Below are 70652 nucleotides of genomic sequence, written 5' to 3' on the forward strand. Positions count from 1 at the left end.
AACTATGACTTCATATAGATATATAGATATATAGATAAGCTAGCTAGATAGACTTTATATAGGTTTTCTGTCTATTTATATATGTGTGCTGAGGGCATGAGCCCCTGCTCTTCTTGCCCAGCTTTAGTCTCCTGCCCTCCCATGTCCCATTCCCCAGATGTCCCACTTGCCCGAAGCCTCCCTCTCACGACTATTGCATCTGATCCTTGTGCCCATCCCCCCCAACATAAGTTCCCCTCTCACCTTAAAATAGAACAAATTATATATATTTATATAATTTTATATGCAATCTCCATAAAAAATACACTAAACATGGTACATCACTAATTTCACCCTCTTACTAAAACAGAAGTTGCCTGGCAAAGAAAGAGTCAACCAAAAAGAGGGTCTCCTAGGCCCGATACTACTGGGGCAAATTAGTGTGTCCCTACCAATCTCATACACACACACACACACACACACACACACACACATACACTACCACAAACATGCCAGACACAAACACCCACACACCACACACAAACACATACATACCACACCACACCATAAACACATACACACATGCACCACTCACAAACTCACATACATATACTCTTACTTCCTGAGCCCAGGAAAGGAACACAGAATAGACAGCTGGCTGGGTGTTAGAGACCAGGGAGATAAGCTGGTAGCTGCAGGTGGACAGGTGAGACAATCCCATTTCTCTGACCCAGCCAGGACACTGTCTACTCAGGACAGCCCTCTCATTGTTCACAGTAGGCAATATAAATATTTGTTGATAGAGTGATTGACAATGTCCCTTCAAGGATTACAAGATGACCATGAGGAAGCCTTTTCTCCTCCACCAAAAATAAGGTCTCATAGATTCCCTAAGCCAAAAGGAAGCACAAAGCCCCTTAAGCCCTCATCACCAATAGGAGAGTTGGCATTTGCCCCTTCCATCTACTTATGTGAAGGCCCCACACAATGCCCAAAAGCATGCTCACAGTATTTCTAAGGCTGAAAATGCAAGTCCCCCCACCCCAGCCCAACCCTTCTCCCCTCCCAGATCCCCTTACCCACCCAACCACCTCCCCATCATAAACCATGCACAAGTTCAAGATCCCTGGAGCCATAAAGAATTGGGGAAGGAAGGAAAGGGAACCCAACTCGTGTGTATATGGGGTGGAGTGGGAGAGCTTGCCCTAGTTCCTAAAATAAATCTAGGAAATCCAGTGCCAGGGGGAGGTGGGATTGGTGGAGCACATTTCAAGACCCAAAAGAACAATAGGCCCAGACAGCCATTCATGTCACCATCTAGTGGGATGGGAAAGGCAGATAGCCAAGGGATCAGGGACAGGAGCTGCGAATTCATACCACTCTAACTCCCCAATCTAGCTCTCCCAGCCAGTGGTCCAAAGCTGACAACTATTTCATCAGCCCTCTTCATAAACCCTAACTACTACTACAGACCCACCACAGAAGAGAATATCCAAGTGATTTCAATTACTGGTTGCTGTTATACCAAAGTATTTAGCAATCAAGATACTCTGACTCTTCCGTCTATAATGTACGGCCAGCCACTAATGATATTTGCCCTAACGCTTAATTTTTATTTACCCTACACAGAAACCCTTAGGGTAAGGGGATGTCTTTGGATCAGACTCAATCTATTGAGAATTATTCTATCAGCTTAAAATGAGGTCATGAAAACACTCTACCCTCCCCACAACCCAACACACAAAATATCTGGTGGGGATATTATCTTTGCTCATGAGACTTATTTGTAAGTATAGAGGGGGGTCCCAGAAATAAAGCATTAAACCAGTGTGGATTCACTCTCAGTCAGAAGAGGTGGGTAGTATGAATACCCCTAACCAAATATCAAGTTGCTAAGGGTGCTGAAGTCCAATCTGGGCTTTGATCCTTGGTTTATTGACTTCTTCTGAAGAAGAGATTTAATTCTGCCCCTTGATCTGAAAGGAGGGAGAATTGGAGACATCAAAGAGGATAGAGGAATGGTTGGTCTGATTTCAGGGTGAAATTCTTTCACCCTCCTGGGTCAACAAGACTAGAGGCCCTAACTTGTCAAAGGAAGAGAAAGTAAGGACAAAACCTCTAGGTATAAAGCCAAGCGTAGCTTCATGGTCTGAAAGCGGTCTCTATAACTCAAGAACGAAGGGTGAGAAATGCAAAAGCCAAGCCCTAGTCTCTCCTCTCCATCACCAGCAACAATGTCTTATGAACAGTTTGAGATCATGGAAGAGGAGGAAAAGGCCACCTGCCATTTCCACTTATGAGAAAAAATGCACGAAGCTCATGAGAATGATTCTTCCTTCTCCACTGACACGGAGCTAGTGATAGGAAGGGAATCTCAAGACAAGTCTCCTAGCTTTGGGCCTGAGGAGCCCCCAAAATCAAGTAGATAAAGTTGAAAGACATCCAAAAAATATGTCCATGTTTGGTTTGGGCTCTTAGTGTTATAGGTTAATTCTAGAAGAAGCAAGGAAGGCTAGCTAAGGACCAAGACCTCTTCCAAGATCCTATCTGGGCCTATTTTCCAAGACTCCAGCCCACAGTATTTTCTCAATGACTCTATTACTCTTCCACACCTGCCCCCCAAAATAACCTTCATTGCCACCACTCCCCGGCCTGCCCCCACCCTAGGGCAATCACTCCTCTTCATTTTCTTGGGACAGTCCCCCACTTGTACACCGCACCCTTAGGGGTAACTAAGTTATCACGTGCCCCAAAGAGAAAGAGAAGGCTTGATGTCCCCTAGCTTTGGTCTTACTGTCATCTCCCAGGATCCCCACCTTCTACTCCCCCCAGCTACTACCTAGCTCTCTATTCCCCTTCCAGCCTTACAGACACCTGGCAAAGAATGTGACCTCCTCTCTATGCTCTGGCTCTCTGACTCTCCTTCCTGAAACACCCACCCCATCAGTTACCTTAGCCAGCCTAGATCTGGACATTAACACAACTCCTGGGCCCTCTCCCCAGAGCAACAAGCGCAGCCCCTTGTGGCTCTGAGCCTCCAGCCTGCCGGAGCCACCTCCCTCTATTTTGGAGAAGGCAAAAATGCACAGCTGGGTGGAGAAGCCCTGGTGAGAATGTGCACGCTTCCCAGAGGGAGCAGTGGGGGTGTACTCAGGGGACCCCCCCCACACTCCCACCCATCTCTACTCTGACTCCTTCCTACTGCTCCCCAGCAATCCCTGTGATACCCCCCAAAGCTCTTTTACATGCAAGCAAAGCAAGCCCAAGATTAACCATTAGCTTTTCTTATATTTCTTTACATAGTAATAAAATGTACTTTATGTACAATTCTTTCCCCCAGCCCACCCCAACCCCCGAAAAGGCTTTTTCTAACAAAATTGGAAGAAACAGCTCCAGTCACGCACACCTCAGCCTGGATTATTCTAATCCTGGGGAGTGGCAAAGTCGCCCTGATGCTCTGTGAAGTCTGTTTCCCCCAAAGCCTCTGTTTTGTCAACCTTGTCAAAAAAAAAAAAGTCAAGAAATTCCACATCTGAACCCTAGTCAGTTTCCTATGCATGAAAGGGCATTGGAAAATAACTGGAATCAGTTCAACCACAAATATTTTAGATCTCAAATCAAAAATAAAGACAGAGAGCACTGAAAAATATTACTAATTACTCACCCCAATCCACCCCTGCTTGAGACTCTCCCAAGAGCACAGTCATGGGACTCAGGTCGCTCAGAGGGGGCACAGAGCCTGCCCACCCTGGGGATGAAGCCTCCTGTCTGTTGAGAAAGCAGAATCTCAGAAGACCTCTCAAACCCCCATCTCTTGAGGAAAGGTGCTAGGGAGCTAGGCTGAGAGACGTGGTGGCCGAGGTCACCAGCATATGCTCAGCCGGGGCCACAAACGACATCCACGCACATGACCCCACTCAAGCCAGGAAACCCACTCAGTGTGGTCAGCCAGCAATCAAGAAACAGGATTCGCCTTCTCCTTATTTCTCCTTATTGCTCATGTTTTCCCCCAAATAATTGCAGTCTCAGATCCCCCTAAGTGCTTTCAGCCTCAAGCCCCTTCTAGAATCCTTTTACCCTTTTTCTGGTCTGCAAATCACCTAACCCTGAAACAGCTGTGGTTTCCAGCCAAGATGCAGAATGAAGGTCAGACAAAAGTCTGAGACACAGGAATAGGTTTTTATCTGAGTTACTTCTCCTGCAAAGCTACCAGACCATAAAAGGGGAAGTTTGGAAGACATCTGATCTCCCACAGAGTGGAGTGTGAAAGTCCTAGGAAGCTTAAGAGTGCTCATTGCAATTGTTCAGGGGCAGAGCACAAAGGACATTTGGTCCCTAGAAAGGGCTACATCCCACCATGCACACATTCACAATCACACCCGCACACACGTGCACACACTCAGCACTTAAGCGTGTACCTATGACATCTTTACCCTTCATCACATGGACCAAGGGGACTGTATTCTGCCAATTTCCATCACAGTCCTTAAAGGAAGGATGAAATAGCTCCCAGGGTGCTGGAAGTCTGCTGGCCTCTAATGATACAGTCACAAGAAGGAAGCCCTCTTGGGAGGAGAAACGAGTCTGAGGTTGTCAGGAGACAGGTTGGCCTTGTGTCCTTTCTCTAGCCTTGGGGACATCCTGACACAGCTGCCACCCAGTGGCCAGCAAAAAGCACTGCTCCAGTCATTGGGCCTGATGAGCTGAGGGAAGGGCACTGCCAGAGGAAGAAGAGAAGAAAGAAGCCAGCACCCGTGTCAGCCGTGAAAACAGCTCACGGTGGCTCCCGGGGAAAACAGCCATGGTCTGAGGCACCTCAGCTTAGAGTTTGGCTCTCAGCCTTGTATGACATCCCAAAGAAGCAACGCTTTCTGCTTCATCTTCTCCTCTTCTTCTGTAACCTCAGGGCCTAGAATTCCCAGCACGGGGCTCAGAAAGGTTGGCCTAATTCATCCTGCCACCCCAGCCTCACATTCCAGCCAGGATCCACAATGGTTGAGAAACAACACTCCATGAGAGTACAGACAAAGCCTACAAAGTGACCCGGTAGGAGCCCCACATGCACCCTCACATGCCCCCGGAGAGGTACTCGTGAATCACTTATTGGGGCGTGGTGGCAGAGGTAGTGCTGCCTCAGAAAAGAAGACAGAGTCACCCGATTTCTGCTCTCCCATTTCGCTGGAGCTGCTGCCCAGTAGTCAAGTGGATTTGGATGCTCAGAGAAGTGCATTAGCCAGAAAGTCCAGGTTCCACCCTAGCCCCAGAACAATGAGGCAGTCAACAAGACAAGGGCCAGAAACTCTGCCCCCTTCCACTTCTTTTGCCACAATCCGTCACATTCAGAAATGAACTGTGGTTGTGTGACTTGTGTGGCAGAATCCCAAGGGTGGAGTTGGTCCCCATTCGCTAGGCGAGAGAAAGGAAGCACCGGGGTCTGTGCAGCAAAGAAGAACTCATCCCCTAAGATGGAAGCTCCCAGAAAGGAGCAGGTTCCCGGCTCTCAGAGGCCCCACCTTGCCTAGGTCATTGGGCTGAGCCACTGGCAACTGCAATGAACTCGCAGAAGCACCTAGTGCTTTGACTTGGGCAATGTCCAAGAGGGTAACTGGGGAGAGGTAGATGTCCCCAAACCTACCAAGACAGCAGCACCAAGAAGGAAATACTTCAAGGAACCTGATAGCCACCTTTATTCTCAGGCAGCTGGAAGGGTAGGCTCCTGCACAGCAAGAGGGGACAAGAGAGACCAGATGCACCCCCAACCACCCTCAGGGCCGTCTGCCTTGTCTTGGGCAGCACCATTATCTTATTGGAAGAGAGAGATACATCTTTAGTCCCTCACAGAAGATGACCTCACAGAAGCTTCTGGGTGCTAACAGTTTGAAATAGGATAAGATTTTGGCAGAGAAAGGATCAGAGCCCAGGCCCCTACCTACCCCCCCTTTCACCTTCATTCCCATGCCTCAGCCAGTTCCACATTAACAGAACTGGGGGAAGAGAAGGAGGGTGCAGAGTGCCCCTAGAACCCAGGAATCTGAAGCTGCCTAGCTTCATCTGATCCCATCCCATTGGTACCCAGGTCCACAGGATGGAGGAGGGCGCCTGGGCAAAGAAGAGTCAGCAGGCAGTACGTGGAGAGTGAGCAAGGGAGCCGCAGGCGGGCTCCCCACAAGTGGCAATTAATCAATCTGGGGAATTAGCTCCCACAAAAGGAAAGGAGGAATCCAATCAGCAGCTTTGGAACCGCACTCCAGAGGGTGCTGAGCCACAGAAGGATATAAATAGAGCCGCGGCAGCTTGGTGCTCAGCACAGATGGCTCCCGAATGGGAGGCCCTTTGGCCACAGGGCTCCTCGCCCTGGCTGGACCAGAAGGGACTGACGGATGAGCTCTAATTTGTGCATCGGGGCCTGCTCAGCCCCGCTGCTAAGCAGCTTCTACTTCTGTAGCATGAGCCAAACTGCAGAAGAAAGATGCCAGTCTGGCCCTTTGCCACCTTTTCTTCACCCAGGAACAAAGAAATAAAGGCTCGTGTTTAGTTCTGTGGTAACTCCTTGCTGAACCCCTAAAGCAGGCAGCTGGCAATCATGGCAAGCCTCTCTTTCTGCTCCGGATGGGAGAAGGTAGAGAGACAAATGGTGAATTCAGCTGAGAAGGCATGAATCCCGTTTCAGGAGGAAGAATGCCCAAAACAGACACCAGGGCACCCAGCCAGCTCCCTGCCAGTGCTGCTCACAAACCCGATGTCTGCTGCCCTCTTCCTCCTTCTTTCACTGACCCTGGAAATAAACAGCACTTTGCTCCAATGTACATATACATACACATAGAGAAACCCACAAACTACATACATTTGCATTTGTATCTATATCTATATATATGTAGAGTTTGGAAGATGGGATGGAAGCCCAGCCCTCTTCCAGGAGTTGAAAAACTGAAACAGAAGCAGAGAGCAGTAAAAGCCATTGCTTTCCTCTTCTTCACTTCCAGCGATATTTGAAGAGGTAAGAAAAATCAATCTAGTGAAGAGGGAAGAGGTGGGGAGGAGGAAGAACTCCCCCTGCCCCTGTTCACTTCCCGATCCCTACCCTGGCGAAAGGTCTGCCCCCAGCCCTCTGTCCCAAAGAGAGGCCAGCAGGCCAGGAGCTGGAGGAGACTCCTGCTCTGGCCGGAGAGAGAACATGCAAAGGTCTGAGCAGCCCTCAAAACTAACCCTCAGCCGACAGAGGCAGACGAGGCTCGCACACCCTTTGCCACACATCCCTCCCCCACCCTCAGCCCAGCCTTCTCGCTCTGGGAACACTTAGACTTGGGTTGCGTCACAGCAGAGTGGCATGGCCGGGGTCATCGTGGTCCACGCTGTTGAGAATCGCCGTCTGGTCCTCCGGCAGCTGGCGGTGGCACAGGTCTGACAGGCGGGCAAAGGGGTCAGGCCGAGAATGTCTCTTCTTCTTCCGGAGGCAGACAGCTTCGTCAGGCCACAGAACCTGAGAGTCTGGAAGCTGCTGGGAGGCAGAATCGTCTAGGGAGAAGGGAAGAGGTGCACAAAACAGTGAAGAGAAAACGGAGTGGAAAGGACGGACACAGCCTCACACTCTCCTTTCTCATCTGCCAGGGCATATATTCCAGGTGTCTAGGGTTAAGAGAAAGGAGTCACGCAAGTTGATGGGAGACTGAAGCAGAGAAACCATCTCCTTTGCCACGAAGGCAGCAGCTCCCCAAGTCTGCTCCCTCAGTCCTAATGGGGCAAGGAGGCTGGACTCATGGGACTGTGCTTTCTGTAGGCATACATCTAGTCAATCAGCATTTCTATTTTATCTTTCATTAATATTGAATATATTCACTTAATATCTCTTATCTAATGTTTCTCTTTTTTTTATTAAAGAAATATCAATATTCCATTTTCAGTGCCTCCTGGATACCAGGCTTCATCCTAGGCACTGGGGATCAAGGCTTCTAAGAACAGGTTGGGACTGGATACATTTTTTCGACCCCCATCCCTCACTCCCCCACAAGCAACGACAGACCTGACACCAGACTTTAATCACGGGGCCTGCCCCGCGCTTAGCGGTTAAGTGCGCGCACTCCGCTACTGGCGGCCCAGGTTCGGATCCCCAGTGCGCACTGATGCACTGCTTCTCCAGCCATGCTGAGGCCACGTCCCACATACAGCAACTAGAAGGATGTGCAACTGTGACATACAACTATCTACTGGGGCTTTGAGGAGAAAAAGGGGAAAAAAAGGAGGAGGATTGGCAATAGATTTTAGCTCAGGGCCAGTCTTCCTCAGCAAAAAAAGATGAGGACTGGCATGCATGTTAGCTCAGGGCTGATCTTCCTCACAAAAAAATTTAAAAAAAAAAAAGTGGTTTTAAAGACTTTAATTATATGCAACAGTCAGGCCTGGCCTGTCCTGGACCCTCAAGGCCGCTCCTTAGCCCCACAGCCCTTCTGGGCATACAGCAGTAAAGCCCTTGCTTTCTAGAAGATTATACTTTTGTGTAGGGGTGGGGAGACTAAAAAAATTCAGAAATTAAATTTTCAGATACTAAAGATTTACAAAGAAAGATTAAACAGGTGATGTGATAGCAACTGAGTGAAGCACTGAAGGAGCAACACTTGAGTTGAGTCTTGAATTATGAGCCCTCCAAAGATCTAAGGGAAAAGCGTTCCCAGCAGAAGGAATGGCAAATGTGAAAGCCCTGAGTTAAGAGCAGAAGTGACACATTCTGGAGACAGGAGGAAGGAGGACGAAGGAAGGAGGACAGAGGAAGGAAGAAGAAGGAAGGCCATTGTGGCCGAAGCAGAATGAGCAGAGGACAGTGAGGCAGGAAAGACAGACAAGGTATCATAAGGAGTTTGAAATTTGTTCTGGTTGCAGTGGGAAGCTTCTGGAAGGTTTTAATCAGAAGTGTGTTTGTATGTGTGCATGCATGCGTGCATGTGTGCACACACGGCCATAACTAAAAGAGGATGTGACTACACTTTCTGAAGATCACTCTGGTTGCTGCGTATAGAATATACTGCAGAAGGAGCAAGAAGGGAGGCAGGAGAACCAGCTAGAAGGCTATCGCAATAGTCAAGGTGAGAGATATGAGTGACTCAGAATTTACTTTTAGCAGTTGAGACAGAAAAGAGTGGTCAGATTCAGGACATGTTTTAAAAGTTGAGGCAACAGACCTTACCAAATACATTGGATGTAAGACCTAAGAGCAAGAGACGAACCACAGTTGAAGCAGTCTGAGCAACTGGGTAGGTAGCAGTGCTATTTATGACACTGGGGAAGAAGTGAGGAGGAGCAAATTTGGAGAAGATAATCAATAACTCTATTCTAGACATTTTAACGGCTCACAAAACACCCAAGTGCATGTTCAGCAGGCAAGTGGACATATGAGACTTGAACTCATGGAAGAGATCTGGGCTAAAGATAGACATCTGAGAGTCGTTAACATATTACAGGGAACCAGACCACTAGAAACAGAACAAGAAAGAAGAGCTGATGTGACTTTTTTTACAAAAAAAAAAAAAAAAATAGATAGGCAGGTGGCAGGTACATAAATGGGTCTTAAGCTGAAATGGGCTTAAATGGGTTGAAAATTCAGCTTTGGGCTCCAATTTCTCACCCAAGCCCTAAAAAATTCATTTCCTTTTTCTCTGTCTAAGTGGTCCCCTCTATAAACTAATAGGACAACAGCACCACCCAAAGGCTAAGTGAGAAATAAGTGTTCACTGTCTCCTAGAGCTTCAAGGGGCCCCTGTATCACACTTTTCCATAACTCTGCCTCTAAAGAAAGTCACTCCATGGTAGTCATTAAAGATCTGCAAGGAAACTGTTCAGCAGTCTTCTCTGATAGCCTGTCACAACATTTCTAAAGCTATTGGTAAAAAAGAGGGTACATGATAAACGTTAAGGAATTTTCTAAGTCTAAAAAAGGGCTGCATTATTTTTGCACCATCTTAGAAGTTACCTATCACTGCCAGATGAACATCAGACATATGTCAACAGAGGTGTCCTTTCTACGAGATAAGATGTCACTCCATCTCATTGAGACAAGTCTGCTCAACCTGCAGAGGCTAGGTCCATGCCACGATGTCATCTAAGCAGTGAGTAGGACCCCATAATTCCCACATCCAAATAGAAGGCATGAAATGATAGAGAAGAAATATATAAGGAGACATATTGCAGAATGGAAAAAAAATAAGATACTATTTATGTTGTTAAAAAATACATTGAAACAAAACAATATATTTTCTAAAAGTGTATACACAGAAAGGGTCTAAGCACAGACATACCCCTGAGAGGTTCCTAGGTGGGAAGAAACAAAATTGGGAGGGCAATCAGAGATTTTAACCTTATCTTTCTCATTTTCTACATAAAAATTATATTCATGTATTGTTTGAAAATTAATGTTAAAGAGAAACAAATGAAAAGATAAGCTGGTGAGCTGAATTCTAGAGAAAATCCAAGGTTGGGATCCTGAGCAAACAATCCCATGATAACGGCTAGACAAGGTGGAAAGAGAAGAGCAGGGGCTCTCCGCCATTTACCGGATCGTTTCTTTGACTTCAAAGAGCCCTTGGACGCCTTTTTGGGCTTCTTTATCCGTTGGTATTTCAGAGCCTCCAGCCTCTCAGGTGCAGCAGTACTCCCAGGTGCAGGTAGATGTGTTCTGGAAGGGACAATCAGAGAGGCACAGGTCAGCTCCCAGAAGAGGGAGCTTTTGGAGAGGGACTGGAAGAAAGCCAAACAGCTGACCCAGAGGAGAAGAGAAGAGAGTTCTGCAGAGTCCAGGTGTCCACAATGGTTCTTGACACCTGCCTTTCTATTGCTCCTGGAAGGGAGAAAACCCAGTAGAAAGCTCCAGCAGCGGCAGGCCTACCTCAGACGGAAACCAATCTTAGAGCAATCAGAAGACCTAGGAAAGGGAGAGAGAGACTTTAATAGTAGGCTCATCATACATAACTCAAGCTGAGAGGAGTAAGGTCAGAGGAGGAAGCAGCCTCAACATCTGAAGTTCTTAGAAACCATCAAAATCAAGACCTTTAAATGAAAAGTAAAAGGGCAGATTAAAGCAGGAAGCAAGCAACCTCAATCCCAATTACCTGTCCTCCTCCAGAAAAGAGGACAGGGCCAAACGAGAAACCCAGTGCCCAGTGAGATGGAGGGTATATAAAACCCAGCTTCACTGGGCTTCTTCTTTCCATCTACAAGATTCAGGCCAAACCCCAGCAACCAACAGCAACAAATACTTATCATCTACCAACATTCCAGCAGGGTGTCTCCCTGACCCTCTGCAGACTGGGCTCACATTTCACCAGTTATGTAAGAGAACAGAAAGAGTTGAAGTAGATTACGATGGTTAGAGTGCCCAAGTCTAGCAGCCTTGCAAAACCCTTGCCATCTATAGCAAGTATCCAGTGAATATCTATATTTTAAGATGTAACCGAGAAACCGAGGTCACTGGGAGAGAAGACCATGTACATAGGTCACTCTTTCTCCTCCAATTGCAGAGTCGATGTTGCCATTTGCCTGATGGATCAACTGCATGGTTAGAACAAAGTCAGCAATTTGACTGGAGCCTATGCAGCCCAGATGACAAAGGGGACTAAAGAGAGCTGAGAGCTGAGACTGTCTGTGACAATCTGTACATACTAAAGAGAACTTTTCAGGAGTCATAAAAGAAAATCTAGAAGATATGTTATCAATACCATTTCTTCTCAAGGTAAGCCAAACTTGGAGCCTGAGGAATAAAGGGAGAGAGACAGGTCACTTTTTCTTTCCCAGCAGTGCTGGCATTAGCACAAAATCAGGGGAAGAGGTGCATTCCAGGGCCATGTGGACGGAGGTCCATCACACTCTTCCTCAATCCCCACATCGCCCTCTTCCATCTCCATCGCAAATAATTTTGGGTAAATCTGATGAAAAGGAGTAGGACAGCCAACCGTGTGATGGGAAAAGACATCCCAGTGGTGAGCAAGCCCCAAGTCTGAAGTAAAAAAAAAGATAGAGGGATAGGAAGACGGCAGCCACATCTCCCCAACACTGGGTATCTCTGAAGGGATGAGGGAAGGAAAAACTTCCAGACTAATTATAGATAAGCCTCTGGTCTCTGGGGTTTCCTGCATTAATTGGCAATGAAGCAACCTCCATCTTCTTTGACGGATGTCATCATTCCATAGCCCTTTAGTAAATAAAGTATCAAGGAGCTGCTCCAAAGTTCAGGTCAGAGACAACTTCTTGATTTTCTGCAGCCCGCTGATAGCACAGAGCTAAGAAGCCCCACCTACATGCGCACATGCAGTCTCATGGTGAAGAAGTCGACTCACCATTAGAAGTCAGGTTTTCTACCCCCAGAGACCCAATCTGCCAACTCCCCACTCCTTCCTCTTTCACAAACTCCATAGTCTACCCACAGAGACCCCATACAGCAGCAGCAGCAGCAGCAGCTGGGAGGGAATGTAGAAGGCAGACAAAGGATGGAGATGGCTAGGGCACGAGGGAGCATGACTCCAATGCCAGTGCAATGTCCTCACCCCCTTCTCATCCTTGACTAAGGCTTCTTCCTGCTGCCTAAAAGGAAAATCAAAGATATGAATCCACTGCTCAGTTCAGCTGTCTCCTGGTCCTGCCAGCCTCTTCAGAAAGACCATACAAGGTGAGATATGTACAGTCTGAGGAAGTATATGACAAGCACGCGCACCCAGGGAACAGTGCCTAAACAACACAAAACACGAGAGCATGAGAGAAACTGGGACAGGGCGCCCCTGAAAATTCCTAGGGATTCTTGAAGCCAGGTGAAACGTCCCAGCATGATATTATTACTATTATTACAACCAACATATTATAACTACTATCATTATTCTCATATAGCATTTATTTACCACTTTACCACTTACCATGCCAGGCACCGTTCTATGTTCTCTACAGTAATTTTCTTTAATCCTTACAACAACCCTAAGAGGTAAATACCACATTGACCTCATTTTTCAGATGGAGAACTGAAGTTAGAGAGGTTATGTAGCTTGTCCAATAATCCATTTATTACGTGATGGAAGCAAGACTGTCAACATTAGGTTAAACTGCTCTTCCAACTTCCTCTCAGTGGAAACGGCTATAGAAGCTACACAGAACAAAACACGCTTCCACACTTCCCCCCAGAGATCAACCTGCCCTGGAAGGCACTAACCGCCACAGTCACTGACATTCTCTGCTTCAGCGGCACAGCCAGGTAAGGCCGACCAGGGAGGGGAAAAGCTGGCTGAAGTTATGTCTTCAGGCAAAAATCCCCCAACAGCACCGAGGCACTGAGGAGGATAAGCCACCTCTCCCTGGTGAAACAGCCAAGCTCCAGCCCTTCCAGGATACTGGCTGTCCACCTGTTTTCACTTCTGGCTCAGTGCTCAAACACAGAAAACTGACAGAAGAAGGCTCCTGGAGACACCAGGACACTCTCCCAATGCAGGAGAAAAAAATAAAAGCAAGTGTCTGGAAGGACAAGAAGGAGGGGGACGCAAAATAGGTCTTTATTTTTAGCAGATTATACAGACAAGACATGAAATGTGGTCCAACAGTCTTGACCTGCAGCATGTACAGCCTTTGGACACAAATTGCCTCCCTTTCCTAGGAAAGGTGGCCGTGTCCCCGCCAATGTCCAGCCCACCAGGTGACTTCCGGTAATGAAGCTTTTGGGGCTAGTGTCTCCAGAGAGTAGGAAGCTTGTTCCGTCCTTTCCCTGGAATGCAGGTGACCAGCAGGTCCCCCCAGTAGAACAGAACCCAACTCTGGGCTCCCCAGGAAGTGACATCACAGTGCTCTTTCCAACCGGCCGCAATTCTTCTAAAACATACAGGAATCCAGCAAACTCTGGGGTTCTCCTTCTCCCGGGAAGTAGGAATATTACTGAAAGCTGAAGGCCTCAAAGCCTACAGGTTTTTCTGGATCTTCCATATCATGTTACTCATAAACCCCAGTTCTCTGTGTTTCTCTGCACCCCTGTGATGTTTCTCTGAAGTTCTGAACTACCAAAAATTGCCTGCAATTTACTTTAACACTCTCTCTCTCTCTTCATAAATTCCATACAAAGCCCGAATCACAACCATTTAGCTCAAGAGGCCTGAGCTGCTTAGCTCTCTGCTTTCCCAGAGCAGTGGAGGAAAGACACAGGCTGGTGCAAAAGTAGGCAAAGTACAGGGCAGGAAAGTCAGACTCCACTGGATAATTCCTGCCCTTACTGCCCTAAGAGCCGACCACGACGACAGTCTGCAGGCAGCCCCGTCAACTGGCAGAAGCAGTGCAGTAAAGAGCATTTTCCTCCTCTTGTCAATTGCCCAAGAACAGACGCTGCTTGTCTGACTGAGGATGGGAGGCCAATGAAATCCACCCATGGACAAGGTGCGGCCAGAAAAAAGGTAAATCCACTGTCCATGTACAAAACAGAAAGCCAGGAGTCCGGAGCTCAGCTCCTTCTCGGCTCTGCCCGCAGATGGCGCCCTCCTAGTGGGGTTGGGTACAGAACTCAGGAGAGGCTTGTTTCCAAATGGGAGCTCCTCCCCAGGGTTCACCTAGTAAAAGGGGGCCCCGTCCATGCTCCCCAAACCACCTACACCATCGAGACCAAAGCTGGTATTAAGGGGAGAGGGGATTCGAGGGAGAGGTGACAACAGGCCTGCTCCTGCTATCAGAAAGGAAGCTGAGGAAACCACATGGTCTCCCAGCCACCCCCCCAATAGGGACAGGCCTCCGCAGTACAACTCCCCGTTTGAGATGGGAGTTAGCAAGAGGAGACAGAGGGGAGAGAGAAAGGAGGTGGAGGCGGGACACAATTGCAGGTGTGGGGACAGAGGACAGGAGAGAACTGAAGGAAATAGGACAGAGCGAGAACAGACGGAGACAAGACGTGTCACATCTTCTCCAAGCAAGACCGAGCGGAGACACATGCAAAGGCGCAGCATGAAGACAGCGTCTGAAGAGGAGCCTGATGCTCCCAATGGCCCAGCAGCTACGCCCACCCGGGAGGCTCCCAGCAAGCGGAGAGCACGTGGTGGCTCCTGCTGCCCAGCACCGCCCAGTCTAACTTCAAGGCTCTGGGGAGGGTTTTAATCTCCTAGGCTGGGGATGCCGCCAGGCTGGAGGAGACAATGCTCCCTCGTCGCTACCCCTGGTTTCTGGGTTTGCCACAGTGGGAAGAGGATGACAGCTCAGCTCTCTCAGAACTGGCACAGCGGGGACTCCAGGGGTGAGGGGGTCAACGGTCGAGGGAAGGGAGTGACAGGAACAAATGAGATGGGGTCCAGGCACTTCTCGAGAGTGGAGTGAGAGCTGGTCCTGGAGCTATCACACCTCAGGGGGTGACACGGGTCACAACCAGGGGACAGGGAAGGAGAGCAGGGAAGGTGGAGGACGGTCCATTACTGCCACTCCGGAGCGTCCACTCAGCAAGTTGCAGGAGGCCCCCAGCACAGGTGAGCTCATCACTACATCCTGACATCCTCCGTGCTCTCTTGTGCTAAGGCCACATGTGGCATCGGCCGGCCTCACACACAATCGCAGGACCTCTGGGCTGCTAACACTTTTATAGCTGCAGATTGTAAAGAAATGACAAAGCAGTCCTCTTTCTGGAAGGCCATTCTTAAGACTGAAGGACATTTCTAGGCCTGAGTCAGGATCATCAGCCCCCTTGACATCTCTAGGTGGGGAAGGGATGCAGATGCTTCTCACCTAGGGAAGCCAGGAGCACCCAGAAGGAGGCCCTCTGGCTCCCTCCAGTGCCCTGTGCCTGCACTTGCTTGTTCCCGGAAGCATGGGCAATGGCATCCGTGGCAAAAAGAAGCATCTTCTTACTCACTATGAGAGACAGTGAGTCTCAGGTGACCCTAAGCCTCTTTAAGCGACTTGACACCCCTCTAAAATACCCAATTTCTTGAGACCTTCATCCAGAAGAATGCTGGAAGAGGAGTCAACCGCAGCGGAGAGCAGAGGAAGGAATCAGTACTTCACCACCGGGCGTCTCTCTTCTTGCCAACTTGACTTCCTTCTGCCAGGGGGAAGCCCATTCTCTCCCCCTGGGCAGCTCCTCCCAAGACCCTTTCCCTAGAGCTGTGACCCAAGGAGGCTGGGGTGGCTACTACAGGACCTTTAAAGCAACTGGAACCTGAGGGCAAGGTCCACATCTCAGTCCTGGAACCACCAAGAACGGCTGCAGAATGCAGGGAGCCTGGGAAGTGGTGACATGTCCCTGACCTCACCCTGACAGGACTATAGGTGACCTGGTCCTGAGGAAGACCCAGCTGTTGGGGAAGGAGCTGGGCCACCCCAACCCTGTGCTCCTTGAGAGGACCAAACATTAGTAAGATCCCAAGAAGATGGTGAGGGACCAGCAACACCAGGGGAAGATCTGAGTCTTTGGAGGGGTTAGGGAGGAAGGTGGGGACACTGTGCCTGAGGCTGCTGGGAAAACAGGGCAGAAATGGGGCATGGGGCGGTTCCTGGACACCAGTGTGGCCCCAGACAGGTTTCCAAGGGTGCAGAGATGCAAAGCAGACCTCAGGCATTCGAGGTCCCTTAGGGTGCATGCACTGTCCCAAGGGGCTTCTGTGGGAAGCTCTAGGTGTGTTGGCAGCAGCATGGCGAGGTGTCTGAGTGAGCAAAACGGCAGGAGGCTCCAGGAGAGGGCTTGACACGTGAGGTGGGGCTCAGAAGCTGCAGCTAGGAGGGGCGGAGCATGGCCTGGTGGGGCCATCGGAGCAGCATGATGTGGGGAACCCAGAAGCCGTGGGGAATCGAAGAGCGGAGGCTGCCGGCCCCACAGAGGGGTGAGGGCATATGGTTTGGATCCCTCTGTCAAGGAAGCGATGGCCCTGCGGAAGCCCCGTCCGCCTGTCCGCCCCCCCCCGCCCTGCCCCGCCCGGCCGCGGAGCTCCCTTACCTATTGAGCTGAGGAGAGGCTTGTCTCGACAACACTGCCCAGATAGCTGAGATCAATCAGAAACAAAGCGTTATCAACACGGGCGCCGGGACCACCCACGCACACCCGGGGGAGGCACAGGGACCAGAGAACCACACGCGAGGCCAGAAAATGGGTGGAGGGGAGGAGAGGAGAGAGACAGAGACCAGACGCAGGCACAATGGGACGAAGCAGATGAGGGCGCGGCACAAAGCACAGACGACAGGGCTCGGCGCACAGCATCTCCTGCACAGACAGAGGCCCGGTCTCCACGGCGCCTGTCCGGCGGCCTCGCCAGAGCGCTCCTCCACCTCCCCGGGCCCACAGGAGCAGGGCGGCAGTGGGAGGTGTGGCTTGCACTTCCAGGTACCAGAGAAGGTGGGAGTGAATGGGACAGGGGAAGGACGCTGGGCTCCTCCTCCTCAGACGTCTCCCACCCCGCCCACCACCAGGCCAGCCTCCTCTGCTCAGGTCCCCTGCACAGATGGCCACATCAAGAAGAGAGACCAAAGGACGGAACCAGAGAGAAGGAGAGAGAGGGAGGGAGGGCAGGAGGGACTGGGGGCACTACAGAGACGTTGCAGACTCTTCTGAGCAAGTGGGGCCAACCCAAAGATGGAGAAGGAAGGCAGACAGAGAAAGACAGACTTGAGGAGGAAGGAAGGGGAGGAGGAGGAGCTGGGAGGAGGAGGAGGAGAGAGGAGGAGGGCAGGGGAAGAAAGCCAAGAGAAAAACAGGCACAGACAGGCGTCCAGGCCGACTCTGGTACCTGGAATACCAGCTGCTACAGTTTAGAGTGTGCTCTCTCAGGCAGGCTGACCACAGGAGCTTGTCTGTTTGTCTGTCTGTCTGCAGCTTCCTGCGAGGCACACAGGTTGGGGTGGGGTATGTGGCTCCAGACCTGAGACTGTGCTCCCAGCCTCCAGGACTCGCCCCCTGGAGAGGCCGTGGGAGGGGCTTGGCACTCACTAGGCTGCTAAGGGCAGGAGATTGGGAACAGGACCCCCCCCCCCCCGGCCTGGTGATCCAGGGAAGCCAGGCTTCAGGGTCCTGCTTAGCAAGGAGGAGGGGCCGGGGAAGAAAAGGAGGCAGGATACGAGGTCTCTGGGCAAACCCTGGAACCGCCCCCCCACAGCCAGGATCACAGAGACGTGGAGGGCTCTCCACTCCAAGAGGAACCAGGGTGACCAGTCACTCGGACACCACGCCCTCATCCCTGCCCGTGTGTGCCCCTTCCCCATCACCCTGGGGGCCTCCTGAGAACTCTGAGCTGGGTGGAGAAGACCCCTCATGCTCCTCACGGGGAACCTGGGCAGGTAAGCCTTACCCCTACCCCAGTGACCACACCCTGCGGATGCCAAGCCCAGAACTCCTCTCCCGAAGGGATGCTGCAGCATGTCCAGACAAGCCCTGTCATTCAGGGGAATGGAAAGGGTGGAGGGTGGGGGAAGGAAGGGGGAGGAAGATGACCAGGTGTAGGTGGGCAGGAGAAACCAGCTCACACTCACCCTGAAGTAGGTAAGGGTGGTGGGGGGGGCTCTGGTCTGAGCAGCTCCTCCCCCATCCTTCGAGGGGAAGACGTCTGTCCAAACACATCCAAGTTGTCCCCAGGCCCGGCAGGGCCTGGCGGGGGGGAGGGGTAGCCTGTGGCCAGAGTGGTGAAGCCCACGGTAGGCCTGTAGCTGGGGCTCCCGCTGCGGCTGCTCTGGGAAGGGGAACCCGTGGATGGCGTGGACTTGCGAGAGAAGCTGACGGCGGCTGGCGGCTGAAGGGTGATCTCAGACATCTCCGCCTGCTGCAGGAGGCCCGGGCGAGGCCGGGCCCGGGCGGCAAGCTCAGGGGAGCCAGTGCGGGAGCTGAGGGGGCTTTGGGTCAGAGGCGAGAGCCGGGAGGGCTGTAGCACCACTTGATGTAAACTGGGCTCGGCGGCACGCCTGGCCTGCCGGGGGCTGGGCCGGGGCCGGGGCTGGGGCTCATACCACCGGGTGTCCAGGCCAAATGTGCTGGGGCCACCGTGCCCCCCCGGCTCGGCCGGCTCGGGGTAAGGCAACACAGGTATGCCCATACCTTGGCTGGTATGTCTTAGCTGCCCTTGGCTCACCAGAGGTTGCATAGGTCTGTCCTGCCACTTGGTGGCGGCGGGCACTGGGACAGGGCCTCTGCCTGGCGACTTGCCTGCCCAACCCTTTGGCGCCTCCAGAGACAGGATGCCCGGGTAGGCCGCGGGCACCTGGAGGGAGGTGGGGGGCAGTTCTCGGGGGAGGCAGGCCTTGGGCTGCAGGCTCTCGGCTACATCACAGGGGTGCAGCTGTGGGGGGAACATCATGGCCGGGGTTTCCAGGCCCCCAAAAGGGAATTCTGGCCGGCCCCAGGGCTCAGGGGAGCGCCCTCCTGTGGGCGTCTGAGTCAAGGGCAGTGTGCTGTTGGAAGCGTTCTCTCCATTTTCCTCAGGGATGGTGGGGTGGCCAAAAGGCCCCTCGGTTTGCAGGGGTGGGGAAGACATCACGGAGCTCAAGGGGCTGCCCACTTCTGGCATGTAGAAAGGTGGCGGCTCCACCTCCCCAGGGCTGCTGCTGCTGAGGTACCCATAATACTGGCCGTGGTGGAAGGGCCGGGGGGCAGGGGGCCTGGCTTGGCCTGTGGCCTGGAGCCGACCTTCCAGGCCGCCGGGGCCCTCCAGCCCGCGGGGCTGGAACCGAGGGCTGTATGCTGGTGGTGGCAGGTAGGACTCCTGGCTGGATGACAGAGGGGTCAGTTGGGACTTCAGGGCAGCCACAGACGTGGGCACGAGTGGGTCCTCGTTCTCCTCGTCCGACTGGCGAAACTCAGGGTACATGTCCGTCTCCTCCGCAAAGGGAAAGCCCTCGATGCGCCTACTCTTCATCGAGGGCTCCATCTCGGAGGGATCCATCACAAAGCGGCCGTCGGGACCTCTGCTGATAAGCTCGATGGGCGTTGTGGCCTCGGCCTCAGCCTCGGCCTTGGCCACACTGTACTTCTTGCTGCTGATGGCCCTCTTGGTCTTCTTGTACAAGGACAGCTCCTTCTCCCGGGTGGGACTCAGCATCCTTTTGGCTGCTGGCTGGCCTTGGTCATCGGAGGACTCTGATGGGGCCCGGAGCGTCCGGATGCTCTCGGGGCTCACCTTGCCAGAGGACAAGCTGTGGGGGTGAGTGAGAGCGGGACGGATGAGGGGGGGACACCTGTCCATCACTTCTTTTTGTTCTCATGACAAACAACAAGCACAGACACCTAGGAAGGTGACATTAAGGAAAAGGAGCGCAGACGGGCTGTGTACTTCAGCGTGAGATACTCTGGCCAGCTCTCCACTGTCTCGGTGCGTGCTGTCCGTCTTCCGAATGCACACCCACACTTCTCCCTTCATTCTGCCCCATCCCTGTTGTTTGCCACACTCTGTCTAGTCACACCTCCAACTCCATTCCCAGGGTGCTCAAGAAACGCAAGCTCATTTTAACATTAACTTAAGCAAAACATATTAAGAAGGCAAATCTGTTATGATGAAAAAAAATCACAGACATACATTCCAAAGCTAGAGAAACAGATTATCTGCTAATTTGCATTGTCTACACTACTGCTGCCTCTGTTAGTGTAAACAACTTAAAATCACCATGCAGATCAATTAATAGTGAACAGCTTAGAAGCACTGTCCTGGGGCTGAGCGAGGCAAACTGTCTACTGTCTCCTCTCCACCTTCCACCCACACACCACAAACAGCCACTGCACTGTCCTCCCAGGGCCAGGGACACTTACGGAGACTCTAGGCTCTTCCTGCAGTGCGTGATGGACAGTGGAGGATCTGCAAGGAAAAAGAAGTGGAGAGAGAGTCTACTAAGGCCCGAGACAACAAAACTCCCCCGGGCGTCAGCAGGGCCGGAAGCAGAGCCACAGAGGGACGTAGCTCCTTCCAGTGTCTGGCGTCTTTTGTCCAGTTCAGAGGCCTATGCCTTCACCCTAGCTCTGGTGCCATCACTCTCTCCACCATCCCTGCCTCCTTATTCCCTCTTTCAAGTCAAGTCCCACTGGCAGTTCTATCCACCAGATCCCCCTTTCCCTGTTGTCAAGGGGGATGTGCTAAAATGGGCCTTCTCTGCTGAAGGGGAGCATGGGTACTGGGCTCACAGAGCCAGGCGGGGGGCAGACACCCACCTTTTTTGCGCTTGAGCTTACGCTTGCGCTGCTTGTTGACAAAGCAGGCGGCCAGGGTGCTGAACAGGATGGCAGCTGCCAAGAAGCAGATGGTAGCTACGATTCCAGCCAACACAGGCCGAGCTAGCCCGTCGTCGGTCAGGTCCGGCTGCGGGAAGATGTCTGCGGGGAGGGGCAGGGAACACGCCTGAGTCCCTGCCCGGCCCAGGCCCGCCTACTCTACCCAGCCCCCCGGTGTTTCCCCACCTCTGGAGAACAGACGGTATCAAAGCTCAGGCTCCACGCTCAAGTCTAACATCGCAGCAGTTTGTGTGATGGGAAGAGGGGCAGTGGACAGAAGTCAAGCAATTGCCACACAGCTTGTCAAGAAGAAATGGCATCTCTCTCTTACCCCACAGGGATAATAATTTCAATAATAATCTATACTTGTCTGGTACTTTTTGCAAAGTGCTTTCATGCATATTATCAGATATTCTGACATTAAGCACATGAGGTAGACAGAGCACATGTTACTGTTCTCATTCTCTAAATGAAAAATCTGTGACTGGCTGAGTTTGAGTGGCTTGCTTACATGGACACTGCATATCAGTGCCGAAACTACAGCACAGTTATGCTGACTTCCAGTTGATATTCTCTGCTTTCTGCCGTGCCATCTCTACAAAATGAGAGCCTAGATGTGGAGGCACCTTGAGGGTAAGACACTACGTGAGGAGAGGGGGTTGTTACTACAGAACTCAGATCTGTCCGTCTCTAACACGCTACAGTACAGGTGAGCCACTTCTACAGGGAAGCTCAGCGTGTCCCCGTCGTCTCAGTACAGCATGCTGGAGCTGGCAGCGACAGTAAACACGGGTCCAATTTCTCCATTGTACAAGTAAAGAACTGACCTCACTTTGTGCCCAGATTCACAATGCCCATTGGTGACAGACCAGGACTAGACCAGGCTGCTATATCATACTTCATAGGACAGCTATATTAGTGGATACCACTCTAGGTTCACTAAAGGGGAAAGCTATATATTCTGATATATTTGGCCAGAATCCATTGCTATGTTGATAATAACAAAGGATAAAAATAATCCAAATTATGCTGATTGGTTGAGTGGAAAAATGAACGCTACAGCCTTTGGAAATGGGGGCTTAAATACGGGGAACGCTGAGGTTGCAGCGGCATCATTCATCCATGAGGAATCTTCCAACTATGTATGTTTCCTTTCGGGAGCCAGACATAAGCCACAGACTACAGAAAAGTTCACCAAGACGAGCCCGCCGAACCCTCAAGTCTTCTATTCTGGCCTCGGCTACAAACTATATTCCCTGTTCCTCCGTCTCTCTGAGTCTCTTCCTTGGAGGGAAGCCAAGACAGAAGTACGCTGATTCTGCTGCCTATAGGAGCAGCTTTGTGCAAAAAAAAAGAGCTCCGTGGTGCCTAACAGCCTAATATACAGGACAGAAGCCACACGCCACTTCAGTCCTCCCCCAGATCTGCCACCCTAGGGCTTCTGTAACTCTATGCTGCATGAGCTTCTTGGCCAAGCTCCTTGCCAACAGGTCCTAGGGGTCTTTGTGCGAGCAGTGATCAAGGAAATGTTGCCACTGTTGATCACTAAGAAAGAGCGCCTTCCCCTACCAAGGGAACTACTTCACTGGGGGAGGGAGGGACCCTGCTCTGTTTCAGGAGAAAGATATGAGGAAATGGGACCAGGGCCAAGAGAAAGAAAGATAAATGGAGAAAATGCTAGGGAGTTTGCTTTATTTAGCCTGAAAAAATCTAGGGAGAGGAAGGAGTGAAGGGAAACAACACCAAACAGCAATTTTCCAAATAAAACCACCATAATTATAAAGCAGTCTTATAATAGGCATTCAATAAATCCTTGTTGACCTGTTGTCTCTTTGCTCCAATTCACCGCCCCACCCCATCACAGAGGATAGCGCTGGAGGAAACAGAAAATTTATAGCAAAAGAACTTAAATCAACCCCCTTTTGACGACTATAATGAGAAGATTAGCTGAATTTCTCTCTGTGCCTGTCTTACAGAAACTCTCATGAACACAGCCCTTTAGTTGGAGAAATCTTACCCGTCATGGAAGCAGAAGTATGGCTCTCAGGGGCTTAAGAAATGGTGCAACTCACGCAGAGTCGACCAGAGCCCTCCGTGGACTCCAATTCAGCCTCTCTGCCCACAGCAGCTGCTTCACAAAGGGCCTCCCCCGTGGCTCTAGGGCTTCCGTCCCTACAGTTGTAAGAGAACACCCACCCCCAAAGTACCTGTGCTGGAGACGCCGGCGATGTTGCTGGGCTCGCTGATCAGATCCTGCATGACAGCCAGAACTCGGAACTCATACCAGGTGTCCTACAGCCCCAGGGACAACACCTGTCAGCCGAGGGCCCGGGAGAGCCCTGACCCCACCCCTGACCCCACCATCCCCGACCCTGCGATGATCTCTCACGCAACAGGCACCTGAAGCAGTGGTGCACTGGAAGTGTTTACCACCTGGCTTTCTGGGGTTAAAAAAAGTCCTGATTTATAGCATTTGAAAATTGCCACGGTGCACCTACTCCCACCATGGCTGATTTCAAGCTGCACACATGAGGTCTCTGAAAGCAGAGATGGAAAGAGATGCATACATGGGCTCTCAGGAGCCCCCACGAGCCAATTCCAGCACTAAACTAGTATCCAGGAAGGAAGCAGAAAGATAGATGAGACTGTCTGTATCCATGAAATAAGCTGCTCCCTCTCTCCGCTAAAGAGACATCAAAGGGGGTCAGGTAGAAAAAAAATAATGTATTCTTCTCCAGGGGCTCTAATTGCTAAAGGGCAAAGCTAGAGGACAATCCTGCTGTGAAATCCTTTGCCCATCCCAGGTTAGACTCCTAGCAAGGAGCTGAGCTCAGTGTCTGGTTACACGTGCTGGGCCCCTAACCTGCCCTGCCCTGCCCTAGCTTGTGTCAGTGCTTGGAAAATCTCCTCAAGGCAATACAAGTCCCCACCGCCACAGAGCTGAGAGAATACAGGACCAGGGGCGAGGGACAGTACATGGCTGCACCTCATACACCTGAGTAGGTTCACTCACTAAAGCTTCCAGAGACTCTAGAAAGAGACCTGTTACTTCCAGAATTTTGGAAGGAGAGTCAGGGCAAAGCTAGACCCTCACCTGTGACAGATCCTTGGCAAAGAACTCTCCATCTGTGCCTGGGATGGCATCATCCAACGTCTCCCAGCGCTCTCCGACACGGAACTCCATGATGTAGCGGTCAATGGGAAAGCTATGATTGGCAGGTGGGAGCCAAGACAGGAGCACACCCTGCTGGGTCCGATTGGCTGTGAGGCACCGTGGTGGGGTAACCAGCACCAGGGGTTCTGGAGTTGTGACAGGGAATGCTGCAGCGGGGGAGGAGAGCGAACAACAGAGAGTGCTGAGGCCCTGCATCCTCACCACCCTCGTGCTCCCTCCTGGCTCTGCGTATGTCCCTGAGGGCGCCACGACCCACGGCAATGGTCACACTCCCATGCTGCGCATGCACCATTTCAGGGACAAGAGTGTCACATAAAAGAGCCCTCCTGACCCAAGAAAGGGGCAGGGCAACTGACTCCAGACCTCCATGATTCCATTTTCAGAGTACTTCTGAAAAACATGTACAAGGGAATCCAGTATTTCAAAAGGGGAAAAAAAAACTGGGAACTACAGGGAAGAAAAAAATTAAATGTAATTATATTTTTAATAAGATAATATCTTTAAAAAGATACTACAAAACATGTCTTTGGTTCTTTTCCAAGGCAGTAGAAAGATCTCCCCACAGCACCTGTGCACTCTTGGGCCCAGGTGGAGAAACAAGGCCCAGCCAGGGGAGCCCCGGAGCCGGCTGAGCACTCTGTCTCTGCTGCCCCCTGCTGGCTGGGGTGGTGCCACACGTTCACAGCTGCCCTCTCTGGCCACAGAGAGGAGAGCAAACACAACTGCAGCCACGCAGGACCCCGTCAACGAAAGAAGAGCCGGCCTGGCTAGAAGATTCAACAGGGAGAACCGACCATACGCCTGCCACCAAATGAGGCCGGGGGCCCGAGGAAAGAACCAGTGGGAGCACAGAAGGAGGAAGAAGGATTTCCAGTCTCCCCTGTGAAGCCACAGGGAAATGCAAACATGTCACCTAACAAGGAAAGATAAAATTTGAAGCCTCTTCCTTCTATCTAAGGATGCAACAGGAATCCGGTCAAAAGTGCTCCAGTATGGGAGGAGGCACTCTGGTCCAGACAAACCCCACAGGATGGTATGGCTATTCCTTATTGGGAGATCAGATGACACGACTGTATAAAGTGCTTAGCAAGGTGCCTGGCACATAGTAAGCAACACATATGAGCAGCTAGGACCATCACTCCCATCACTGTCTCCATCTAGGAAACATCCTCCAGAAACCCCGGCCCAGGCCCTCACCTAAAGTGTTCACAGTGACCACCTCACTGAAGGCGCTCGTTCCCAGCTTGTTCTGGGCCAGGACGCTGAACTGGTATGCTGTCTCAGGCTCCAGGGCGTCCACTAGCAACCAGCTGGGTCCCAGTGGCACTGGCAGAGACAGCCAGTCATGGGGCCCGAACTGTGCCCGCTTCATCCTGGCCAAAAGAAAGAGAGAGAATGGGGACAAGGGGGTGGGGTGGGTTACACTGGAGACACGAGTTTCTCAAGGGGGTGGCAGGGGGCAGACCTGGCCTTTCCAGGTTCATGGACAGGAAGAGGTAGGACGGCCTGCCCAGTTTGGGCTGTGTGGATCCTCAGGATGCCAGGCCACCAGCCACTGCCGGTGCCTCCTCAACTAAAAAGGACCCTTAAGTATAAGTGATGCTCAAGACACTGGTCAAATTACCAACTGCCTTTGGGAGAATCTCACCCTGGTCACAACCATAAGAATGGCTCTGCCTCGGGAGAGTGAGGACCCTGGGAACATGAGGAGAAGCAACTTAGCAACAGCTGGACAAGGGAAGGACCCAGGTGAGCTCAGCCACCACCCTCCAGGGACGCCAAAAGTGGCTAGAGTGACCCAGAGGGCTCCCTCAGTCCACCCAGGTTTGGTTATCGAGAAGGCCCAGGGTATAGGCAAAAATGACCAGGGGTTTCTCCACAGTGGGGATCAGGATCCCTGGGGCCCTAAGGGTTAGGAATCACAACCAAGGGGAAGGTCATACTATGCGTGGAGGATACTGGAACAAGGGGTGAGGGTCATCCCTTGCTCTACTCAGCCCACCTAACTCTCCATGGGCAGTGAAGCCAGCATCTGCCAGTGCAGTGTCCTGGCACCACCACAGGGGGAGACACCGTCCTGTGGGACTCAGAGGCGGGGCAGCTCACTTCCCGCAGCCCAGAGCTACAAGGTGGATGCCCACTAGGCGCCCCTCTCACTTCAAGGCTCACTACTATGTATGCCCAGGAGCTGGAGCTGAGGCAGCAGGAAGCACAGCAAAAAGAAGCCAGCGCCAAACGTCTGAGTCAGTACATGAAGAGTGAGAGCCAGTTGGAAAAAAAGGAAGGAAGGAGACCTCCCCAACCTTCGCAACCACCCTTCCCCACCGCAGGCACCAAAGCCAGTGAGCAAAGTGTGATAAAGCAATGTAGATGAGCAGCAGCGTGGAGCAGAGCCACAGGCAGCGAGGGAGACCCCAATCTATGCCCCGACCTTCCTCTCGGGCATCCCCAAAGACGGCTCGGCCATGCCAAAAGCACTTCCCTGGCCACGCAGCCGCTGGGCAGCCGCTGGGCAGCCGCTGGGCAGCACCATGATCTTGCAGCAGTCACCCAGCTGGGTTGTTAGGAGGCCCCTCCCCCCACCCTGCCTGAGAAGGAACAGAGATAAGGGAAGGGAGGACGTTCTGGTTGCACCAAGAGAGTTCCCCAAGCTCAGCATCGAGGCCCAGTTTGCATATCCAGAACTCAGAACTCTAGGATAATCAGAGTCTGGGAAATAGCCACCAAACCACCATGGCAGGAAACAGGGCAGGTTCCCCTCAGCTCCCCTTGCTGTTGAGAAGCCTATCAAGGACTCTCCTGAATCTCCAGGAGCTGCCCCTAGAGTGTGATGCTTCCTCCTCCCCAGGCCCTGCTTGAGCCTGGCTGGGAATACACTCCAAGAGGAGGAAGGTCCAGAGAGGAGGAAGGGAGAGGGCTCATCCTCCCCGCTCAAGGATGTCACCCATGATGCAGGTGGCTGGGTCCTGGCTCGGGATAGGAATGGGGGAGAGGGAAATCCTAAGGTGATGGCAAGGAGTTCAGCTGTGGCTTCTCTTTCCACCATATCTGTACCTCCTGTCCTCAGCCTGCTTCATGCATTGCTGAGATCTCTATCTACCCAAGGTTTGGGCAAAGATCACAAATCACTGCATCTGGCTAAATTAATAATAGAGATTAAAAAAAAAAATAGAGAGACACACGGTCCTAGAGAGAAAATGCAGATGCTGAAGACAAGGCCAGGAAGGTGAGCGCCACGTCACACTGGTTTCTGGAACCACTGGGGAAGGGACAGAATAAAAATTAGATTCTACACTTCCGGCTGGGCTGTTTCACAATGCCCTTGAGGATTAGGAGTCTCTTCCAGACTCCAGAGGACATAGGAACCTAGAAGAAGAAGGAACCAAGGACACAAAAAGGGGCAGAGAGATAAGCTGGGAGAGAGCAGTAGAGGGTGATGGACGATTCAGGCAACAGCCCAAATCAGCATCCCAAACCTTCCAGGCTGGGACTACAGGATAGCCCAGAGTCTCTCACAGACACACCCATCCCCCACAAGAACCTAGTCACTGTGTCAACACACCTCACCGTCTGGAGGTCTGGCAGGCGAAGCACCATATCCTTCTCATGACCTCCACCCACCCAGGGGCTGAGTGAAGTCAGGGGGTGGGGAGGGAGAAGCAGAGAGCAAAGCATGCGGGGGTAACTCACAGAAGTCCGTACCAAACTGAGAATGTCTGCTCGAATCCTCCATCATAGCCTGGTTCCCAAGACACGTTGGCAGTTGTCATGGAGACCTGGACCCGGACACTGCCTGGGGCATGGGGGCTGGTGCCTGGAGACCAAGTGGAGACCTCTCAGACTGAAAAGAACTGAGTCCATTGAGCTGGGCTCCCATAATCTTGTTGCACAGTCGCCCAAGTATCCCAAGTGGAGTGATTAGGGATGAGGGCTGCTCTGAGGAGCACGCGCCCTGGCCCTACTGGGTAGTAGGGTTGAAGAAGGAAACCTGTCCCACCGTGCAGTCTGGTCCATGCAGCAGGAGATCACATGAGCATAAAGAACATGGGCCAAAGGGAACCAAAACCCTCGTCAGCCCAGGCCAAAGTCCTGTGCTCATCTGGTGAGCAGAGAAACACTCTCTCTTAGGGTCACAAGGCAAAGCCAAAAAGCCCCTCTCCTGTCAAGTTCTCCGGCCTCACGAGACAGCCACATTCCATGCAAACACTGATATGAAAGAGCACCACACAGCAGCTAACAACTTCAGCTGGGCTCTGAGTCCTGGCCCACCACTTATCAGTGATGCGACACTGGGCAACGTGTTCGATCCACGCCAGCCTCGGATTCAATGAATGTACACCAGCTCCCACCTCGTCAGTTGTAAATGACGAGGCATCCCTTGGTACAGAGCCTAAAACTGGTGGTAAATGTGCTGGTTGTTGTTACAACTGTAGCTGTCAGTCCCCAGAGGGGCAGGTAAAATGGTACAGGCTGAGGTCCTGGGGACACAGACCTCAGACAGAGGAAAAGGGGACATAATACCCAGCACCCCAGGTAATGGGAACACCAGTAACCACCTCCAAGCCAGGCCCAGCCTGCAGATCTCAGCGCGGTCACCCCTCCCCGAGCCCCTCATTCCAGTCGTTCCAGCTTCCCCAGCAGGCCTTTGACTCAGAGCTCTGAGCAGGTGCGACTGCCAAGCAGATGCCTCATTTCTGTGTCGGGGAGGTGCTGGGTCCATTTCTCTCCTCATCAGGAAAAGATCTCTCAAGGACAGGCCCCCTGTCACCTTCCCTCACACACAGTCCACAGAGGGCTAAGGCCGCAAGCAGCAGGCTCCTGGTTCAGGGGTGGACAGACTCGGGAAAGATGCCCACAGAGAGCGGCTGGTCCCCAGCACCCAGACCACAGCCCGCCTGCCCATGGCCCCGTACCGATGACGGTCAGGTGGGTACTGGCAGTGATGCTGGTGACCACGTTGGTGGCGATGCACTCCCACTCCCCGTGGTCCTCCTTACTCAGGGCTCGGAATTGGAGGCTCCCGCTGGGCAGGGCGTTGTGCTTGCTTCTGCTGGGCTTCCCTACCTTGGCCAAACAAGGGGGCAAGGAGGAGAGAGGAGCAGGCGGTAGGGTAGGAGCCAGGTCGGGCAGGGAAGAAGAGAAGCCACCAACACCTCAGGGGCCCGAGAAGAGGATGGAGAGGGCAGTACCCGAGAGCTCAGCCTGTACCCCTCCACTGCCCCTCCTCCAGGGTGCCCATCGCTCTAGAGCTCACCCTCGCTACTCAGCACCTGGCCCCATCAGAACAGAGCTGCTCCCGGGCCCTTGCCCCTCCACCATGCTTCCCTGGAGCTCCAGAACCCAGAGGTACCTTTCTCCACGTGATGACTGGGAAAGGGTCCCCCGCGGCCGCACAGGGGATGAGCAGCTCCCGGCCAGCTTCCTGCCTGTACTCCCAGCCTGGTAGCACCGTAAAATACGGGGGGTCCTAGGGAGAGCACAGCGAGGCCATGAAGGTGGGCATGTCAGGCACCCACCCACGCAGAGACTGCTCACAGCGCTGGGCCTCACCTTCAGGACAAGCCGCGCAGGAGCAGACTGGCCCATGGTCCCCAAGGTGTTGTAAGGCACACAGGTGTAAGTGCCAAGAGCCTCCTCTGTGGCCTCCTCAATTCGAATGGAACCATCTTCCATCAAGGTCCAGCCCAGGTTCTGCCGGAGCACAGACAGCAGAGCAGGGAGCAATGGTCAGGGAGCAGATGCTCGGGCCCAGCCTCCTCCAGGCCAGGCCTGAGCTGGGCCAGCTCCACTAGCCAACCTGGCAGCAGGCCCGGGCAGAGCACAGGCCAGCCTGGGGTGGGGGTCGTCTAAGTGCCCCGGGAGAATGTCGAAAGCCCTGTAGATCCCCATGGAAAGCAGCTCTTTGGTTTCCCAGAGTTTTTGGGGGGGTGTGGAGGGGTCCTGGCAGGGAACCAGACCCCCAGAGGCAGTATCTCAGTGTCAGATGAGTGTGTCTCATGACCCCACATGCGTCTCTCTAGCACCTTCTCGACCTGCAGGGGGCGGCCATCCTTGTTCCACTTGACCACAGTGGCCGGTGGCTCTGCGTCCACAGGGCAGCGGATATAACCATGAATTCCCACGGGCACGTAGATTACAGGGGGCATGTTGAGGACACGGGCTGGGTCTGCAGGGGTAGTGTGGGGTGGGAGAAAAGAAAGACAAGAAGTGAGAAATCTGGGCAGGGGCAGAGCCGCCACACAAGGCCCCGGGTCCCACCCACACGCTCCGACTCCGGGTCCCAGCCTTTCACACCATCCGCTCATTCAGTAAGCACTGCCCGGATCTCAGCACTCTCCACGCGCTCGGGCCGGGCCCACCACAGGGCGGGCACAGGACGCCAGACCCTGGCCCTGAGGCTCAGGCCCAGAGCCCACAGCGGGCTGCCCCAGGGCAGGCTGCAGACTTCTTTTGTCTGTCCATATTCTTAAGAACTTCTGTTTTGAATGCTTGGGGGCACTCAAAGGCACGTGCTAGCCTGCCCCAGTCTGCAGCACTGCTCAGAAGCTCCTACACGTGGACTTCACCGCTGGGCAAGGGCTCTCAGTGTCCATCTCCCCAGCCCCTAGACAGCGAACCGCCAAGCCAACATTTGACCACACCCTCCCCCAATCCTCCTCATCCCAGGTCTCTCTTGGACGCCAAGCAGTTCCTCTCTCCACATTCTAAGACAAAAGAGTAATGTCAGCTCTATGCACAAGGTGATCAGAGGCATGACCACCAGGCAGTTCTTTTCTCTCCTCTCGTCCTGCTAGTTGTCCAGCCTCCTCAGGCCTCAGTTTCCCATCTGCGCAGCTGGAATGCAGAATCAGCATTGGCCACAGAACAGACAAGATGCTCTTGGGAGAGCAACAGGAGCTGCTGTTCACATCCTGTGATGTGGGTGAGTCACCACCTCTCCATTCTCCCCACTGTCCCTCAGGGCTACCGAGGAGAAAGATCCAGAACTTCCAGGGAGGCAGTGAGGATGAATGAGCTGGTGTCTTTTAAGCATTTGGAGCTCTTCAGAGAACAGCATTACATAAATACCAGGCTGAGTTATATATTTAGACATTGCTTCCTACTTTTGTATGGTAGAGTTTTTTTTTTTTTCCCTCCAAGATTTTCAAAGGGTTTATGAATGGGAAATACTCTGAACACTGTTTTTTAGCAGAAATAAAGATCCTTGTCTCACCCACCTGAAAATCTCACCCCCGGATTCTCTTTGAAGGCAGGAAGGAGGTAAAAGAGGACAAGTGGTAGTGGGTGATGGCGCCGGGGAGGAACGGGAAACCACACACTCTTCTTAGAGACACACGGCCCAGAGCTTCGAGGACGGGGGCCTTAATCCTGGCTAGATTCATCATCCACCCCATTAGCTCTCTCCCTCCACCACAGACACCTTCTTGCCCAGGTGACACAAGCCAGACTGCACGCTGCTCCAAGTGGAGTCTTCCCTCCTCAGCTCCTTCACGTCCAGCACAGCTGGGGCACATGGAAAATCACTCAGCAATAGCTTGTTGACTTTTCTTTTCTTACTGCAGGCCTATGGGTCACAAAGCTTTGCTGGGGCCTCACAGCTCTTAAAAACTTGGGACTTACAGCATGCTGAAAGTCCTTTTAAGTTGTTGACAGCAGAAGTGGAGAAATGATGCGCTTGCCCCCAGGGCAAAATCATTGCATAGAGAAGAAATGATGAGAAGGTGAGGTTGGGAGTTCAGTGGGGCTCCTCGGTCCAGCCTGGCTCCACCACAATGCCATTCAACAGTGGACGAGCACAGACACCCACCTCTGCTGAGCAGAGTCAGACGAGCCCTGCCTCCTGGAGTCACCACCTGCTCCTCCACTTGTCCTCAGCTCAAATGCTGACTCCAGGCCACCCTCTCTAGACTGTTACACTGCTCACTCTGCCACCCTATGTCCTTGGGGGTGAGCAGTTCTCCCTCACCGGCCCTCAAGTGATGGAGAGCCTGTCACCTACAGCAACAATGGGGCGCCTTTGTTGCCTGAGTGATGGGGCCATCAGCAAATCAAAAGGAAGAAATTAATCCTCATTATTCATGCTTCCTCTCTCTCTCACAATGATCAGCTTGCCAGGGGGTGGGAAAGCAATGACTACACTGAAGTAATCAAGATTAGCAAACTGAATTTTTGTGCTGGCACAAAAGCCCTCGATTGTTCTTGCATGAGGAGCAGCTCATTCATTGGGATCTCTGGCAGCCCTAGAGAAGCACAATGAGGAAGGCAAGAGGGAGCCAGGTGTTGGCAGAACTGGATCAAGTCACCCCAGAAGAAGGTTCTGTCCCCCTCGCCCTACACAACTGTCCACGGTGGGGGAAGGCAGAGAGCTGGCAGGAAGTCTACTCTACACCAGTTTAAGCTATACTCCCTCAGATACCTGAGAAGAAAGCACCAGAGAGCATCTCATTCAAGATATAGACAGAGGTGTAGGCTAGCATTCAATGCAAGGACAATTGTCCAGAAGGTCTGCCTATCCTTGAATCCACCCTAAGCTTGGCCGATGGAATGAATTAGCTAAGACATATAATGATGCCTGGCCCAGAGAAGATGCCCAGCAAGTGATAGCTTCACCTCCATTGACCAGCCCAGGTCTCAGCCTCCTCTTAGGCTGTCCCTCCTTCCTGCCTCAGTCATTTCTCCACCCACATCACCTCGAATGATGCTTGGTCTCTGCTGCCCTCCAGCCTCCAGGCTGGCCAATGCGGCCTGAACCTTCTGGAACCCCCACCAACTGGGGCTCTCCCTCGCCCCTACTTACACTGCACAGTCAGGTAGGCCGAGGCTGAGGGGGAGCGCCCCAGACTGTTGCTAGGGACACAGGTGTACTTCCCTGCATCCTCGGGCTTCACCCGGAAGATGATCAGGGTCCCATCAATCAGAATCCGCACTCTCAGCTTCAGGTCACTACAAGGAGACAACGAGGGGATGAGGTTGGCAGGTGAGAAGAGGGTCTTCCGTGAGACACCAGAGCAAGGTAGTAACGAGTCCCCTCACCCCCATGGATGAGGCAAGGAGACGGGGCACACTTCCTCACATTTTCAGGCTCCCTCTCAAGGCCCCTCCATGCAGACACGTGGGACACACAGACCAGACCACCCCCCTTCCAAACTCCCAGAGCTCAAGGGCAGCCTGCAGTAGCCCCTGCTCAAGGCCTTGCCCTAGGGGGACTGGTTTGGGACCCTGCCGAGGGGTCAGGGCAGGATGCTCACTTCTGGAAGTAGACGTTCTCATCCTGCCAGTACCAGGTGTAGGTGAGGTTGCCGGGATACGCCTCCGCCCGGCAGGTGAGCAGAGCATCCTGGGATATGTTGACAGTGATGTTCTCAGGAGGGGACACTATAAAGGGAGGCCCTGGGGAAACAGGAAACAAACGTGACCTCACCTGGGGGGAAGGAGGGGAGGGAGAACAACAGCACCAGGGCCTCCCAGGAAGGGGTGCCCCGACCCTGGCAGGGAGAGCTGGGGGGCAGCACTGGTCCAAGGGTTAGCAGTGCAACTCCGGGCAGTTATCATGGAGACACTTCTAGCTGCTGCCAGTGCTCAGGGTCTTACTCTCTCTGCAGATCCCAGAGATGCCAAAGGCTGGGGGTGTAGCCACTGGCATGTCCTACCCCCTTGAGCCAGCTTCAGACACCCTTCTTGGTGCATACCCACACCTCGCCCCCATGCACACCCCTCTGTAAATCCTGTCCCCAAACCAGCCATCCAACCCTGCCTACACACACACACACACAGAGCCCTTCTTGCCCATCCTTCTCTTTAGCAGAGCCCCAAGCAGGAGACATGCAGGAGGGAGAAAGGCCACTCTTTTCAATCCAGAGCAAGGAATAATCTTGCCTCTGGAGGAGAAGGGGCTTGTGCTGCTTACCAGCCAGAGGCTAAGAGGGCAGCTCAGGGGAGAGGAGGCAGGGGAAGCAGAGTAAAAGAGGGTGACATTCCAGCAGTCCCCAGTGCTGGCTTTCCAGACAGGCCGTAGCTGCCACCTGGCTCTCTCCCAAGAGAGGGCCCCTCTCCTCCGGGCGGCAGAGGGACCACTGGCCACGCTGCTGCTCAGCACTCCAAGTCAGAAGGAGGCCAGAAGGGCGTGCACCTCAGCCACCCAGAGAGCCGCCACCACCCCTCACCCACTCCTCCTGCAGGTGGTGGGTGGGACGAGGAGCAGGTGGATGGGCTCAGCACAGGGAGAACACCGCCCCTTCTGGGGACCCTGGGGCCCTGAGCTCGACAGACTAGCATCTGCCAAATGCCCTCGGTGTTACTTAAGCATGGGGTTTGGATTGAATTCCTCTCTTTATTTATTGATGTCATCACTAATGGATGGAGAACTGAGGGGGAAGGCGGAGGCATGGCAGGATGCGACCTGGACATTTAGAGAAACTGGAAGCCCACTCATCATGGTGCCTCCCACTACCCCGTGTGATGGCCACAGCAGGCCACCATGGGAGCTCCAGCCATGAGGTACACGATACTCCGGAATACCCCCGCCCAGATCCTTATGGGCTGCCCATCTCCCCACGCACCACCAGCTGTGCCAGCCGTGCCCTGGGAAAACCCCTGCACCACTCAGTGGGGTTGGAAGTCCCTGCGAAACGCCCAGGGCACAAGGAGGCCAGAGAAATCATTCTTACCTTGGACAAGCAGGTGGGTAGTGTGGACGGCCTCCCCCTGGATGCTGTATGCTCGACAGGTGTAGGCGCCTCTGTCCTCTCGACTGACCGACGTCACCGTCAGGCTGCCGTCACTCACCTGGGACCAAGGAGAGATGGAGCTCAACACCGCCCTTGGGTACCCCCAACACCATCCACAGGCAGAGATGGCCTCGGGGCTCATGCACCTGTGGGACGGAGGCAGGTGCTTTGTTTTCCATCTCCCTCCAACAACATGGACACAATGCCTGCAGCCAAGCCAGTCTGCCTACTATTTCCCTCTCCACTCTATGCCGCTGCACAGTGTTACTGGTCTCGTGAAGTGGGAGACCGCCTTGGAGAGGGAGAAAGGGGCAAAGGGAAGGTGGGTAAGGAGACAGGAGTACAGCGGCCCCAAGGGAGAAACACACTTACCTGGTATTTCCCACTAGCACCCAGGAGTGTCCCCTCCTTGAGCCAGGTGACAATGGGCTTGGGGTTCCCAAAAGCTGTGCAGGTCATGGTAACGCTGCCACCCTCCTTGGCCTCAATGTACTGGGGGGGTGTTTCTGTAAAGGTGGGAGGAGCTGCAAAAATACCACGAAGTTGCAGGGTAGAGTTAGCCAGGCTGCTACCCTGCACGCAGTGCCCACCCATGCCAGGCACCACGTCTGGCGTGTTCATACGTAACCCTCATAGGTTCACGTGTAACTCTCTGCAAGGTGTACAGATGAAGGAAGGAAGGTGGAGACAGGTACAATACTCTGCCCCTGAACTTTACAAGCGGAGGGGAGACCTGGAATTCAAAGTCAGTGTGGCTGGGTCCAAATTCTAAACGTTTCCATTGTACTTGGCTAATTCCCAACAAAGGAATATTTGTTGCGAATCTACTGCAGAGAAGCCACTGTGCTCAGCACTAGGCACACGAGGGTAAATAAGACCGCTCTCTCACGGCTCTCACAGAGCACACGCTCGCCACCAGCTCCACAGGCTGTTCCACCATCCTTCAGTCTTTCACCTCATGATTTTCCATGATAATCTCACTGCCTCAACCCCAGCCCAACCAGCCCTCACATTTCCAGGACATTCACCCTCTGAGCCCCATCTAGGCCTCACACAGATCACAGGCCAAGGTTACAGAGAATCTTCCTTTTCCCAGGTTCTGCAGAGAAAATCATCCACGTTCCTCCCCTTCTGGCTTCCATGGATAAAGGCAGACAGCCCTTGCAGGCTATGCCCCTCTTAATTCTCCTCCAATTATGCCAGGTTGTCCCCCCATCACCTTCATTGGAGTTTTGACAAAAATCCATCCTGTTTGGATAATTGGCTTTTAAGACACTCAGTCTCATTTGTCTGATCTGCTTGTAGAAGTAATCTGGTCAATCTTGACCCCTTGGACTATCAGTTCTGCAGTCTTCTGAAGTGAGGGGCCCCCGCTTCTGAACACCAGTCCTGAGGGTCCACAACCCCAGGCTGGAGCAGGCCATTATGAGCCCATCAAGGCGCTCAACATTTGGGACCAAGTTCAAGTGCTAGTCTGCCCCTCGTTGAGTAACCCTGGGCAAGTCACTCAGCCTCTGGGCTTTACCTAAATCCCCCACCCTTCAGAATTGATGTGAGGAATAAATGAGATGAAGTTCGTGAAAAGGATCTAGTAAAACGCAAACATATATAACAGGAGAGTTATTTTGCCATTACCATCATTGCCATCCTCTCCAGGAGCCTCTGAGTCATTCATGAGAAGCTCCGAGAGGGGTCTCCCCTCCGCAGACTGCCCTGCCCTGAGAACTGGTCGGAGGGCTTCGGGACTCGGTGCTGCCCGCCCCACCATGCCAACCGCACCTCCCATCGTGTTCTCCTTCACTGTGCTCTAACCATACTGGCCATCTGTCTTCCTCGAATGTCCAAGAATGTCCAACCTCTGCCTGCAACCCTACACCAGAGCTCACTCCTTCAGTTCACGCAAGTCTTGGTTAAAATGCCCTGTCTGCCTTACCTGGTCAGCCCATCCAGGACGGCGCTTCCAGCATTCTCCATCCCCTTAGACTGCTTCCTTTTCTTTAAAGCACTTATCACTAACTCCTTGAGAGCAGAGATCTTTTCCATAAATCCCACTGTATGCCCAGCTTTTAGCATAGTTTCTGGCATGGAGTACTCAACCAAGATCTGCTGAATGGATGAATGAATGAAATGAACAAGAGCGCACACACATACACACACCTACAGACCAGCACAAATGCAAACACATAAAACTTAAGAGCAAGACCACGGCAAGACCACTTTTTAAAATAATCTCCAAGGCCCTTAGTGTGGACACACAAGGGGCTCTTGGAGAGTGAATATTGAATAAATTAGCAAGCACACTTCATCACACACAAAAACACACACAATACACATACTCAAGAAAGTCAATTCTCATCCAATGTCCAATACACTAAAAATAATGGTAAAAGTCACTCCAAATCATTGTAGAGGAATCCTGGAATCCTAACTTCCAGGCTTCTCTCCTGCCCTAGATGGTGTGCTTATCTCCGACAGAGCCCTCTTGCCAAGGCTGCCCCTTGAAACACAGTTAATACAGCCACAGCCTCTATTACTTCCAGAGTCAAGCTTAAAAGAAAAGATAATAAATTAAATTACATCTTGAAGTGACAAATTAATTACTAATTACATAATTACTGTATTATTTAGGTGCTAATCAGGAAAGTGCTTTGAACAATTTCGAGTTTTCTGGAAAATAATGGTTTGACTCTCGATTATTTACTGAATTAGGAATTAGCTTGCCAGCTGCATTTCCAGGCTTAATTCTTTTTTACAAGTGCCCTATAATTAACAGTGCAGGTTAGAAACAGCCTGGCCTCTCCTCCAAGTCATTCAGCAACCTGAAGTGAGGCTTGGCCTGGGCTTCTCAGGTATTTTATATGTGATAAAGAAATAATCAGATTTGCTTCCAACCCAACTGTGTCTTCAAGAAAACACAGAAGGAGAATGAGACAATGTGTAACTCTCATTTTTCACTGGCCTTTCATTTGCCAAAGGTGATCCCTGTCAGAAAATGCCTGACATTAAACATTCTCGTCAGGAAGCAATGGAATGTTGGCACTCCAGATCCTTTCCTTCAGTAACGGAAATATTTACACTGGAAGGAACCTCAGAACTTGGGATGAAGGGAAGGGGGAATAAAGGGAGAGAGATCTCTCACCTTGGGAGGTATCTGTTCTGTTCTACCCATTTGGGAGGTAGGCTCCTCGGGAAGGGATGAGCCCTGGTTCTAAAGCCTGGAGCAGAAGGTGCATTCTCTTAACTTTTCTGCCCAACAGGTTCATATGAACAACCTACCCACGTTCCCTGAATGCACTGGCTCTCCTTCCTCTGGGCTTCCAGGCATGCTGTTCCATCTGCTTGGAATACACTTCCCCACCCCCCGGCCCTGCACCTGCTACCTCCTCCTCCCTGGTCAGGTCTCTGCACGGGGTCATTTCCTCAGAGAAGCTCTCCCTCCCTGTGCTCCCAAACCCCATATTGCAATTGTCTCTGGACATAACGGCCTCTTGAAGTCTCCTTGGGAGCTGGGTATAGGTCGTGCCCACTGCTGTATCCCCTGAGCCTGCTGCAGAGAAGACATTCAAGAATGCATTTTGAATGTATAATTACTGGTGGATTCACAAGGACTTTCAAACTCCCACAGTCCCCTGCACCTTCCAGCCTAAGGTCCTTCCTGCGTTACTACATCCCTGCTGGTCCATTTCCATCTGATTTCATCTTTCTTCTCTCTTGAGAAGGAGGATGGCCAGCATCTTACACACAATTACCCACATGCAATCAATGTTCCAGACACTTTGCAAGATGCTTTCTCACACAGCATTCCACTTAATCCTCACAACAGCCCTGCAAAGAGCCGTTGTTCTTGGTAACTGAGAAAACCGGAGTCTGAGAGGTGACAGAGGCTGTCCAGGATCACACAGCTAATATGCAGTGGATTCCCGAAATAAACCAAGTCTTTTCAGGGTCTGGTTCCACGCTCATTCCACTCTAAGCAACTAGGAATTCCCAAAGAATCAACTCCTACTCGTGCAAACTAAGAGAAAGATGTAATAGAACACACGCTGCCAAGCTGAATTCCACTTTCCCGTCACATGAGTGTTCACTGAACACCTGATGTCTCAGATCGCTCAAAAGGACACCAGCAGGATGATGCGAAAGGAAAGGAGGTGGCGCTTGGAGGCGATGCCAGCCCTGGTTAGGAAGGGCACGAGAGAGAAGGAAGGCAGGCGGGGCTCTTGGCTCGGGGTGCAGTCAGCGAAGCTCTCAGCAGCAGGTTTGCTCCCTAATGATGTTTTGCTTGGGCTAATATTAAGATGAGTTTTCATTCCCAGCGCACACAGCAGCTGGTATCAATAGGAGGTGACTCAAAAGCTGCCAGGTGGGGGGACAGCCCAAGACTTAAAATAAGCCTCCAACCAGTCTCCCGCCCAGGCCTGATTGACAGGAGCCGACTACATCTGACAGGTCAGGCGCCTGGACAACACTCACCAAGGGCCACAGCTCTGTTTGCTTTTCCCAGAGGCCAGTGCTCGGGCTAAAACACTCTGCTCCTCCAGGCCCCTGGCTAGGTTCTCAAGCCAAAAGGAACACAGTCTGACCCAGCCCCTGGGAGGAATGACCCAACCCCACAAGGGAGGGCAGATAGAGCAGTCCTTCCAGGCAGAACAATACTGCGAGAAGCTCCCAAGCCAGGAACAACATCGATGCCTCTCTCCCGAGCACAGCACCTACAGCCGCAGGTATCGAACCACGAGGATCCAGGCTGTGTGGGGCACCCAAAGCACACACGCGGCAGAGCCCTCAGTCACAGCAGAGGGTCTGCGACATGGCAGTGGCCAAACACATTTTGTCATAAATTAAATAAAGAAGAATAAGGATCTGGCCAGAAAAAGAAAACAGAACACAAAGCCCTGCTCCCCTCCCACTATGAAAACCACACTCCTTCAAATTTTCTCCATGGTTCCAGCTTCTCCTGGCTCCTCCACAGTATCTCCTCCCAAGTAAGGGCTTCCAGAGACATGGGGGGACTCTCTGTCCGGGGAGACTTCGAGGGCCCAGCCTAGGCCAACACTGGGAACTGGGCAAATTCACCTGCAGCCTCCGCGAAGGGCTTCCATGCCGCTGCCCAGACACTCGAAAAGCATCACCACACAGCACAACTCACTTGACCTGAGCTATTAACCACTGACAGCCATGAACACTGACTCTTCCCAGGACTCCCAGGCCGGATGAGACTGTAAACCTAGCACAGCGGAGACCATGTCTGGGTGTGCTCATGTCTCCCCATCTAGCGAGGGCTGGGCATACGACAGACCCTTGATACCTATTACTCAGACAAGGAATACATCTAACAAGGAACCAAAATATTAACCCAAAAAGGAAGACTGTAATGGTGGACTCCAGGAATTTCACTGGAGAGCGGGAAGGCATGTCCTGGGCTGGCAGGGTCTTCCCAAGGCTGGGAAACAATGCCAGCAGTTACCAATTTGGCCTCCACAAAGCCTCACCCCTCCTGGTTTCAAGAACCAGATTCCTACCTCCCTCTAAGGAACTGTGACACCACCATCCACAGAAAAGCCCTGCCTCATGCCCAGGGAGCTGTAGGGAGCTGCTCCTGTGCACCCCCTCTGAGCCCAGAGGCTCTAGGGAGACAACTGAGGGGCGCAGTAGTGGGGAGCTGATATCTAATGGAGCCCAACCGCACTGAGGCTCCTCTTTGCAGCAGGGATTCAGAGCAGGGATGGGGTGCAGTCAAGAAAGAGGCTCCCCCTAGAGCAGGCCCTCAGAGAGCAGTCTCCCCAGGGCACCCTCCCCGGGAAGGGCCCGTACGCACCGTTGATGGTGAGGTGCACCCAACTGCCGTTGTGGAAGGTGTCATACTGCTGGTCCAGCATGAGCACTTTGCACTCGTACCAGCCCTGGTCCTCAGAGCGAACCTGCTCCAGTCGCAGGGATGCTTTATCATGAAGACTCGCCCGGCCTGGGGGGCAGAGTGGACAAAAGCCCCAGAGGCCATCAGGGCGAGGCCAGCCACTCAACACTCCCCACTCCAGCCAAAGGGAGAGGACCCGAGGTAAGCTTCAGACCATTTCCCACAGCAGGGCCCCAAAGTGACAGCTGGCACCAACCTCCAGCAGCAGGTGGCAAAGGAAAAGGCATAAAGCCTGGGCCATGGAGCCACCCTCCATCCCCAGCCCTCCAGCCTCACTGGCCCCGTCCCAGCTGCAGCGGCCACTCTGTCTGCACTGAGAAGAGCCTCTGTTCCTCAGAACACGCCCATCCTCCAGCAGATCTCCTGGGACAAAGGAAAGGCGTGAGGACTACAGCCCCAAGGGGAGAGAGAGAGAGAGAGGGAGGGAAGGAAGAAGAGAGAAGAGTGGACAGTAGAGAATGAGGTAGGGAGTCTCAGGCAGGGCCCTGGACCTCCATTTAGGCTGAGTGACACTCCTGTCCCAGCTGGGTCCGCACACCCAGCACCCTCTCTGTCTGTCTTCCCTATGGTAGGGCAGAGGGAAGGCAGGCTGGGGACCCGTCATCCCCATTGAGCCAGAGCCCAGCACCCCCAGGAGTTGAGAGGCCAGGGCCTATAAGCCGGAGAATGAGGAAAGGGCTGGCACGCAGAGCAAAGACCCCAAAGCTACCAGCCCTAACTTCATCCTCCCCCCACAAGGAGGCCGGCTTTGTCTCCCTCATGGGATGAGAAGGTAAGAGCCACAGCAGGAGCCAAGCAGAATGGAGAGGACCTCTCCCTCCTCCATGAGGGGGATGGGAGCTGCCCTCAGGTCCTCACCCTCACCCCCACCTCAGCCCACCCCTCACCCCCTCCTCTGCTTTCCCCCTTGTCTCCACACTGGCTATCTGCCTAAAAACCAGACTATCAAAACCAACCAGACTATCCAAACCAACCACAGACACAGGAGGGAGAGAGGGAGAGGGGACAGGGAGAGAGAGAGGCAGAAATGGAAGCTTTCTGAGAGAACTGCAATTCAGACCTCAGAAGCCACAAGTAAAGACAAAAGCAGGGTCCTGCCAGCTTACTCTCTTCTTTTAAACCCCAACACAAACACACACACACACACTCACATGCACACACACGTGCACACTCACTCGCACACCTCACACACACACACACACACTCACACACGTACCACACCCTTCTCCCTGCAGGCTGGCGGGCAGGCGCTGGCAGGGACTCTCAGGGAGGCCTCTGCTAGCAGGAGTAATTGCAGAACAAGACACCGCCAACCAGGAGGAGGGGGCTGGAGTGGCACAGGAGGCAAAGAGCAGGTGCCGCCAGCGGTACAGCCTGGCTGAGACACTCACTGACACTCAGGGATGGGATGAGGCCCCAGCTTTAGAGCCAAAGGGAAGGAGTGGGTGAAGGCAGACAGAGCAAACCCTGCAGCTGCTGCTGGCAGCCTGGCCCCGGGTGCAGGCCTGTGACTCAGCTCCCTCCGCCCAGCCCTTCTCTCCAGGCTTCCGCAGCTCTCACCCCTGCCTCTGCCCCCTGTGCACCTTGGGCTGTGTTGTTTAGGAGGGCTTCATGTCTGCATCACCTCCTCTTCCCTCTCCTCCCCACCACTTAATTAAAACCTACCGGAGTCCAAAGGATGGAAGGAAAGAGGCAGAGACTGTGGAAAACAGAGATAACAGACCAGTCAGAAAAGATAGGAGACAACAGAGATAAAGGCAGGAGGAACAGGACCACGACCAGCAGCCAGTGAGAGCCCAGAAGGCCCAGGCTGGAAGAGACAGCCTCGCCAAAACCAAGGAGGGAAACAGTGCGGGGGAGCCCTGTGGCCCGCACCTCACCTGCATACTCAGGGTCCACATGGGGGGGATAGTAGCCAAACTTGATGAAGATAGGGATGGGCACCCCAAACTTGAACCACTCCACCACATAGGGCGGGGGCTGTCCCGTCACCGGGTGGATCACGTCGCATCGCAGGACCACGCTCTCACCGGCTCTCGCAGTCACAAACTCGGGCTCCTCTCGCAGGCCGTGGGCACCTAATGGGACAGCGAATTGGGGATGGGGGGATGCAGAAAAGGAGATGACAAGGAGATCCTGCCCTGGCGGCCGCAGGGGCACCCCCCTCCTCCTCCACCAGGCCAGCTGCCCCCCAGCCCTCCTCCTGAAGAGGAGCTCACCCCCTCCCCCAGAGGGTCACCAGTGTACTGCCACACCTCCCCCACCCGGCTCACACCTCCCACAGCCCTGGGGGCTCACACCTCCCACAGCCCTGGGGGCTCACACCTCCCACAGCCCTGGGGGTCGGTATCTAGGAACCTGAGGGAGAGAGGGACAGGTGAAGAGAAAGAGAAGCAGTTCCCTTCAGTCCCACAAACCACACCTTCCCTCCCCAATGCCAAAGAGCAGAGCCATGACTGTACCCTCCCCCTTTAATGTCCCCCCAAATTCTAAAGAGTCTGGCCACCAAGAAGGTGGAGGGGCCTCAGCCTCTCTGTGGAGACAATGGCTGGGGCCTGCTGCAGCCAAGGGTAAACATGGAATGTCTCCCTGCACCAGGAAGCTTCCATCAGAGTCTGGTAGGAGGCGCAGAGCCAGCCATCCTCCTATGCCCCACCCCCAGCTCAGCCTGAGGTTCACAGCACAAAACAAGAGTACTCCATGCGGGAGCAGGGGAATCCCTAACAAGCCAAGCAGAGGCTGCTCATGGCAACACCAGAGGGAAAGCCCCACAGGCCTGAGCTGGCCTCTCCAGGCCACTCCTCCTAATCCATCTTCTGCAGAGGGGAGAGTGGGAGGGGCCTCCAGCCCTCCCATTTCCAAGCCCCAAACCTATCAGACTGAGAAGCCTCAGACATCATCATTAGGAGAGCAGGATGCTGGGGACAGAGGAGGGGGACCCTGGGGCTGCCAACCTCAGCCAGCTAAGGGGGAGGACAAAGCATATGACTAGATAAGGTGCACCCAGCCTCCTGGCAGGGGAGGGGGACATAGCAGGAGACATCCATTCCCAGCCCCAGCCCCAAAGTGGAGGACACAGTTGAGAAGCTAACCCAGGCATGGCTTCACACGCGTCAGCAGCCAGCTCCTGAGCCCCTAAATTAGGCATGCAGCCCCCACCTCCAGCCTGACACTCCTCACTCCCATGCCAGGCCTCTATGCCCACAAAGTCACCTTGTCCAGCTTCTTTCCCAGTGAAAAGGACAGCTGGGGAAGTCTCTCCCTCCTGCCTTCCCTCCCACCACCCAACACAACCCCAAGGCTGGACCACAGCTTTCCCCATCCCCACCGCCTCCCCTTAGGTCCCTGCTGGGCTCTCCAGGCAGCACCGAGGACAGCGGCTCTTGGGTGTGGCTCAAAGCCAGGGAGCCCCTGGGCCCTCCCACTACACCATAGAGAGGATGCCCAGGAGAGCAGCCCCTGTGTGTCTGTCTGTCTGTCGGGGTGCCTCTGCATCTCTTACTGCATCTCTGACCCCTGTGTGCTCCTACGTGTCTCCTTCTCTTGTCTCTGTCTCTCTTTCCTGTCTCTGAGTCTTTCTCTCCCTGTCTCTCTCCGTGTGTCTCTCTGCTTCTCTTTCTCTCCCTCTCTCCTATATGTCTCTCTCTCTCTCTCTCCTGCTCCTTCTCCATGTCTCTGTGTCTCTCTGTCTCCTTCTCTCTAGCTCCCACTCTATGTGAGAATTCTGTCCACTTGCTTGTCTCTCTCTGTTTCTACGTCTCTATCAGCATGCACGCGTGTATGCCTGTGCGCGCCTGTGTGCATGGGGGTGTGTGTGTGTTGGAGGATACGTGCATCTCTGTCCGCTGTGCAAGGGGAAGGGGTTTGCCTGCTTTTCTATGTGGACCTCTTTCTCTGTGAGCTTGAGCATTTGTGTCTGCATCTCTCTCCATGCCTGTCTGTATGTTGTCTGTGTGTCTCTGTGCGTCTCTCCTTCTCTCCCTCCCCTCCCCCTCTCCCTCTCCTCCCTGCAAGTTGCGGAAGGAGGAGGAGGCAACCCTTCCAGAAGCTGATTGGCTATGGGTGACATCACTGTTTTCTAGAGAAAGAGCTAAGATCACAGAGTATTTTTGGAGCAGAGCAGAGTGTTGCACTCACCTGCCTGAGGCCCCAGCAGGTTTCCCAGTCCCCCACCCCCAACCTTGCTTCAGTCTAAGTTTGAATTCCAGCCCCTCAGGGAAAGCACAGAGAGAGCCCAGCTGCAGCAGGAGTCACCCCCACAACCCCAGGGGCACCCAGATAGGGACAGAGCCTGCCTCCCAGCGTCCGGGAACACAAAGGCTGATCCTGGACCAAGGAGGAATGGGCAAACCGGGCACCATGAGTGAGCAGGGGAAGCAACGTGTGTGTGTGTGCGCGCGCGTGTGTGCAATGTGTGCGTGAGAATAGCTCTTAACAAAATGACGTGTGTGAGTGTGTGCATGCAGATTGTGCATGTGAGAGTGTGTGTGTCTGTGCGTATGAGTGTGTGTGTGCACATGTAAGTGTGCAGCTCAGGCTTTGGAGATGAAAAGAGGATATACAAGAGCCTGGGGGAAGAGGAGGGAGTTATTCCCGAGGGCTGGGTTACCCAGTGGGGGACAGAGGTTGTCCACAGAAGGGAGCTCCTTCCCAGGGCTCTGGCCCTAGAGCCTAGGACAGGAGGAAGAGGGGCCGGAAACGGCAGTTGCCCACCTCTAACAGTGAAGCTCAGCTCAGGAGCGCTCTGGCTGCTGGGGTTGAGGGCTCTGGGGGGCAATGCCAGGAGGTGGGTTGGCTCTGACATGGGTTCCCACAGTGCTGGCTGCTCATTTGCACCTAGCGCTGCCTCATTCTCCCTGCATGGCAATGAGGCAGCCTCTTTCACACCTTCCCAGCACTGGCGCTGGCTCCAGGTTTCCAACCACACCCCCAGCCTGCCCCTGGGCTCAGGGCTGAGCACCCAACCCAAGGCCCACCCCAAGACAGTCAGCCCCACCCCACATCTCTTCTCAAGGACCTTTTCCACCAGGAACAAGGAGCTGGAGAGAGGACACAGTGAGATAAGCGTCCCAGAGATGATAAGCAAGGCAAAGAGAGCCAGAGCTGCCCAAGAGGACAGCAGAGGGCTGGGAGCTGGCCAGCCTCCACACTCAGTCCAGCCCTCCTGGCTTTCTGAACCCTAAAATATTTACCAGCTTTCCTCATCTCTTCACCACACACACACAGTGCGTTCTCTCACCCCATCACCCACAAGCGCTTTTCCCTAAGCCTGAGCCTTTCAGAGCCAAAGCATGTCTAATAAAACACTTTCTCCAGAAAGGCTCAAAGCAAAAAAAAAAAAAAGTAACTAGACTGGCAGTAAAGAAGGAAGAGGGGCTTGATGGAGGAGAGAGATAAACTCAAACCTCAGAGGACACCAAACCCTAATGGAAGAATGAAAGAGATTCAAGAAGCAAGGAAGGAGAGAGACACCGAGATGGGCACAACGCAAACAGGATGCAGGCAGAGCCCAGCCCAGGGCAAGTGAGAGAACTCAGGGATACAGAGGACTCAGCCACAGAGACACAGGCATTCAAAGGACCCAGAACCAGGAGGGGGACGGAGCTCAGGCTGTTCCTTCAGGGAGCAGGCAGGCTTCTCCCCGGCAGGACTGGCTGGGGCAACGCCCACTGGTTCTGCAGTGAGCAGGAAGGAAGGGGGGAGGGAGAAGGGAGGGGAAGAAAGGGGGGGAAGAGAAGGATGGGTAGTGACCTGAGGTGGGGAGGGGCTGCAAGAGGGGGAGGGACCCCCAGACCTTCCACCATCATGGCAGCCCAAAGCGACAAGGCTGCACCCTCAGAGGGAAGCTGGCATTGGCAGAGGTGAGGACGGCAGGAGGCTGCGAGGCGCCCTGGATCTCTCATGCCCTTGTCAAGAAGGCAGGAGCAGCAGTACCTGAGCCCAGCAAACCTGCACCTTGGGGCTCTGCCCAACTCAGTTTGGGTAGTTTTAACCACAGTGGGGAAGGGAAGCCAGAGGGCAAAGGAGAGTGAGGTCCGCCTGCAGTCTGGCTGACCTTTTGGGAAGCCCATAGGGTACAAACCTCCTGCTCTCTGGGCCATGTGGTACCCAGCAGGCAGCTGAGTCCAGGGCTGCCACTGGATCCCCTGTGGGCAAGAACACAAGGCATCCAGAGCCTGGCACAGGCTCGTGCCCGACACTCACCACCTACAGCTCTTCCACCAGGGCAGGGCAGGACGGAAACACTCTCAACACCAGGAGGCCTAGGTGCCAAGGCAGGGAGAGCTCAGCTGCCAGCCAAAGCTAACTTCCTCTAAACACCTACCACACCCAGGCTCGGTGCTGGGCATGTGGCACAAATTCCATTTAATGCCCACAGTGCCCAGCTGCCAGAGGTACGACCACCTCCATTTCACAAATGAGCAGACTGGGAGGCCACCCGGCTCAGCCAAGTCACTCACGGAGCAGGTGGGGGAGTCACAATCCAGCTGCCCACAGTAATTCCCATCACCCTGCCAGCCACAGGCCCAGGCACCAAGGCCTCTCCCCCACTGTCCCCAGAAACAGAGGTCAGCCCTTCTCCCTGCACGCTCTGCGCAGGTTCTGACAGCCAGGCCCCTGCAGCCCAGGACCAGAGAAGGATGACAGGGCAGGCCTGTCTCAGAAGGCAGCTGGCCATCTCTGGCTGGCTCTGGACTGAGCGTCACTCTGCTTGAGGCCCAGGAGCCTCTGGCTGGGTCTGGCAGCAGCTGTGGTAAGGGAAGACCACGGGGTGAGCACCAGCCTCTGTAGCTCATGAATACAAGTCCTTACCAGATCCTCCTCTTCCTCTTCCTCTTGCTCTTCCTCTTCCTCCCCCTCCCCCTCCTCCACCCCCTTCTCCTCCTCTGGGCACCAGACTCCCAAACCAGAGGCCTGTTGTCTAATAATACCAGTGACAGCCACCGCCACCTCCATCTGCCAGCCTAAAAATAATCCCTGCTGAGTCCAAAAAAGGCACAGCCCCCAATAGTCCCCAAATCTCTCCTTGACAAGCCAGGAGGCTCCAGGAGATTCCAGGAAGTGGGCAACTCAGGCTCCCACGGAGCCTCCCACGGAGGTACACCCCCAGAGGGATGGCACGAGGAAGGCAGAGGACAGACTCCCCACTCCCCAAAGCAAAGCTAAGAGCGCTCGAACATGTGAGATGGAGAAGAGGCCTGTGTCAAAACACCAGACTGTGTCCTTGTTCTCCTTCCAGAAGGCAGGTGGGCAGGAGGTCATCTGGACATCATTCTGCCTCCAGCAAGGACCCCCTACACCCAGCCTAGGCAGGTCCTCAGAGAAGTCCCCACCTTTTATGGTCTCCCTATCAGTGTCCTCACAGCCCTCCAGCCCCTACTCCCCATCAAACCTCTCAGGGTCGGAAGTCAGAGGTCAGGTGAGCCCAGACTGGCCCTAGTCAGGAACTGTCCCATCTTCTGAACAGCAAGGCCTTGGGGAGGGAGGGGCAGGAATGCAGGCCTCCTTCCTCCTGTGGGTGCCTCTCCTCCCTAACCCTCTCGGCTGGGCTCCCCCCAGCAGCCCCTGAGGTAGCGATGCTATTAGCAACCTTAATTTGCTCTTGGCTGGATTGTATTTCCAAGAGCCCTTTCCCCGTGAGCCACTGACAGGAAGCTGTCAGTAATTCAACCTCCGCTCTGCTCCTTTAATGGCTCCTCAGCAGAAAGGCAAAGCCACACCCCACCCACCATCTCCCCAGCAGCTGGGCAGGGGCCTGCACCCTGCAAGCTCATGCCGACCAAGTGCACACGAGCCAGGTGAGGGCACCACCAGGCCACATTCCTCAGATAAGGTGCCAGGTCAACACGATAAGTAAGTGGGAAATTGAAGGCCATATTTACTCACAGTGAAGTGTCAGCATTCCCTACTCTGAGGCCATAAAATGAGGACAGTGGCTCATCTCATCCAATTTGTGAAGACGAGCCTGTGTGCAAGCTGTCTGCCACAGACCATCTCGGTGGATGCCTGTCCCCAGGAGGGAGGTAAGAGGGTGGGAGAGCAGGGGCTGGAAGGACAGGCTGAGGGGACTATCCCAGTCCCCTCTCCTCTCAGGACAGTTGGGCTGCGGGTGCGGGGTCTCCTGAAAGCCTTGGCCCACATGGAATTGTTCTCCAAACCCTTATGGAGGCCCCAGCTCTGCCCACCAGTCTCCTGCCTATTCACGCGAGAGAGAATACAAAAGCTGAAGATTCCTCAGAAAAATAGGTCAGCTGCCTCCAGCAGACAGGGCTCACATCCACGGGCAGTGCCCCCCCCCGAGGGGGCTAGGCTACAAGCTGCCTCTGCAACCCCAGCACCCTCTCCCATCTCCCCAGGGACTCAGCCCCTTCACTCTGGAGTGTGCTGGCACCTGATACCAGAGCCCGCCTTAGTGACACAGACCAATTTCTACATCCCTGGGAGTTCAGCCTGGGTTTGTTCTCCCACTTAGGCTTCTTCTCGGGACCACAGACATCCTTCAACCCAGCCCCTGGGCTGAGCGTCCAACTTTGGGACTTCTGGGCTGCCTGGACGCAGGTGCAGAGCGGGGCATGAGGAAAGCAAGGCATCAGCTCTGAGTCGAGTCTTCCTGCCACCTACGGCACTCAGACAGGAGTGACCCCCACCTCGTGCCTGGACATTCACTGTCCCCTGTCCTGCTGCATTCTACATGTGCACACACAAACACAAGTGCACATACATATAGGCAGGCACATGCACATACAGGCATGTGCACACACCTCTAGACAGCACGCACCCATCATAGCTCTCTTCACAACTCAGATCCACTCTGCAAGACAGGTCCCAACCCACGGAGCAGACAGAAGAGCACTGCTCCCCTGAGACCCGCGCCTCAGCCCCAGGAGGCCACACACGTGTGGGGGAGGGAGGAGACTTTCATGGAGAAAAGTCAGGTGTGAAATCTCAGGCCTTGCCTCCTTTGGGGCTTCTGCCCCGGCCTTCACTCCCTCAGCACAGCACACAGGAAGGCCGTGAGAGGCAGGCCTGAGGAAGAGAGGTCCAAGGGAGAAGAGAGAGCAGCAGAGCCGCACGGTGGCGGGGCGGGGGTGGGGGGGGCGCAGAGGGGAGAGAGAAAAAGCAGGCAGCAGGAGAGCCAGTGCCAGGGGCCGGAACAGAGGCAGAGACGCTGGGCTTCAGCATCTCCCTAAGAGGCAGCCTCTGCTCCTTGGGTAACCAGATCCCAGCTTTCTGTCTCAGAGCCACAAACAGGAAAGCACCCAGCTCTGGGACTGACAACTCCAAGTTCAGCACATGTAGGGCCTCAGGCTAGCAGCTGAAAGCTGATTCTTCCCACTATCCCTCTGCCAGGCCCCTTCTGACACATCCCCTGCTCAGCTTCTCCCAGGGTGCATGCTGCCAGACACACCCCTGCCTCCAGGGTGTGTGTGCTGGCAACGCGCGCGCACGCGCGTGCGCGCACACACACGCACACCACTTGGCCACTTCCTGAGCTAAGCCCTTTTCAGCTGATGGGCTGCCCATGAGGTCTTGCTGGCAGCCTCCAGTCTAAGCCTCCTCCCTCCCACCCTCAGTGCCAAAGGGAAGAAGCAGGGGGCAAGGCCAGGCAAAGAGTAGAGGGCACTGGGCCAGCTACTACCAGAATCTGAGTCAGAACCCCACTTTATTTGGGGACTCTGTAGTCAGGGATAATCCAAGCACAGAACATGTAACAGACAGGAGGAGGCAGCCTTGGGAATAAAGGCCCAGACTTCCCTCCCCTATGAGGCTCAGAGTCAGCCAAGTATGGCCCAGGGTCCTCCCCAAAGCTTGCTCAGCAAATATTTGGGATGCTGAGATTCCAATCACCATCTTCCAGGCTCCAGATACCTCTCTAGCCTCTCTGTTCTGCAAACCCTCCCCAACCTCTCCACTGACCTCACCCGCCTCCCAGACACGCATGATTAAAGCCAGAAGGGGGAGCCCATCCCTACCTCTGTCCCAACTGACACCACCTGAGGGGGCTGTCCCCTTTCACCCCTCTGCTAGAGCAGCCCCTGCTTCAGCCAAACCCTAAGAGCGGCATCTCCAAGTCCCTCCCCCTCAGGAATCTCCCCGGAAGTCACCTCTGCCAGTCGGAGGACAGCTGAGCTCTCACACACAGCCGCATTTGAACACTGGCTGGTATTTCTCATGCAAGCAGGCGCCTGACACACAGCACTCCCCCTCCCCCGCCCCCCTCCAGAGGCTGTGATGCTATGAGCTGTTTGCCTCCTGGGCTCCCTGCATTCTTCCCACAAGCCTCTGGCCACTGACAAAACTCCAGTTTTGCAGATCTTTCAAAGGACTTCCAAGCAACCCTGAGGCCTGCAGGCCCTCCACACAATCTCTGGGATGCAGGGGGACAAGAGGGTCTCCCCAGACCAGGTCAGTCGTGAAAGAGTTCTTGGTTCCTGACAGTCAGCTTTCTGAACCGTTCCCCTAGACACTCCCAGCTACCACTGCCCTGAATGGCCCAAGGGAAAGAAATTGAGAAGGGGCTTGGAACTCCACAGATATTCAAGTTATAATAATAATAATGTTAACACTTATTGAGCACTTACTATATAACAGGTAGTCACTCATTTCTTTATAGCAACAATGTTCACAAACAAAATCTTACAAGCTCATACCTTTAATCCCATATTCCATTGAGGCAAGTGACATTTAGAGAGAGCGAGCAACTTGCCCAAGGTCACAGGGCCAGCAAGTGGTAGAGCCAGGATTTGAATCCAGGTCATCTCACTCTAGTCCTGGGTCCTTCACCACCACACACAGAGCCTCCTTAGGCTAAAAAGATCCCAAGACCAACAGCAGGTGGAGGCAGGGGTGCACGGCAAGCCACCCCAGACAGAAGGACCTCTCCACACCCAGAAAGAAGCCATAAACTTCATGCCCAACAACCTTCAATGTTGGGAAGTCCTTCCTTCTGTCTGGCCACTGCGTGTCTGCAAGATAAACCCACTCTCCTTTACTCTGTGCTTAAACTCCCCTCACCCTGCCTTCTCAGGTTTGAAGGCTATTTCAGAGCCACGCTTCAGTGTCTCTTTTTTATTCAAAGATCCCAGCACATCCTTTTGTGCTTTCAGCGACAGTCCCACAGCAGGAACATACCAAAGGGGAGGAGGACCAGGGCATTGGAAGACTACAGGGAAATAGGGGAAAGGAGGAGACTGAGGCTGGAGACAGATTCTCAACACAACTCGACCCACCTCACACCCATCCCCGTGTCTCCCTGGCCTCAGTTTTCCCATCTTACAAATGGAGAGGTTTAAAACCGTCCAAGTCAACAAGGTATCATTTAACAAAATCACCCTTCCCTTCGCCCTCCTCTGGTTCTATTTTCAGACCCCTCAAATAGCATGGGAGACACAGTCCATCCCAGAAACTTTCTCAAATCACTTCCCCCTCCTCCTCCACACCCCCAGACAAGGCAAAGAGAAGACCCCGCGAAAGGCGCCTCCTGCCGACCCCTGCTGCCGCAGCACCGCCGGGAGTGGGTTCTCTCCTCGGCGGGTCCTCCCTACTGACTTCCACCCACCGACCGGTTCTCTCCCGCAGCCATCTCCTCACCGCTCTGTGAACTTGCCCGCAGCTGGGTCGTGTCTGCGCGCTGAGAACCGTGAGCTTAGAATCCTGGCACCCTCCAGGCTCCGCTCCTACTTCCATACAAGGGCCGAGAGCCGGGGCTGCCACCCAGAGGCTTGCAGGTCGCCTTGCCCGTCTCCAAAGCAAAAGCCCGCGCGCTTACGCACGCATCACCCAACTCGCTGGCTTCCCTCTTGCTTCTTCCCAGATCAAACGGGTTAAAAAGATAGAGGAAAACCTAGCTCCGCTCCCAGATGCAGCAGTGGGGAACCTCCTCCCCCGACGCCCTCGCCCCCGGCCAGCTCGCAGCCTGGGAGGGCGGCGTGGGGTCGGCCCGGCTGCGGCGCGCTCCCGGGGAACTTTTGCCTGGCCGGGGCCCAGGTGCGGCTAAGACAGGCGCCGGCGCCCGGCAGGGCAAGCCAAAGGAGGACGCTCCTCGGAGCCCGCTGAGGGACCCCCGCCCTTAACCAGCTCTTCTCCTCTCTTGGGGCTTCGTGTGCCCCCGCCCTGCGAAGAGGATCCGACCTCCAGCTGCCAAGATGTGTGGTCAGGAAGGGCGCAAGCTGGAGCGGTGGGTGCCCGCAGGGCCGAAACCCTGTCCCTTAGCCGTGGGTGCCTAGAGTCCCAAGGCTCTGGGTCGCGCCTCCCTGCAAGGGCTCGTCTACGGAGCGGTGGCGTTGCGCCGACCTCGAGCGTGCTGCAGCCTGCCCGAAGAGCCGCAAACTCCCCGGCAGCCAGAGTTAGGAAAGCCGCTGACTCCCCAGCACTCAAGGAGGCTGCTGCTCTGGCAAAGGACACCGGGCTCGGCACGCGGGTGAGAAGCCCTAGGGCAGAGGGTGGTCGAAGTCGACCCCGATCCCAAGGCATCCTTTTCCGAGTGCCCTGCAGCCTGTAGCCTCAGGCCCCCTTCCGCCCGGCCCCTCCGGCCCGCGACCCCAGGCCCTCTCGGGCAGTGCGCCGGAGCGCGCCTGGCCCGAGCCCGAGCCGAGCCCGCGGAAAGGCGCGGCGCTCGGCGGGGCCGGGGAGCCCGAGGCGGGGAGGAAGGGGCTGAGAGCGCCGGGGAGGGGCAGAGGAGGAACGCTGCACTTCAACTCACCTTGAGCCGCGAGACCTCGGGTGCTGATCACACTTGCTATCAAAGTGGCCACATACCAAATCATAGTACTACCGCGCGCCAGCCAAGAGCCTCATCCTATTGCAAAGTGCTCCTGCGCCCGCACACTTCTCGCGCCCGAGCGCCTGCCCGCGCCCGCCTACGCCCCGCGCCGGTGCTCCTGCAGCTCCGGCTGCCGGCTCTCCATCCCTCGGCGTCTCGGCTCGGCTCGGCGCGCAGCCCCCGGCCCCGGCGCAGCGGCACCTGCACTACTAGCCCGGGCGGAGCGCAGCCAGCTCCACGGTGAAGCCTAGCCGGGCCGGGCCTCTGGGACCGCCCCCGCCGCCCGCCCATTGGACACTGCCCACAAGCCTGGAGGCCGATTGGCTTGGATATCTGCCCGTCGCGGCGCGAAGGCGGCGAGCCCATTTCAAGGTGCGTTGAAGTGTGGCGAGCCCAGAGCCGCAGAATCATGCGCATTGCCAGGGAGAAGGCGTTGTAGCGTCTCCGCTGTCTACTGTTGTCTGTTCACACTGCATGGCAAGTTTCTGGTGAAGGAACTGGTAGCTTCTCGGACTTGCTAGCGGGACCCTGGGAGTCTCAATTACCCCGGACAGGTCTGAGGGGACGTCGCCCCCGCCCACCCAGGGAACCCAACATCCGGTTTCTATCCAGCAAAAAGCAGTTCCCGGGAGGACGATGCTGATTCAATGATGGGGAAACCCAGGAATGGGCAGCCTGGGAAGGCTAGGGAACGTCCTTCGCTGGAGATCTTTTCGAAGAGGTCACGCGCTACCTCCCCCACTCCCACTCCTTTCCCCTCAACGGACACTCTTCCTTGAGCAACACACCCCCTCCCACCCAAACATGATGTTAAGTTAAGCTCCATGCAGCCTGAAGGCAGGGGGATGACTAAAATGACCTCTACACGTCGCTAAGATTTAGAATGAGTCACTGGCACTCGTCAGCGCTCTTGGCTGCGGGAGTGTCACGACCCCCTCTGGAACCTACCACACATGCTGCCATCCCTGGGGCAGGCCGTTGGTGCTTATCATTGCTAAATCCCAACTTTGAGCAATAAAAGTTTTTTTTTTTCCTTCTCCTAAAAAAGGCTGCCTCCTCATGCACAAGACTCCTCTCCTCCCCACCCAACTGGGAACCTAGCCCCATCTCAGCAGCATGAAACCAAGATGGATTTGGGGAGCAGTTTAGAGGTTTGGGATGGGGAGACCCAGGGAAAGGGGAAAGTGGGTTTCTTATTCCTACAGAGGAAAATAGAGGAGGTAACTGGATGGTCTTCATATTTCCCAATCTCTCTACTCTAACCTCTCTTCATCCCCTCCCCCAGTACAGTTGCATTTGCAGAAGGAATAAATGAGTGTCATGGAAACATCTACTACAAACAATCGCCTCACACCAGCAAGCATTCTGAGGCTGCAGTGAAGATACTTGTTCTTTCAGGGAGTGAAAGCAGTGGTGAGGGTGGCGCAGCTCTCTAGGGTGGGCTGTTGGCCAAGAAGGGAAGACAGAGGGGAGCGAAGGACGGTGAGGAGTTTCAGCCTCACAAAACTCTCAACGGGCACAAAGCACTGGCTCTAGGACATGAAGCTCCTACAAAAACAAGAAGGAGACTTGCTTCTGGGAAAACACACACACAACGTGCATCTAAAGTGGCCTTGGGCACTGGAGGAACAGCCTTCTCTGAAACCTGAGCCCGCTTAGCTCACTGCCAGCCAGGAGATGGGAACCTGGGACCCCACCCCCACCCCCCCCAGCAGAGTAGCAAACACATGGGTAAAGTTTTAGCATCTAGATGTAATCTGGAGAAGCAGAACACTTGAATAACCTCCTACCCTACCCACCCACTCCAGTCATGCAAACACACTCAAGATGCATAGCTCTGAGGACATAGCTCCCTGAGCTATGGCTTTAGGTTCTCTTTCTCTGCCAAGATGCCTTTCTTGGGGATATGAAGTGAGCTGGAAGCTCTAGGCTCCCACTGATGGACTAATTCCCAGCTAGCATGCACGAGAACAACTCCACCCTCAACATAAACATGCACACACATACACATACTTTCCCATGGCCCTAGGGACTTACTGGCTCCACTTGCAGAACTGGTGATAACATGATTCTTCTCCTTCCAAAACCCCTAAGCAGTTAACTGGCCTAGAGAGAAATGCTGGATTCCCAAGGGCTAGCCCCAGTTCTACAAACAAGGCAGAGGAGTGGGAAGCATCTGTGCTCAGAGAAACATTCTTCTAGTGGCCTGCAGGGTAAGGAAAAGGATGGAGCCACTCCCGCCAACCATCTTGATTGTGTTTGCTTGGCCATCTACTTTGTCCTCCTCAGTGTGGTGGTTTCTGACAGGGAATTAAAATTGTATGTCAGATTGGAAGGGAAAAAACACATAAAGAGCTTAAGAGCATGAGTTGGGTTGAGAAGGGGTTCAAAGGAACCATCTGAAAAGGAGACTAAATGTCTTCTGGATAAGTCTATTGGAAATGGAGTGGAACAGTGAGTGAAGGCAGAGAGGAAAAGAAAGAAAGTTGAGATACAAAGGGAAAAGTTAGCATCATCATCATCATCTCAGACATGTCTCAGTTTGGTTTCATATCAGCTCAAAAGAGATATACTGTCAGGTCACAGTGGGAAATGAGAACAATTAAATCTTTCCCTCTTGGCATATGTCTAATCTCTGGACCCAGAAAGGAGGGCAACCCCTCCCTGGCGTGGACACATTCAGTGGAGTATGCAAGGTGAGCGTGGACCCCAGCTGTCCAAGAGGGCCAGAGGGAAGAACGTGAGCCCCTACCATGAGCAGCTCCTAGGTGTACTTGATTAGTGACTGATGTCACTAATAAATGCAGTGTGTATACATCAGGGATGAGAGTATATGTCATTCCTCCTTCTTTTTGGAAATGCAAAATGCTAGTTTTATCAGTTACTCCATGAAAAAACACATCTAGCCACTTACCCACACATTCCCAAAGGCCCTTAGAGGGGAAGTGAGAAAGGTAGCCAAGAAGCCAAAAAACTTTAAGTCTAGGAGAAGAGGCAACCAACCTTACTCCCTGGTCATATCCACTGAGCAAGTAGGACTCAAAAACAATAGTTCACTTACCTATCACCTCTTACTTTCCTCAGTGGCGCCAGATCTCTTTGTTGAATCCGAGTTAGGACGGTTGTTGGGACAGCTACTTGTGAGGAAGAGAGGCAGCTCTAAGTCAAAGCAATTTATCTAAAATGAGCACCAAAGAGCATATTTAGTGTTTATATAGTTAGGGAACTGTATCAGTTATCTTGCCATATAAAAAACCATCCTAGGGCCGGCCCCGTGGCTTAGCGGTTAAGTGCGTGCGCTCCGCTGCCAGCGGCCCGGGTTCGGATCCCGGCCGCGCACCGACGCACCACTTCTCCAGCCATGCTGAGGCTGCATCCCACATACAGCAACTAGAAGGATGTGCAACTATGACACACAACAATCTACTGGGGCTTTGGGGGGAAAATAAATAAATAAATAAAATCTTAAAAAACCATCCTAAAAGGTAGTGACTTAAAACAACAAGTCATTTGTTTGCTAACAAATCTACAATTTGGGCAGGGCTTGGTGGGGACAGCTCTTCTCTACTTCATATAGTATCTGACCAAGTGGGGGATGGAAGCTGTACTTTCAGGATACTCCCTCACAGGGCTAGCAAGTTGATGCTGGCTGTTAGCCAGTGCTAGAGGCAAAGCTGTAGTTCCTCTCCATGTGGGCTTCTCCACAGGCTGCTTGGGCTTCCTCACAGCATGGTGGCTAGGTTCCAAGAGCTGGCGTCCCAACAGAACCAGCTGGAAGATGCATTACCCTTTATGTCCTAGCCTTGGAAGATGTATAACATCACTTGCACAAGAGTCAAAACCCTGCCCCAATTCCAAGGCAGAGAATGCAGATCCCTACATCTCAATAGGAGCAGCGTCCACATCCCATTGCGAGAGCTCATAGGATAGGAGGTAATATTGCAGCCATCTGGGGATGACACAATCTTCCAGGAAAACAGCCTCCAAAATTAAGACAAAAATGAACTTTAGAGGAAATCTCTAGATAGAAAGGGTTTGCAAACAATATCCAGATCTTAGAATTTCCTCACTTCATTTCATGCTACTGCTACCAGTCCCAGGCACACAGGGATGTGAGGTTGACCCTTATAAAAGTCTACCCATTTGTGAAACAAATCCTTTCACCTTGTTTTCTCTTAAAACGCCAGAGACCAGTAAGCATGTTTTAAAAGAACTTGGAAGGAGAGAAGAAAATAAACAAAGGAAATTGGATTTCCGAAATATAAATATCTAATTTGAAGATCTGATAAAGGAGAAGTGGAGAAAAGCTTTACAGGAATCTCAAACATTTTTATCATAAGAATTTTCCATCTAGGCTCAAAATGCTCACAGACCTTTGCAGGCACCTTGCTTGGCTTCCTTGTCTCCCACATCCCTGTTTGTTCCTTGAGCTGGTGGCCTCTGGACATAAATTGTTTTTCTGGACCCGAGTAGCTATTCTAACAATCTACTTTGCCCTCTCCAAAATAAATTCCTGAAGACTTTTTCTTGTTAAAACTCAAGCTTCATTATGACTCAAATTTCACAGAATATCCAGTATTCCTCTACTTGGTTACAATTTCCCCCTGAAGGCCACATCTTGGTTAGATGGTAGTGAGTGGCCTAGAGATAGATCCAGTTCTTCCTGGCTTAAGACACCTGTTCCAACCACCACAGGGTCATTTTGTGGTATCTCATCCAGATGAGTCCCCAAGCGTGGGAAGAGGGTCGACCAGAACCCCACCCATTACAGAGGGCCAGTATGACATTCCTTACTGTACACTAGCCATCATGTGCATATGGTATATACAGCACACCTGTGAGCGGGTGGGAGATGACACTCTCCCACAACCTGCCCATATATCCACAAAGCAGAATTCTCTCACACTGAACCTTAAGTCAGAGTTCTTAAAGACATGTTTGTGGCATCTTACATAGAAATTAATTGATAAAGAAACCAGTTCCTGGAATTTCAGCCAAACTGTGTTCATTTCTTGTCTGGCTGAAAAGGTAACAAGTTCTTGCCCAAGGAAGGAGCCTATCCATAATTGAGGATAAGTTTATCTGAAAACCAGATAGATAGCCTTCTCAGCCATACCAAGTCCACTCCTCTTTCTTCTTGGCTTTCCAGACCAGCTCTGAACAATCTCAGAAAAGACATGTTTCATGTTTTTGTGGTTTAATCTAAGAATGCAGAAAGGAGGCTCTCTGCTTTGCATCAAGTTTGTCCCACAGGACTCAGATGCCCTACTGACAGCCTTCCTCGTGAGGTGCCCCCAGAAATATGCTCTTCATTCTCCAGCAACCCCTCACCTTTCCAAGGCCTGGGGCATGGAAAATGATTCGCAGGACTCCTGGGCAACTCTGGCGCATCTGAGGATGCCCTTGCCCGCCCAGGTCTAAAGGCCCCAGCAGTGAGGTGCTGGAACAGATGGGCAGCAGTGGCCCCCACTTACTCTGGCATTCAGAAGTCTGAAAGACAGCTAGGAGTCAGGGCTCCACTGAACCATCCCAGCTCTAGCCCTAGAAAGTTGGGGATCTGGGTCATTCTTTTGTCTGAGTTATACTTTCTTCATCTGTAGAAGGTAGTAGGAATGAACATCTGCAGGAGAGACAAATCGCAAGGTTCTTATGTGCTGTTTCTGTCGCAGACTCTCCAGCAGTCTCAAGTAATAGTCCAATTCTGTGCTTAAATAAAGGAGAAGAAGAGACAGGATAGATAAAACAAGGCACTGCAGTCAAAGGAATCTGCTGGTAACCCCCTGAGAGCAAAGAGCTGGTCTGTGTAGTTTTCTGCTCTCTAGTACCCCGAGTGCCTAGCTCGTAGTGGGTGTTCAATGGAGATTCGTGGGGAATTAATTCACAGAAGTGGTAACAAGGTGACATGGCACAGGCAAGAAGGCTCCATGTTTAGAGCAGAGATGGTGTTAGGGGAAATGAGGAAATATGTCAGCTAGGAAGGGTGAGAAGGAGGAGTAGGCAAATAGGAGTAACACGAGTAAGTGTGGGGTTAATTAGAGAGGGAGGGAGGGAGGAGGTGAGAAACAGGTCTGGGCCTAAGAAATGGCTAAAGAGAAAGCTTCTCTCTTGGCTCAAATAAAACCCAGGGGCAAAGAGGTGGGGGCTGGGGCGTGAGAAGAGGCGCAGGCAGTGGTGTGGAAGGGGCTATGCTTCTGCTTTGGACCCACAGATGGATAAGCTGGGGTGAGGGAGGAGAGTAGGCTCTAGACCCACAGCTGGAGGGCTTTAGGGGGTCTATTTCTGGCGCAAGTTTGACTCCCAGACCTTTCATTCTTGGGCCCCTCCACACTTAGTTCTCAACCCCTACACAAAAGGGCCTTGTGTGGGAGTGCTAGGAGATGCCAATGCATCTTTATTCCATTGCCTCCCCCTCCACCCCTTCCCCAGAGCCTTGGCATGAGCATCGCTCCACCAGGTGCAGGAAACAGGAAGAGAGGGGCTGGGGAGCAGACAGGAGCCAGAGGTCTTCAGTCTCCATTACTCCCCGCTGCCTCCTCTCTGACTCTCTCCCTCGGCCACTCCCCTATCCTCACCCCCTGCCCCTTTGTCCCTGTCCCCATCCTTCTTTCACTGCCTCCTCTATCACAAGACCTTACTTCTCAATTTTCTCTCCTTCTCTTCCTCCACTTGTTGAGTTTCAGACTGGCATGGAGAGCTTAGAGACAGAACCAGATTTATTCTCAGAAGAAACATCCATGACAGAGGGTAGCACAGCAACAAGTTTCCATGGTACTTGGACATAAGGAAATATGGTATAAAGGAGAGATTACTGGACTCAGAGTCAGAAGAGCTAAGTCCCATCCCTGCCTCACCTCACCAACAGTGTAACTTGAAGCAAGTTGTGTAACTTCCCTAAGCCTCCCTGGGAATTCCATGAATGTCCAGCCATTTAATCAGCAGCTAGCATTCACAAATATGTACTGAGGACCTATTGTGAGCCAAGCACTCTACCAGGTGCAAGACAAGCAATGCAGACACGGCTTGCCATCGTAACACTTACAGTTAATAGCCAATAGGGTTGTTCAGAAGAACAGAGTGAGCTAAGGGGTTAGCAGAGTGGCCAGTCCATAGTAGGTGTTCAAGAGGCACTGTGCACAGGAGGTAAACTAGAAGCTCAGAGAGGAGAGCAGTCTGGCCTCTATATTCCCCAAAGGATGCAGCTGCTATGGCACTGGTTAAAATTAGAAGATGGTGCTGTACCTCTAACCTTGCTTGCAGCCCAGTATCTGTTTCTAGGTGGTTACAAACTAGGGAACAACATGAGATAGTGAAGATTCATCTACACAGGAGATAGAATTGCCCAACTTTGGAAGGTCCAGCTATACAGGACATTCTGGTGTATATGCTTAAAAAGTGTATGTTCCTGGAGGTAAGATAGAAGAAACATGTAAATAGTGATGGGAACTATTTGGGAAAGGAGAAGAAGTCATCTAGAGCCCTGACTTCTGAGGGCTTAGAGACTAAGCTCCCTCCCCGCTCCCTTTCTAGAAAAGCAGCTTGGAAAAGCCTGTGGACTTGGGGCTGGTCACAGCTGCCCAGGAAGCCCAGGGCAGGCGGGTCTTGTGGGAGGAGGCCAGTGGAGGCCCTGAAAAGAGAGTCTCACAGGGAACCCAGGACAAGGAGCTGATAGAAGGAGGAATGTGCAGAAAGGGGGACGGGGGCAGGCTGCCGTGAGGGCTGCTCTCCTGGCAGCTTCCCAAGGTTAATCGAGGAGCACCAAGAAGCCTCTGCAACATTCCAACAAGAGGCACGCTAGTTTGAAAAGAGCATTTGCTGTGAGGAGAAGGAGTCTTTCTCTGCCCTATGCTGCTGTTCCTTTGTGGAGGTTCTTTGAGGCATGAGCCCTGCAGAAAAGCGTGGGGTGGGGTAGAGTAGGGGAAGAGTGGATGGTTTGCCATTCATCATGCAGGCACATGGTCCACGCTGGCGGACAAGAAGTAGGTCAGCGGCTGGTTCAGCTGCCTTTGGACCCTGAGATGATGGTAGCTGGGTAATGTCTATACGTGGAATTCTGGAGTCTGACCATACCCTACGAATCATGGGTATTTTGAGAAGGACACAAAGGGACAGAAGGGGAGAAAGCTGAGTATGAACTGAAGATTAGGCAGTACTTTTAGGAGGGAATCAGGAATTCACAGCGTAGGAGAAAATGTTGGCACTTCCCAAGCTCAGGGCCCTGGCTCTAGGTTGGAGGATTTCACATAATAAGAATGCCAAGGCTTCTCTCCTGTGGTATGTTAGTACAACCAAACCCACATCTCTCCACAAACACAAGCAATGCATTGCACACACACCCATTGTAGGGGCTCACACACGCATGCAAAATCACACACATAAATGCAGGATACTCCTGTGCATGCATTCACAGGCAGAATCTCTTCAGATAACCACACATAGGTCACATCTGCATCTGTACTTATCTAGAGTCCACATCCCCTTAAGCTGCTCATATGGGCAAGTGTATGCCATCGCCTCATGCATCACAAGGCTAACACACACCAACCCATAGTTCATATTTACCTGGGGCCCCCTGCTTTCTCACACCAGAAGCCCCAGCATGGATGTCCCTAGAACATTCTTCTCTTCTTGTGTAAGTCAGGTCCCAAGGAGACTTGTCCACATGAAATCCACCTTCCTCAAACTCACCCTGAGCCCAGTGTACAGGTTGCCCTAGGCTTCACCCTAATTCTTGTCTCCAGGGTACGCAGCTCCCCACCCCTGACTTGTTACAGACACTAGGTAACAGCCACCAGCAGGTGGCGCCAGCAGGAGCCTCATGTAACCAGGATTGGTCTTAATGAGAACAAATCCACATTTCTGGAGGAAAAGCGGTCATGCGGGTTCATAACCTTCCTTCCTGTGTCCAAGGCCGAGCCAGTAAATGGATCTACCAAGAGCACCAGGCCAAGCCGCTCCCAAGGGAGAGGAAGGAGAGGACAAAAGATTGGGAGCCCCAGAGAACATGGGAAGCTGAAGATTAGGGATAGCGTAAAGGAAGGAGGAGCAGAGAGCCAGCTTCTGTGCGGTCTGCCAGAGGGTTGGACATGCATGTGCTCATGCTTTGTGTGTACATGTGTTACTGTTTGCATGCACGTTTGAGTGCTGTACCATAATGCTGGTGGGTTACTTGTGTGTCAGTGGATACAGAAGAAGTAGGTGTGAATAGGCTGGAGACTGCAGGAGTGTGTGTGTACGCATCTGCGTGTGCTGCTGCGTGTGGTGCAGCTCAGGGAGGAATAAAGATGAAGCCAAACAAATGAGACTCCTCACAACTACAGGACCACCAGCATCACATACACCACAGTTGTTAGCCCCCTCCCACACTCTCCACATCATACACACTCCAGGGACACACACACACTCTCACACCACCTACGCAGACAGGTGCTGTGCCGCCACGAAGAGACCTGCCCACCCACACACTTTCACACACATACACAGGCCCTGTACAGAACCACAGGGACACATATAGACGCAGCCAAGACGCACCCCGACGCCCAGGCACACGGCGGCTCCGCGTGCACATGCACGTATGTGCACTCTTGCACCTTCTGTGCTGTATCTGTAAATTCTCAGTGCTCCCCACTCCCAGGAAAGGGGGAGAGAGGCATTAATAGAGAAGATATGACTCCTATCCTGTACAGCATCCTAATTTCTGAGCCTCTAGGGGTCAAAGAGAGAAGTGTGAAATCCAAGAGCCCCTTGTCTGAGGATGGTAGGAGTGCAGAGCACAAGGCTCTACACACCCCTCGGCTAATCCCGAGCAGCACAGGTTCCTCCTCACGCCACCGGTCCTGCTGAGGTCCCTCAGCACTGTGGACAGCGCCTCAACCAGCAGAGACTTGCAGTCCTGGAGCAAATCTCAAAGGTCGAGGACACTGGAACTCCCTTCTCTGCAGCCAGAAGAGCAACTGGAGTCAGAGACCTTCAAGCCCCAACTCCTCTGACTTTGGAGTCTTATAAGCAGGGGATAAAAATACCTGCTTCTCAAGGCTGCTGTAAGGATCAAATGACTTGCAGACCGTCCATCTCCCAGCACTATGCCTGGCACATACTAGAAGAAACTCTGCAGAGCGGACAACTGCTCTGGTTTCCAGCTCCATGAACCTCCAGACCAGGAGGTGAACAGTCTGTGCAAAGAATATTGATTTGCTTGGTCATACAGCATTGCCATGTTGTGGGACTAGGAGCCAGGTGATCTGGGTTCAAGCCCCAAGCTTGCCAGATTTTAGCTTTGAGACCTAGGCAGATCACTTACCCCATCTGAGTCTCAGTTTCCTCTTTTATTGACCTGGAAAAATAACAATATCAATAGCTAACACTAATTGAGCTTCCCACAGGCCAGGCCCTGTTATAAGGACTTGACAGGTTAAATTATTGAATCCTCATGACATTAAGTGAAACAATTTCTTATTATCCCCATTTTAAAGAAGAAGAGGGCCGGCCCCGTGGCTTAGCGGTTAAGTGCGCGTGCTCTGATGCTGGCGGCCCGGGTTCGGATCCCGGGAGCGCCCCGAGGCACCACTTCTCCGTCCAACGCGAGGCCGAGTCCCACGTACAGCAACTAGAAGGATGTGAACCTATGACGTACAACTATCTACTGGGGCTTTGGGGGGAAAAAACTGAATAAATAAATAAAATCTTTAAAGAAGAAGAAATGAAGAACTTGCCTGAAATCATACCAGTTGTAGGGGCACAGACAGGATTGGGACCCAGGAAGCCTGCCTCCAGAATCTGTGTTCTTAACCATGACACTGCACTGCCTCCTTCATGGCATGTCATGTGCATCAAATGACATCATGGGGATAAAAGTAGTTCAAAGACTGCAAAGCATTATACAAATGTGAGGGTATATTGTTATGCATCCCAGCCTGGCTCATGTTATGAGTAATTGCACAAGGAGTGAGAATTGAGATGAATACAGGAAACAGGATGGGGACAGGCACCATCTGGGACTGGCACATCACACCAAGAAGAGAGAAATGGGTAGAGAACGGGCCTAAAGTGGCAAGCAGCCACGAGCATCCTCCCATGGCTTTTCACTTTCAATCCATTACTAGCTTGGAGGTCAGACTACTTTGTAGAATATTTAGGAGATCATTTTCAAGTCACCCTGAAATGTTCCTCTAAACTCTAACCAATGTCTCACCAGCTCCTTTTCCTGTCTGCACCCTCCATCACCACTCTTCAACCACAGTCCTTAGTGTAGAACATGTCACTTACTCCACGAAATATTTGAGAATTGCTGTTACGGGAGAACTGCTGCTAGCTCAGAGCATCCTAGGGCACGTATCAGAAGTACAATCAAGTCAAGAGGCCCCTATGAATTAGAGCAGGTCCTTCTGCTGTCTCAAAGAGTAGGACATGGAGGCCAGGAACTTCGTTTGCAACTTGTTTCAGAAAAAGGTGACCTCTGGACACTCTCCTTGGGCCCCAACCTGACTCATCCTGATATGACCTACTGCTTCCTAGAGAAGATTCTCAGATTCTCAGAAAAGAATCATTCCACATACATGAGGAAAAGCCCTATCTTTTTGGAAGTCCCATGGCCCTCATCCTTGGTTGGATCCCAAAAAAGACAGAATAGTCACTGGCCAGGGAAGGAGGATCCTTTAAACCCCTCACACCACCCCCACCTCCTACTTTTTCCCAATCCTCCTTTTCTTTCCAGAATCTTCCCCACCTTAGTCCCTCCTCCCTTCCTCTCCGGACTGATGAATCCATTAGGACAGAGTTCTTCTCTTGTGGCTCTCGAGCTGGCAAAACAAACTCAGGCGTTTAATAGGCTGGCAGGAGCCTGACACCACTACCATGCAGTGAAGGCATGTGAGAATTCCCGCTCTCTGTGTTGTTCCTGCTCCTGTCAGAAAACAAAATGCAACAGAGTAAATCTGAAGATCCAACTGGCTGTATTGAATGATTCATAAATCAAGCAGCATCTCATCTGGCAAGCGGAGAGATACTCCAAGGACTTACACAACATGGAAGGCTTTCATCGTAAGGAGGGTGGGACAAGGAAAGGAAGTCATCAGCAAGGAAACAATGAAAGTTCATTGGAGGAAATCAGAAGTTCAGGTGACAACAACTTCTCATTAGCTAAGCTGCAGCATTTTCCATTGGCTGGGCTTGTTGCTGGGCAAGAAGGAAGTCTTCCCTCCTCCTGCTGGAGCAGTGAAGTAGTTCCTCTTTCTGTTTGCGAGTGCAAGCTACTCTCTTCCTGTTAGAGTCCTGTAACTGAGCTGTAATTAACTGATGCTGTAACTGATGTCTTCCTGTTTGGGGTAATTGACTAGGAATGGTAGGGTATGAGAGCTCCCTCTACAGGCCTTCCTGACTCCATTTCTGGTTGAGGTTACCTTTATTAATTTTAGCACTCTTTTTCTATCTCCTATCCTGTTATCCTACAACTTAACCTAGACCCCCCACTCCCTAAGAAAGATGCAATAGCTTCTCCTTTAAATTCCAAGGAACAAGATTCTTAAGGAGCCCCTACTAAATTTGAGGAGGCTGGAAACACTGTGCTGGAATCTCAGTGAACCTCAGGATATCCAGTTTTAAAGCACTGTCATTCCCTTCTTCCCTCTTTAGTCATGACGTGGAGATCCCCACTCTCTCCAACAGCATCCCTTCTCTTTCCACCTGTGCCATAGGCAGACAGGATACCCCATCACCCCTATTTCCTCTTAGCTGTCCCTTGCCTTGAACTGGAACCAGCTGCTTACTGACATCCTCCCTTCTTCCGCTCCCTAAAGCTGTGTTTCTCAAAACATGGCTCCTGGACCACCTGCATTAGAATTACCCAGAGCATGTGATAAAAATCTCAGACTCTGGGGGCCGGCCCCGTGGTGTAGCGGTTAAGTGCATGTGCTCTGCTGCTGGCGGCCTGGGTTCGGATCCTGAGCATGCACCGAGGCACAGCTTGTCAGGCCGTGCTGTGGCGGCGTCCCATATAAAGTGGAGGAAGATGGGCACAGATGTTAGCCCAGGGCCAGTCTTCCTCAGCAAAAAGAGGAGAATTGGCATGGACGCTAGCTCAGGGCTGATCTTCCTCACAAAAAAAAAAAAAAAAAAAAACTCAAGACTCTGGGCCTCACCTCAGATCCACCCCAGACCTACTGAATTGAAACCTCTGGGGTTAGGGCCTGAGAACCGGCTCTCTACAATGCCTCCTGGTGGCTCAGGCACACTACAGTTTGAGGAGCAACTGCCCTAATGTAGCAGGAACCATCCTCGAAAGCCATCTGGGTGATTCCTTTCCCATCCACCTTCACCCCAGATGAGTAAAAGTCATACACATGCATGTCTGTGCCTTATCTGAGCATCACTGGAATAGGAGAACCCCTGTTACAGCCCAGAGCTAGGTCTGGACTGTGAATCCAGCACTGCCACTAACTCGCTACAGGAGTTTTGTCAAGTCACCTTGCATGTGTGCCTCTGTTTCCTTGTCTATATATTCTTTTTTTTTTTTTAATTTTTTGTTTGTTGCAGTAACATTGGTTTACAACATTGTATAAATTTCAGGTATACAGCATTATACTTCTATTTCTGCATAGATTACATCATGTTCACCACCAAAATACTAATTACAACCCATCACCACACACATGTGCCGAATTATCCCTTTCGTCCTCCCCCCTCCCCCCTTCCCCTCTGGCAACCACCAATCCAATCTCTGTCCCTATGTGTTTGTTTATTGTTGTTATTATCTACTACTTAATGAAGGAAATCATACGGTATCTGACCTTCTCCCTCTGACTTATTTCGCTTTGCATAATACCCTCAATGTCCCTCCATGTTGTCACAAATGACTGGATTACATCATTTCTTATGGCTGAGTAGTATTCCATTGCGTATATATACCACATCTTCTTTATCCATTCGTCCCTTGATGGGCACTTAGGTTGCTTCCAAGTGTTGGCTATTGTGAATAACGCTGCAATGAACACAGGAGTGCATGTATCTTTATGCATTGGTGTTTTCAAGCTCTTTGCATAAATACCCAGCAGTGGAATAGCTGGATCACATGGTAGTTCTATCCTTGATTTTTTGAGGAATCTCCACACTGTTTTCCATAGTGGCTGCACCAGTTTGCACTCCCACCAGCAGTGTATGCGTGTTCCCGTCTCTCCACATCCTCTCCAACATATGTTATTTCCTGTCTGGTTAATTATAGCCATTCTGACTGGCATGAGGTGATACCTCATTGTAGTTTTGATTTGCATTTCCCTGATAGTTAACGATTTTGAACATCTTTTCATGTGTCTGTTGGCCAATTTTATATCTTCTTTGGAGAAATGTCTGTTCAGGTCTTTTGCCCATTTTTTAATTGGGTTGTTAGTTTTTTTGTTGTTGAGATGCATGAGTTCTTTATATATTTTGGAGATTAAGCCCTTATCAGATGTATGGTTTGCAAATATCTTCTCCCAATTGTTAGGTTGTCTTTTCGTTTTGTTGTTGGTTTCCTTTGCTGTGCAGAAGCTTTTTAGTTTGATGTAGTCCCATTCGTTTATTTTTTCTATTGTTTCTCTTGCCCTGTCAGACATGGTGCTTGAAAATATGTTGCTAAGACCGATGTCAAAGAGCGTACTGCCCATGTTTTCTTCTAGAAGTTTCATAGTTTCAGGTCTTACATTCAAGTCTTTAATCCATTTGGAGTTAATTTTTGTGTATAGTGTAAGGTAAGGGTCTACTTTCATTTTTTTGCATGTGGCTATCCAGTTTTCCCAACACGATTTGTTGAAGAGACTTTCTTTTCTCCATTGTATGTTCTTGGCTCCTTTGTCAAAAATTAGCTGTCCATAGATGTGTGTTTCCTTGTCTATAAAATGGGGTGTGATATTTGTGTTTTCACCTCATAATTATGTCGTAAGGTTCAAATTAGAAAAGAAAAGTGAAAGCTTGTTGAAAAGCTAGAAGCCTTGAATAAATGACATGTGTTTTTATTATTATGTAAGAGATGCATGGGAGTGACAGATACAGTATCTGTCAAGAGACCCTGTTCCCACTCTGCAGATCAGCAAGGGCAAAAAACAAGAATTCCTCCAGTTACCACCACTCCATGGGCTCTCTTCTCAGAGCTCATCCCAGTAGAGGGAGGAAGGCTGAGTTGGCATCGTTTTCTCAGGGGAAATTCCCTGAATTTCCTTGAATGAACCTCCTCTCCATCATGCCCTCTCTGCCCCTGGGCCACCAGCCCCATCAAGGGCAGTGGGCCAAGCCCCCTGCATCTGCTCCTTTCCCTCTAATTACTCTTCACACACTCTGGCGCCAGGCCCTCCAACCAAATTACAATTGATTCTTCACTCCTCCTGGATCAATGCCATCGACCTGGAACAGGGAGGACAAATCCAAACTCACCCTCTAGGAAACCAACGGCCCAAGGCAAAGTCCAGCAGAGAGACCTGCCCACCCAAACTGTGCACATGCATGCACACATACATGCACACACACATGCACATGTGCCCAAGAAGGCCATGGAGGAGTATGTGCACAAAATGCACTGGGCTACACATAAATATTTGCATGTAGACACATAAATAGTTTGATATACATACCTGGATACTCTCATGTATGTCTACACACGTGTACACAAAGACACACACACTCATACGTGGGGGCACATACACATGTTATTGACTAGAAAAAGAGGGCACTTTTGGAACCACAGAAAGCATGCTCTGGTCAAGTGATGAGCGGAATTCTAGCTCCTCACCAGCTGCCTCCCCCCAGCCCTCCAAGCTGCACACTCAGGAGCATGCACTGCCTGTGAGTCATGGTGTGATAAGCCCGACACACTATGACACACACCTCAAGCAGAAGCTCTTCTGCCAGTTGTGTAGGACTCTAGCTCCCACTCCTCTAGAACGTGTCCTGCCTGCTAATCTCTTTAGGGGTGTTGGAGAAATGCCCAGCAACTCCTATACCAGACAGATCCCATTATAACTCAGCTGGGCTCTCTCTACACCTCCATCCTCAGAGGATCTTGGAGCACATCTGCACCTGAGGCCCCAAACAATAGGAAACAAGGTGCCAAGCCTTATGGAAGTTAATGCAGAGTGACAGCCACCAGCTCACTCCTATTCAGCACAGAAATGGGGAAGCAAAGAGAATGTCAAGTTTAGAGGAGAGAGAAGGCAAAATGGGACCACCCACTCAATACAGCCCAAGCAGATGCTCAAGCCCTCAGACTACACTGCCCCATACCCTTGTTGACAAGTTCATCTACTCTCCCTCACACACACCCAGGCCACTGGCCTCATGCCAAGTCAAGCTCTGGCTCAAGTCACAGAAACACGGAACATCAGAAATAGAAAAGCCCTTAGAGATTATTATGTCACCCCTTCCCCATTCTCTCAATGCCCAAATTTCCTTAGTGACTTTCTCAACAAGTGATTGTCTGTCATACTAAATGTGTTCACTGGGACACTGTGGGGAATGGAGAAATCACATCAAGTAGCCAGTTCTCTGGCTGAACAGCTCAAAAATTCTCTTAAAATAGAGTCAAAATCTTCCTCCCCATAATGTCCACCAATTGGCAAGAAGAAGAAGGAAAACCATTTAATTTTACATGGTTGGTTGTTCTGCTGAAGCTGCTTACAGGAAGGAATGCTGTTTTACATTTCTATTCAATTCACTGTTCTCAATACAAGACTGTGCAGAAGCTGATGACCAAGACCCTGGGAGTAATCTGACCCTCAGAAGGATGTGCAAGTGATTTTGACCTCCTATATGCAAGAGGAGGTCTTGAAAAAGCCTAAGATAGCTTTCAACCTATAGAAGAAGCCCAATTTGAGTTTGATCTCTAGTTTTGTTTACTAATTTTCCTATGTGACAGTGGGGAAGTTCTTTCTTGGGCATCTCTGGGCCCAAAATAAAATGAGTTAATGGCATTA

At 52.5% G+C, this 70652-nt stretch overlaps 1 protein-coding gene across 6 annotated transcripts; it reads right to left on the reverse strand.

The window, feature by feature from the left end:
• Nucleotides 1-3327: 3327 nt before the first annotated feature.
• Nucleotides 3328-53898, reverse strand: IGSF9B (immunoglobulin superfamily member 9B). Of its 6 annotated transcripts, XR_015552770.1 has the most exons (22): nucleotides 53662-53898; nucleotides 42839-43036; nucleotides 40860-41006; nucleotides 35417-35568; nucleotides 34985-35102; nucleotides 33566-33707; nucleotides 33115-33260; nucleotides 30341-30483; nucleotides 29868-30008; nucleotides 29668-29784; nucleotides 29231-29381; nucleotides 28008-28131; nucleotides 25515-25690; nucleotides 24237-24463; nucleotides 23350-23434; nucleotides 21083-21244; nucleotides 20687-20732; nucleotides 18424-20076; nucleotides 17685-17774; nucleotides 16898-16943; nucleotides 10521-10642; nucleotides 7397-7494 (listed from the first exon to the last, which is right to left on the reverse strand). XR_015552770.1 is itself a non-coding variant. In XM_087433942.1 (20 exons), the coding sequence occupies exons 1-20, from the start codon at nucleotides 53723-53725 to the stop codon at nucleotides 7292-7294; spliced, it is 4317 nt and encodes a 1438-aa protein (XP_087290068.1). In that variant the 5' UTR covers nucleotides 53726-53898; the 3' UTR covers nucleotides 3328-7291. The 6 variants fall into 6 exon arrangements, 4 of the variants coding, with proteins under 4 accessions (XP_087290068.1, XP_004438548.1, XP_087290069.1 ...); XR_015552771.1 differs by lacking the exon at nucleotides 17685-17774; XM_087433942.1 differs by lacking the exons at nucleotides 16898-16943; nucleotides 17685-17774 and having other exon boundaries at nucleotides 3328-7494.
• Between the last annotated feature and the right edge of the window lie 16754 nt (nucleotides 53899-70652).

The sequence above is a fragment of the Ceratotherium simum genome, chromosome 7 (genome assembly GCF_057802395.1).
Source record: "Ceratotherium simum simum isolate JZ-2026a chromosome 7, ASM5780239v1, whole genome shotgun sequence".
NCBI lineage: Eukaryota > Metazoa > Chordata > Mammalia > Perissodactyla > Rhinocerotidae > Ceratotherium > Ceratotherium simum.

Bases quoted from the DNA above. Each gene is read 5' to 3' on its own strand.
- IGSF9B (XM_087433942.1), bottom strand. From the start codon at position 53,725: ATGATTTGGTATGTGGCCACTTTGATAGCAAGTGTGATCAGCACCCGA. The intron at 33,708-34,984 runs GTAAGAATGATT...CTGTTTCCCCAG, and splicing joins TACCCACCTGCTTGTCCAAG to GGCCTCCCTTTATAGTGTCC. The intron at 10,643-18,423 runs GTGAGTGTGAGC...TGTCCCTTCCAG, and splicing joins CCACCCTTACCTACTTCAGG to AACACATCTACCTGCACCTG.